Source organism: Amphibalanus amphitrite, unplaced genomic scaffold (assembly GCF_019059575.1).
Source record: "Amphibalanus amphitrite isolate SeventyFive unplaced genomic scaffold, NRLGWU_Aamphi_draft 002024F_arrow, whole genome shotgun sequence".
Classification (NCBI taxonomy): Eukaryota; Metazoa; Arthropoda; class Thecostraca; order Balanomorpha; family Balanidae; genus Amphibalanus; species Amphibalanus amphitrite.
This window is the reverse complement of record NW_024883517.1, coordinates 16091-78545: the sequence shown is the minus strand read 5'-3', so window position 1 is coordinate 78545 and position 62455 is coordinate 16091. Positions and strand designations below refer to the sequence as shown.

General features: G+C 47.9%; 2 long non-coding RNA genes across 5 annotated transcripts; both read right to left on the bottom strand.

Moving 5' to 3' along the window:
• Positions 1-7376: 7376 nt before the first annotated feature.
• LOC122376119 lies at positions 7377-23417 on the bottom strand. Of its 4 annotated transcripts, XR_006255537.1 has the most exons (6): positions 23313-23409; positions 16764-16883; positions 15840-15964; positions 8728-8865; positions 8245-8349; positions 7910-7970 (listed from the first exon to the last, which is right to left on the bottom strand). It is a non-coding gene; the product is annotated as an uncharacterized LOC122376119 (long non-coding RNA). The 4 variants fall into 4 exon arrangements; XR_006255535.1 differs by lacking the exons at positions 7910-7970; positions 16764-16883 and adding an exon at positions 7377-7462 and having other exon boundaries at positions 23313-23417; XR_006255536.1 differs by lacking the exons at positions 7910-7970; positions 16764-16883 and adding an exon at positions 7571-7627 and having other exon boundaries at positions 23313-23390.
• A 29017-nt stretch (positions 23418-52434) lies between these two features.
• On the bottom strand, positions 52435-57575 carry LOC122376118. Its single transcript, XR_006255533.1, has 2 exons — positions 57525-57575; positions 52435-53581 (listed from the first exon to the last, which is right to left on the bottom strand). It is a non-coding gene; the product is annotated as an uncharacterized LOC122376118 (long non-coding RNA).
• Between the last annotated feature and the right edge of the window lie 4880 nt (positions 57576-62455).

Below are 62455 nucleotides of genomic sequence, written 5' to 3'. Positions count from 1 at the left end.
ATATATATATATATATAGGAACCACATATAGGAATAGTCAACACACCACAGCATAAGCACCACACGCTGGTAGCAAAGGTCCGCGCGCGCACGGCGGACCGGCCACCGCCCGGGGCAGGTCGGGCCGCAGCTGCGCGCAGGGGCGGCGCCAGGCACAGGGGGAGTGGAGTAGGGAGGGAGGGAGGGGCAGCGGCCGCGGTGGCAGGTGGCACCGGGTCCGAGGTCCGGCCACCGTCCCTCGCCGCCTCGGTAGCGAGGTTGGTAAACATCAGGCTTTCACCCGGCAGTCCCGGGTTCAATTCTGGTCTGCGCCCGGCAATCGGGGGCGGTCGCGCCGCGGAGCGACCGCCCCTGCGGCCGGGGGTGATCAGAATTGTTCCTTGGATTGTCGGGTATAAGTTGTGATGTACAGCAAGCGGCCCCTCACCAGTAGGTGGGGGGCCGCGCTACCGGCAACCAAATATTTATTTCAGCTGCATCCCTCCAAATTTTGGTAGCACCGTTGAATATCATGTCACGGATCGAATCTCATCCGTGCCATGAATATGAACTGTGCTACCAAAATTTGAAGAGACGCAGCTGAAATATGTCACGTGGGACCCAGACACACAAAGTACATTGCGTAAGACACAACCAGACGTGTGCATGGATCCAAGTGATTGATCTACAATTTAGATTTTAGATACAATTAGAGTGGATTTGGAAGCAAACTGCAGGTTAGGATCTATTCTATGATACCAGCTAGTGATGTCAGTCGGATAGGTATTACTTTTTCCTACTAACTTTTTGGTATCCCGATACCAAGTTGGTATTTGGTATTTCAATCAGATTGTTCTTGGTATTTTGTTGGTATTATGAACCCTTGCTAATGTATACAAGGTTGAAAAATTGGTAAAAAGTTGGTAATTTCCTCATCTTCTCAAGTTGGTTCGGTTTCGGTATTTCCTGATGGTTTTGGTTGGTATTTGGTTTGGTATCGGTATTCCGATTTTCTGTATTTGACATCACTAATACCAACGGATCAGGCGTGAAAATGTATCCTGGATCTATGATCTCATAGGATCTGTCGCAAAACCAAGAACATGGATCTAAGATCCGAGTAGATCCAACCATGCACAACATTTGAAACCATGTTTCCAAGGGTTTCTTTGTCAATAAGTGCCACAAAATTATGGATTATGAATCTCATGCAATCTCGTTAAATCACTAAAACAGAACGTTTGTTAGTTGCAACAAGTGATTTTTTTATTTCTGTGTTGACAAAAAATAAATGAGGATCTATGATCCCACTGGATCTCAAGCGGAAAATTGGAGTCGGATCTATGATCCCTTCGGATCTCTCGATAAATTAGAGCCGAGCCTATGACCCTGTCGGTTCCGAGATCAGGATTCGTGGGATTAGATCCCAGATCCATTTTCTCGGATCCATGCACATGTCTGGACACAACTACAAAAAAATGAATCTTAATTAACCCGGCAGTTGCTGGGAGGGGGGGGGGCTTAAACACACCCAGCCGATAACTCGAGAACCAATAGGGGCAGCGCAACACGCGAGGCGGCAAACAAAACAACGCGACAAGACGCTTCTAATGAGCACTTAATGAACTTAAGCAACTTAATGAGCACAAAATTGAATTTCGAGGTCACAGGTCGGGTCAAGGTCAGGTCAATCACCTCAGGTTGGGCTTTCAGTAGCATGGACTGATATGCATGATATGATCGAATGATATGCAACATGACCTATTTGGGTCACCACGTGCCCTTGACCTTTCCAGGTAAAAAAAAAAAACTTCGAAGCGACTGAAGGAGAGAAGCACGATAGTGCCATTGCCAATGCGTCATCTTTTCTGGTTCAAAAGTCATTCGTGAAAATGATTTATCCAAAAACAGCTATTTTCACAATGTTTGACCTATGGAGGCTTAACCGTTGACCTGAGGTCAATTTTGATGATAACCTTATCAAAAGGAAGTTCAAAAGCTATCGATTGCTTTTCCATGCTTTTTCTAGCTATCATACCTCCTGAGATAACGCATGTTTTCTGAAAAAAATATGACATTTGGCAAATGTTGACCTTTGATGACCTCTGGTGACCCCAATATTGCTCTAAGATGAAAAATGACTGAAATCCTTCTTTCAACCGTACGCATTGAGAGCTATCGACTGCTTTTTACCGCGCCTTTCTAGCCCTCCTAGTTTTTATTACAGGTGGGTGGCAACATATGCGTCCCCCCGGGGTGCAGTTGGCTGAGACCGCCACTGGGGCGCGGATTAAAAATTAGTTCACAAAATAGGCAGCGTTGGGATCCTAAGCTGTATCCTGAGAACACCTTATTGCTTTATTTTTATTTCAACAATTTCATCCTTTTCACATGATCTCGGACTGGCCAACAAAAAGTCGACAATAAATACCTACTAATAAGTAGTATTTGCTCATGTATATTCGTGAAATGTTAAAATTACAGTACTAGAAAAACTTGACCTATAGGTATTTCGTCCATCGGACTTATTCAGGGAAGACGAAAACAAATGAAAACAAATTCAGTGCGGCTACGTATAATATGTTCGAAAGAAAATGACTGTCGCATGAAATGTTTATAGCTTTTAAAATAAGTTATGTTTATTTCTAGACATGCAGATACAGGAGATGAAATAGGTACTAGACAAAAGCCCGGCAGTTACAGATCAAATACTCGGTCCCAAGTTGGGCCCGATTTAATCGCGCCTGGGGGGGGGGGTCGGATCCGAACCCCCTCCATTTTCTTGAATAACTCATGAACCGCTTACGCTATCAACTTGAAACTTGGCATACCTTCTCCCTTATCAATTTGACATCTCCTGTGCAATTTTCTAAGAAAAAAATCCAATTTGTTTTAGATATATCGATTTTAGTGATGTAACTACATGGCGTTTTAGTCAAAAAGTGGTAAATGTTAAAAAAAAAATCGTCAAAAATAAGGGTTTAAAGCAAATTGCAAATTAAGGACATGAACAGACGCAGCTCAACGAGTTCTTTAAAATGGCCATCTCTGATTTTCCATAAAATGCGTTTTTCACCCCTAAAACTTCAAAAAACTATATTTTTGGAAAAACAGCTAATAAAATCCAAAATTTTGAGAATTTTCAAAAAACCGGAATATACATATGTTGTAGAGCTCTATTAGAACATAAGATGTCCCAAATTTCAACATCCTATTTTGATTTTTGAATCCCAAATTGTAAAAAAATAGCTCGAACATGCATAGGGCATGGTGACGTCATTAGCATTTTCGTGAATTAGAGGCACTTCTGAACATCGCATGTGAAAACAAATGGCACCACTAGGTTCCTGGGACAACGCTCGTCTAGAAAAGCGCATTTTTATGTCAAAAATAAAAAGTTGAAGAATTGACCTTTTTTCTTAGCCCTCGTTTAGTTATGTATGGTATAAACGATTTTTTATGCTTTCAATGCACACTTATCAACCAGCAGTGAATTGGGGTCACATATAACCATTACCATCGGATTCTGCGTGAAAAATAAGCCATAAAACATGTGCCGCACGCCCATGTAGTAGAAAGTGAAAACCGTGACCTTTCGTGACCTGACCTGACCTTGACCCGTACTTAGTATGACCCCTATACGCACATGGTACCTTCACTAGGTCTTTGAGGTCATTTTTGGTGAGTTTCGAGCAGCAGCTATCGATTCCGCTGTCCGTAAGCCTAATCATGCAAAACCCTAGAATTTGACCTTTGACCTGACCTTGACCCGAAAGTTGACCTCAATTTCAAAATATTAAGAGTACTTTGGGAAGGTCTCGTAGAGAGCTTTCGAACGCCGCCTCGCAGGGCTCGATGCGACAATTGGTTCTCGAGATAACAGGGGGGTCGGATCCGACCCCCCCCCCCCCCCCAGGCTGTCGTGGGTACGGAAATAGCCCAGGCGGTGCCGGGTTACTCGGCACTACGTTCGCTATTGATCCGAATCGTAATCAGACTTCCCCATTTGACCTGACCTTGACCTAACCTTTAACGAAGGTAGTAAACGACTCCTCCCCCATTAGTGAATGGTATCCAGCTAGGGGCTTATGTAGTTGAGCATGGGTTAAAATTGTCCGTCAATTTGCCTAAATTGTCGCAAGAAAAAATGTCCTTAGATTACATCTGGTGACCAGACCTGAGACCTTTGACCTGACTCCCATATGCCAAAGATACAGCACTGCGTAGAGATACAAGAAAGGGCGGAGCTTGGGTAATGAATTTTGACAAATGCCTTTATAAGTAGTTTAAGATTGTTTAGCTTCAGGCTTTCACCCTGTTGTCAGTTTGACGAATTGAAATAAGTAAAATTGGAAAAATCGGATATCAGGTTGTTTTAAATTAACATTCTTATTTTGTATACGTAAAAATAATATTATACACTGTATGCATAACGTTATATCATTATAAACAAGCTTTCCACAAAACGCTTGTGCAAAACGTGGTAACATGCGGCGTCACATCCGGAGGAACGGTCACACCCCAGGTAGAGGTGTCAATCGGAACTTAAATCTTCGGAATTCCGATTTTGTCCAATGTCCAATTCGGAATTCGGTTGGACAATGACGGCAGGCTTTGGACAACTTTGGACAATCGCTTGCTACACCTCAACATTTTTATAAAGTAATCGTTTTTAACATTGATTGCCTTTTAGAAAGCTCAGCTATCGATATGATTAACACTTTGAGCTGGTAACGATACATTAAAAGCAAATTAAATAACGGTGTTGAGTGTAAACTATTGCGCAGATATCGGACATCTTTGGACAAATGGCTAGCTTGGACATTTTTGGACGGACAGTCGACGTAAGTATTAGACATTGGACGGACATTGGACATACGTTTTCTGAAATTGACACCACTAACCCCAGGGCATAATAAAGGCTGCCGCACACTGGACCGCGCATGCACGTGGGAGTCTGCGAGTGTACATACAAGACTGCGAGTTAGGGTTTTGGCACAAGAACGTGGGTTATGCTGTAATCTGTAATGTTTTTTATCGTCTACATTGTCTGCATCATTTTCTTTTTAACACCGGCGACGTCGTCTGTCATTGCTCCGGTAGCTGTTAAAGGAAATAGTTCACTTTCCTGAAATTAGTATTTTGCTACGGATTTATGTTTTTTGTATGCTAAAAATGTTCAGAAAATAAAATAAAACCTTTTTGTAAAAACAATTATTTTCTATACTTTAATCTAGAAAGAGCTATCATAAAAACTATATTCTACGTAAAATGATGTTTTGACGCGGAAGCTGATTACGCGTTGACCAATCACATTGCGTGGTTCAAACCTACCCATGCTGCAATGGCTGTAAGCAGCATGCTGATTGGCTGACGATGACGTGGCTGCATTCCTTTCTAAGACACCACATTCCTGCGTAAGACACTCTTTTTGGAACGGGAAATTGAATATCTTTGCTTAGGGTGATCGTACCGTACAAGCTTATGATTTGTGCTAGTTAGTCTCAGCAAAAGCTACAAAACTGCTATTTCAGTTCAAAACCCCATGTTAACCCGCGCCCCAGTGGCGGTCTCAGCCAACTTCGCCCTAGTGGGGGGGGGGGAGCATATGTTACCACCCACCTCTAATTCAAAAACTAAAAGGGCTAGAAAGACGCGGTAAAAAGCAGTCGATAGCTCTCAATGCGTACATTTGAGAGTATGTATTTTGGTCATTTTTCATCTTAAAGCAATATTGGGGTCACTGGAGGTCATCAAAGGTCAAAGTTTGCCAAATGTCATTATATTTCTCAGAAAACATACATTTATCTCAGGAACTATAATAGCTAGAAAAACGCAGGGAAAAACAATCGATAGCTTTTGAAATCTTCTTTTCATAAGGTCATTATCAAAATTGACCTTAGGTCAACGGTTTAGCCCCCAGAGGGCAAAAACTCCAAAAATAGCTGTTTTTACGAAATGTGTTTTTCGACAATAACTTTTGACTTAAAAAAGCCACAACATTTCGATTGCCAGAATCGTATTCCTCTCGCCGAGACGCGTCGAATAAACTATTATTTGAGCTTTTAAGGTCAACATGAAAATTTGACCTCAGGTCAACGTCAAACCGGAAGGTCTTGACCGGAAAAGGTCTTGTTGCATATCATTCGATGCGTCTCAACAAGACAAACACAATGAGACCATCCCCAGCGTCCTATCTCTTTCCAATCGAGAGTTATTGGCATAAATCTGTTTGTAGCCTCAAATGACCTCGGATGACCTTTCTAGAGGCTATCAGCAAAAAAAAAAGACACCTTGGTTGTCACGGGTGGTCCAGATAATTGTGATTCTGAAATATTTGGACTGTTCCTATGCGTACACACGGATCCTAGAGGCATTTCCATTTTCTTCATTGACTTATAATGGTAAGTTTACGCCACTGACCTGACCTTAGGTCACGGATATAAAAAATCCGAGATATAAAAATTGTAGGCACCCATAACATCATGCAATCCACCAAGTTTAAAACCTTTCTGACAAACATTGCAGGCTGGACATGATTGGAAACTTTTTTAGGCTTGGTCAGTTAACTTGACCTGGTGACCTGACCTGACATGACCTGGGGTAAAAAATTTTACACCTTGTCCAAAATTGATGTACAAAAAGCTACCCCAAGCGGCGCGGCGTTACACGCCGCGGTTTTTTATTCACACCCAAAAAACGCGACAGGGTGGTAACATATCCCCCCCCCCCCCACTGGGACGAAGGTTAAAAATTAACTATTTCCTTGTATGAACTATGTATGATTTCAAGCTTTTACGACTAGACATTGTAATTCGACGTACGTTTTTTCGGCTACTAGTCGTTTATTGAAACGAAAACAATAAACGACTAGTAGCCGAAAAACGCATTTCCTTTAACTTTGTCCGACTGGATAGTGGGTAATATATCGCAACCTTTTCTGCTAGTAAAGTTTGAGAATGTTTGAGGCATGAAATTTATATAACTTGTAATACCAGTTTCTTTCATTACTTCTTTTTGGATCATGTTTCAAACATATTCTGGTCGTTGTTGATATTCCGTCCCAGACCGAACATCAAAGCTGGGTTGGCAAATTCGTCAAACGCAGATTAATTTTCAAGTAAACTATGCAAACTTCGAAAAAAAGCAGGTTGGATGCACTGAGCTACATACATTCTGGGAACGCTTCCTTACTGAAGCAGATACTTATTGCGCCGCTTATCGGCAAGAACAAAGTCTTATCAGAGAAAACTCGCAGACTCGCAATTATGAGGACAGTGAAAAAATGATGAACTGATGAAACTCGCAAGGGCAAAGTCTAGAGTGGAGCAGCCTTAGAAAACACAATGCATTGATGTCACAACAGTTACAGTGCCTCACATCGGTGCACCGACCCACCTGGTAAGACGACTCCTGTGGCGGGTCCCGGTGGTGTGTTAGAGCGGTCGGGCCGCCATCGGCGAACCAGCCGTCTTTGGTGGACCTGAAATAAGAGTGGAAAGGAATAAATATCGATCTCGTGCAAAGTTTGCATTTGCCACATTTCATTCATTTCAAATAAAAATAACTGGAGCAGACTTATCTTTTGAGTATAGATTGAGGCGGAGGTGTGTTGGAGCACTGCCACCATCTCTCTAGCGATGCAAGCCTGAAACAACAGTACAGAGGAATTAGTAAACACAGAAGAAAATGGAAAAGAAAAATATGAAATAAAATGAGAACAAAAAGCAGTAAGAATTTCAAAGTATTGGTGGATGTGAGCTGAACTGTCAGAGCCAGGTCGAAATTAGCGCAAGTTCATGTAACATTTGTATTGGTTTCACACCATAGAACTAGTTCGTTCTAAACTAGCGTTCGAATTAGTCCTAGTAGTAGAAGTAGAACTAGAACTAGTCCGAACTAGAGCTCGGACAGAAAAAAAAACACTCATCTTTCGTCCAGGTGTGAGGTCGCCGGAGATTCCCAATCAAGCTGGTTCACCAACCCGCGAGCTCCCAGGCGCGCATGAAATAAAAACAACACTGGAATCAGCATACCAAATTCTGCAAATCCTGCCACACACAAAGAGCTAGAGCCTAGTGACAATCAAAGGTGTGTTTATCTAGCTTAATGGGGCTGCTGGGTGCACCGACTGCAATGGCCATATGGCGCCCAGATCTAATGTGTAAGTTAATTGTGGTTTTAGGGCGCAACAACTGCCGTGGCCCATATCTAGTGTTCTTCGTGTGAATTCAGTTCACTCATAAGTATAGGTGTATGTCATACCTGTGAGAGATCTGGAGTTCCCGTCGGCCGCAGTCCAGTTTTGACCGGCAGATGGACGTTTCCAGTCTCGGTACCAACGGCGACGCACGTACTGCCGCACATGAGCTGTGGGAGAAATGACACGATGTTATAAATTGAAGTAAAATAGCCGCCCTACCGCAAGAAAAAGAAACAAAACATGAAGAAAAATACATGGTGATTATGTCGACGATTGTTTGATAAAGCGATCGCAAATATGGACTGCAATATGATTTACAAAGTAGTGTCACACCCCTTGTCGCTGCGTCCCATTCACTCTATTAATTTGTTCATTTTATTTCAAAACAAAGCAATGTACCAAAAACTAATTCGCACAAAATAATCGCCGCCACACTGACAAGTACCACAGCCTAAGCCTTTAAGTACAGATTATGAAGACACATCCAAATTCCTGTCGCGGGTAGGCCGTCACAAAGTGGATTATATCACGCCCCAGGTGCTCACCGTTCCGAGTCTGTTTGTTGACAGGTCGGTCCGACACCGGACCGGGGGCGCGCTCTCTCTCTCTCTCTCCCGGTGGTCGTCCAGCGAACACAGAGGGGTGGCGGCACCGCCCCAGACGGCTGATCACACAACGCAATGCTGAAACGACAGAAGAGGCATCGAGTCACTCACTTGGGCATGGGGACTTGGACATGAAAACACGGATTTTAGGACTAAAGTACGTATCGCTAAAGAACGTAGGACAAAAGTACGTATGCAAATGTTCGTACGCAAATATACGTAGGCGATAAAGTTCGTATGCCAAAAGTACGTACGCAAATGTTCGTACGCAAAAGTACGTATGCAAAAGTACGTAGTGCATAAAGTACATATGTCAAAAGTACGTACGCAAATGTTCGTACGCAAAAGTACGTATGAAAAAGTACGTAGTGCATAAAGTACGTATGCCAAAAGTACGTACGCAAATGTTCGTACGTACGCAAAAGTACGTATGCAAAAGTACGTAGTGTAAAATGTACGTATGCCTAAAGTACGTACGCAAATGTTCGTACGCAAAAGTTCGTATGCAAAAGTACGTAGTGTATAAAGTACGTATGCCAAAAGTACGTACGCAAATGTTCGTACGCAAAAGTACGTATGCAAAAGTACGTAGTGTATAAAGTACGTATGCTAAAAGTACGTACGCAAATGTTCGTTTGCAAAAGTTCGTATGCAAAAGTACGTAGTGTAAAAAGTACGTATGCCAAAAGTACGTACGGTTCGTATGCCAAAGTACGTATTGTATAAAGTACGTATGCTAAAAGTAGGGTATAGTAGTGTAAAGTACTGTCTCCACGTGTAAACATTTTCGGTTTTTACGCGTTTTAGCAAACGAGAGTTTTGCGCTTTTTTCGCTTTTTAACAGACGCTTTTGCGAGTTTTGCGAGTTTTTCGCTTTTTACGGTTTTAGTTTGTCAGTCGTTCAGAACAATTACAATTTCAGAAAAATTTCAATTTCAGAGAAAGAACATCTTTCTCCGCCCTTCGTGCGCTGTATGCCGTGGCCCTCTTGTCCCACAGGGCAGGCATCTGGCGCACGGCTTCTATTAACCCCTCGATTTTCGCTGTAAAGATAGTTAAAGGGGTATCATCACGTTACCCTATTGTTATCACCGCTATGACATCAGTTAATTATCAATTATCTGAAATGATCTGATATCGTAATATCTGTTATCCATAGACTCACTATGTAATTATTTGACATCCACATCGTTGGAATAGCAACAGAAGTTATTGGTATGGTTGTCTGAGTACTTGCCACGATCATTGGCTTAATCAAATTGCGTTTCATCGCTTTCCACACTTTCCATTGCATCCATTTCACCGTAAAATGGTATTAATAGCAGAAGGATTACCTTCTTAGCCTTGTCAAAAACCGGAAAACTTTCATTCGATCCAAATGTTTGGATAAAATCGCGCGTTTTTACAAATGAGAGTTTTGCGTTTTTTAAAGGTTTTACGAGTTTTGCATGACACAACCTGACGCGTTTTACGAGTTTTGCAGTTTTTTGATTTTATGAAGCCACTCGTTTTTCGATTTTTGACAAATCTTCCGCCGTGGAGATGGCACCGTGTAATTTAATGGTACAGATCAACGCCGGATCATGAAAAACTCGCAAAACATCAAAAAAGCGTTAAAACGTCATTAAAAACGCGCAAAACATGTACCGTGGAGAACGACCTTAAGTTGAGCCACTTTTTCTTTATTGCTGCTCTGTTGCCATACTAACAGGGAACTCATGATAAATTCATATACCAAATAATATAGCTATGTCCATTTCACCCATTTACTCATCGAGAAATTTTGCTATGCCTTGTAACAAATGCTCATTAAATAAAGAATAAGAAAGGTATTACACATTGATCAACTTAACCCAAGGGTGGGGTACGTACTTAATACCCTACGTGCATTTGCTATGCGTACTTTTGTCCGTGACGTACTTTTGTCCATACGTAGGGTAGACAGGGGCAAGTCGCCCCGCCGAGGTAAAACGCCTCACCGATGTTTCTCGGAACTGGCAGGGTTCTGGGGAAAGATCCTCTCTTCTGTTAAATGTGCACTATATGCTCATTATATGGGCAGACTGGAAAGTAATTGTGATAATTCTCTAGGGAGATATAGCCAAAAATGTGTTTGTTGAGTGATTTTTATGCTTGGTTGTCTGATTATACATCATCGCGTTCTTTTGTGGTCCACATCACCATCAGGTTAACAACTTTTATGTATTTTGAACCACTGTTGTCTAACGCTTATGATGTCGGGTTGGTTGGTGTTAAATTATGTCTTGCTGGAGCGCAAGGCGTTGTTCGCTGACCGAACTACGTGATGGGGCAAAACGCCCCAGTAGGTCGCGGGGCAAAAAGCCCCATGGGGCGTTTTACCTCGTGTGTTGTTCGGACTACCCACTTCCTAATGTTCGGTAGCTGGCGAACAGCAAGTTTCTATGCATTTATATGTGTTTCTATCAGCAACTGTATGGCAAGGGAAGTACTAGTATATTGTTAACTGATTTGCATTGCATTAACCCTCGCCGGCACAGGCCATTTTGAGTCCTTCGACGGCACAAGGGGGGGTGGTGGTACGACCCCCCCCCCTCGCGTTTGGCCCCTGATTGAGCTAGAGCTTCGCGGAAAAAACGAGCGTGTTGCCCGTCACGAGAGGAAGCCGATGATACCCAATTTTAAGGTCCTAGGTCATCGGGTGACCTTCCAGGTCAGGTCAATGACCCGAAAGCCGGGAAAATCGGGACCTGTTAGAAAGTCGTAAAGTGTGGCTGCGTCAGTGTATGTGGTTTTCCGGGGTGCTGATCACGAATATCGTGTTAGTTTTGATCAGAGATGATGTCTTTAAGCATTTAGACCAGGTCGGGTCAGGTCAGGTCAGGTCAACCGGTAGGGGTTGTGACGGGTATTCGTAATACGTGTCAACCGCCTCGGATAGCTTCGTAACATGTTACGAAAGCACCAAAACTACTTCGTTAATGTTCAAATGGTTGCTAAATTCGAATTCAGGTCCAAAAACTAGCCTAAAAACATGTAAAACTCGAAAAAGTGAACCGAGGTCACCCGAGGTCACCAAAGGTCAATGACCTGACCTGACCTTCAGGTGACCTTGACACCCACCCTAATGCATGGGAGCAACATCAAATCACATGTTTGAACGTTTGAAACCACGAAAAGCTTGCAAACGCGCGGCTAATGCGAGCCGACATGCGCCGAACCGCGATTTCGGCCAAACATGGTCACAGAAAAGAGATCACAGGTCAAAGGTCATTGGGGTCAGGGTCATGAAATTTTCAGGGTAGGTGTAAAATTGGTCAATGCAAGGGTACTGAAAGTTTCGTCGCGATCGGCCGCTTTTTACGCGAGTTATTCGTGAAAAACCTTAGGGGGGGGTTGCATCACCCCCCCCCCCCCTTGTGCCGGCGAGGGTTAATTTATTATTTGGCCTTATGAGGCAGGTGAAAAACCTGGTCATACAATAGTGTCATAGCTGAACACTTGATAGGATGGAAGGTGTTACCTTCAGTGCCGTGCCTCCAGCGGTCTAACGGACCTCTCATATAAGATTTAGCCAACTACCATGTTCAATCTTTAATCTAGTGGAGGATGGGGCTTCTTGCCTCAGGCCGTGGGGCGGTTTGCCTTGGGGTTGGGGCAAAATGCCCCATTTGCAGTTGCTTCACAAATCACTTCCTAGCTGGGAGTCCGATCATAAGTGAATGAATTTGAGGCGTGGAATTTAAAATAAAATGTCCAAAGAACACATTGAGCACAAATTTGGCCTTCCAGGTGATGTAAGACAAAAAAAGGTACCTATGTAGCAAAATAAGTTATCTGGGGCGTCTTGCCCAAGGCTACTTTATACCCTACGTACATTTGCTATGCGTAGGCTTTGTACGTGACGTACTTTGTCCATACGTACTTTAAACCCTACGTACTTCTGCGATACGTACTTTTGTCCGTGACGTACTTTTGTCCATACGTACTTTTTACCCTACGTACATTAGCTATACGTACTTTTGTCCGTGACGTACTTTTGTCCATACGTACTTTATACCCTACGTACTTCTGCGATACGTACTTTTGTCCCTGACGTACTTTTGTCCATACGTAGTACGTACTTTATATTGTACGTACTTCTGCGATACGTACTTTTGTCCCTGACGTACTTTTGTCCATACGTACTTTATACTGTACGTACTTCTGCGATACGTACTTTAATCCTACGTACTTTTGCTTACGTACTTTTGTCCTACGTACTTTAGCGATACGTACTTTTGTCCGTCACCCGAAAACACGCTGTGCCACATCAATACAATCCTGCCCATAGATGTCGCTAGCATACAGCGCCTGAAGTTATGCTGCGCCGCGTGGTTACAATCCTGCTCATAGATGTCGCTAGCGTATGACGCCTGAAGTTATGCTGCGCCGCAAAGCCTCCAGCGGCCGGTATAAAACATAGCTTTGGTCGACAATTGGCAGCCTTTTACATGCAGCGTTGGAGAAATATGACGGCGAAAATAAAGAATTGTTAGGTTGTGACAGCTTAACCCTCGCCCGTATAGGGGGGGGGGTCAAACGGACCCCCTTCGGTTTTTCGCGAATAACTCGCGTAAAAAGTGACCGATCGCGACGAAACTTCCAGTACCCTCGAGTTGGTTTTACACCTACCCTGAAAATTTTGTGACGCTGACCAGAGTGACCTTTGACCTGTGACTTATTTCTCGAGACCATGTTTGGCCATCTATATCAAAATTCTGAGAAATATATTTTTGTAAATACTATTGCTCTTAGCAATCTCTGAAAGTTTCAAAGCGATAGGTCACTTGGTGTAGCTATGGCAGACATTGAAACTGTTTGAGGTAGAACCGCCGTTTTTGAGATATTCGCGAAAAACCACAGAGGGAGGGGTGTTCAAACACCCCCTTCCAGTAGGGCGCGGGTGAAGAACTGATTGTTAACCCGCGCCCCGCTGGACTATTCAGCCATACGCACCCTGCTGGGGGGGGGGGGGGGGGCAGATTCTGCCCCCCTAACTTCCGAACCAATGGTCGTAGAAAGACGGGGAAAACGGATTCGAGAGCTCTCAACAAGGCGGATCTTAAGAGCCCAAACTTTTTTGCTTAACTAGGTCAGAGGTCAGATCAAGGGTACAAAATGCAAGTTTCTACAGTACCGGCCTTGCACCTTAGTTGCCGAAGAATGGACTGAGACTGATTGGCCAAAACGTGTTCTTAGGCTACCAAGACAATATTCGTTGCATACAATATCATGCAAAGGCCAAAAGGTCAAGGTCAGGTCAGGTCACCAAAAACGATATATAGAAAAGGGCATGTGCGACACATGTTTTATGAGTCATTTTATTCATAGAATTCAATAGGCACACTCAATAAGTGATATGGATCACATCTGGATGAATTTCAGGTCAAGGTCAGTTGAAGTGAGGTCAAATTTTGAAGCTGGTTGTTAAGGCCTAAAAAGGTGCCTATCTGATGCAGTCTTTCACGGCGAATCGTATGGTGCTATTTTTGTTTCCGTACATGGTCTAGAACTTCAAAAAAAATATTTTTCAAAAAATTGTGTCGTGACGTCATACAATTTTGAATAACTCCCACATTTTTGAACCGATTCTTTTAAAAATTGGTATGTAGGTGCACATAGATAACTTCTCTGACATATATTCCGGTTTTTTCGATACACTCAAAATTTTGGATTTTATCATTATCCCAAAAAAGTCAGTATTTTGAAGAAAAAAAATGGGCCAAAATCCAAAATTTTCAAAAAACCAAGACAGCCATTTGATAGACAAAGTAGAATCACGTATAACCTTTTTGTAACGTCTTAATTCCTTTTAAAATGAAGAAGTTAGCGGCGTTTGAAATTTTGCTGTTTTTTCGGCGAAAATACATGACGTCACTAAAACGTCATTTTCTCAATGAAAAATCTCCGACGGATTTCGCTCAAATTTTCAGGAAAGGTTTTACATTAATGTATGATAAGGCACTGAAAGTTTGACGTAGCTGGCGTAACGCGTTTAGAAGTTATTGGTGAAAAACGGGAGGGGGCAGATTTTGCTCCCCCCCCCCCAGCGGGGCGCGGGTTAACCCTATTAGTGGCAGGGGGGGGGGGTTGTTTTCATCCACCCCTCAGGTTTCTCGGGAATATCTCCGAAACCGCTGAAGCTACGATGCTGAAATTTTCTGACTTTTCCTAAAACTAAATTGGGCACATTCCCTGATATTTCAAGTTCAAAACTTTACCAGGGGCGGCTCCAGAGCACTGGGAATTGGGGGTCCTATTCGTGAAGCGAGTCATTTGGGCGAAGATCACGATGCTGATGTATTATAACTGTATGCACCACTTTTACGAACAGTGAATGAAAGGTATCATGTGATAACATATACAAAGTTATTGTGCATCCTCTTTTGACACGTTTTTGCTATAATAGGCGGATCCAGGCGTCCAAAAAGGGGGGATTATGTTTTACCTCCCAACATAGGTGCCCTGACACCGCCTATGCATGACCAATACAATTGTAGTCGTTCTCTCATAAGAAAATTGTAAGATAACAAGACCATTACCACCCTTTTTAGAAACAGTACCAACAAAAACCTTATTTACTATACTTTTTGTGTACCCCCAATCTCAATGATCTGTATCCGCCTATGATTTTTGAAAATGCATATTTTTAGGATCCATGTGAATTCCTGGTTCATTCGCTATCGATCGGCAAAAGTTGCGTTAAGATTGGTTTGGAAACCTGGCCGTGATAAACAGTCTAAAATGTATCTGCAATTTGCCCGTTTTTACCCCCCTCTACCCCCTATTGACATTTTTAATTTTTATTTTTTAGAAATGTTGATCACGTTGAGCGAAATCCAATGCAGTTTGAATTTTGAAAATCGGCCTGTTAGATCTCGAGATATCAGGGGGGGTCGTAAACAGCCCCCCCTGCCACTAATAGGGGTAGCCAGGAGCCTGCCACTAAGAGGGTTAAGACAGCAGAATTCATAACAAGGGTACACAGACACGCAGTTGTGAGTTGATCATATCACGCCCCAGGCACTCACCGTTGCGAGCATGACAGGTCGATGGGACGCGGGACCGGTGGCGGGGCCCGACTCCTCTCCGGTGGCCGTCCAGGCGACAGAGGGGTGGCGGCGCCGCCTCAGACGGCTGACCAGACAGGCCGGCACTGAAACGACCGGAGAGGCATCGAGTCAACCACTGGGGCGTGGTGACTTCGGAAGTCGGCGAAAACAGGGCGCCCGGGGCGATCTGATCAAGGCTCTTGAAATTCACTCGCACAACCCGCGTGACATATATCATGTGGAAGGCATACAGAGGGGGGACGCCGGTGAAAACAGGGCGCCGGAGGGCATATTAGTCACGTGATATTTGGAAGTTCTCCCGCTTCATGGGCCTTCTACATGTAAAACATCACGTGTGAATTTCACGAACCTTGATCAAATCGCCCCAGGCGCCCTGTTTTCACCGTCGTCCCAGAGGGGGAGAAGTTCTTTAATAGTCACGTGACGCAACATGCCCTCCGGCGCCCTGTTCTCACCGGCGTCCGTTAATTCGAGGTGTGGATCAGCTGGAAACAAATCAATATCGTTACGAAAATTGGGTACGCTCAGCTGTTCCGGACAGTTTCTTGGCTACATTTGTCACCTCGTTAGCCATAAAACATACTTGAAATTATTATTTAAAAACAAAAACATAGCGCAGTCGCATAGTTTGAGACACGTAAATATGATAACGAAGATATTATAAGAAAATATTACATCGAATATAAAAATGCCTTTCAGTTATCAAATCTGATACACTGTTTATTAATGTCTGCTATTTATCACCAATAAATGAACTTGGAATTACTGCATCGTAAAACTTTCATGCAATATCAGGACCCAATATGCAATTCAGGACCCAAGGAGAGGCTGCCAGAGATCCAGACTGCACTGGAGGGTGTCCTGGACACTCTGGCCACCTACTTTCTCCAGAACGGCATGAAGATAAACGCTGCAAAAACCGAGATGATGGTCGCCGGAGGCCGATCGGCGCTACAGGCTGCCGAGAGGGATCCGGTCCGAGTGCAGTTCCTGGGAGAGACTCTGCAACCGGTGTCAACTGTTAAAAATCTAGGTGTAATCTTTGATAGCCGACTGACCTTTGAACCACACATTGATTATATCGTCACCAAATGTTTAGGCGTTCTTGTCGGCCTGATGCACGCCAGGCATGTGCTTCCTCCAAGTGTACTTCCGACTATACTGGACGCCTTAGTCATGTCACATGTGCGCTATTGTAGTCAGGTATTCGGCTGTGCCAGCAAAACGAGCTTAAAGCGACTACAGAAAGTGCAAAACTTTGCTGCCAGAGTGATATCTGGCAGACGGAAGTATGATCATGTGTCCGACGTGATTAGGAATTTGGAGTGGCTCCCCGTCAGTGCGTTGATTGACATGAACGACGTATGTCTGCTACACGGGGTGATTAGCAGGGGTGAGCCTGAGGTACTGCGACAGGACATATCGTACAATAGAGATGTTTCCGAGCGCCAGACTAGGCAGTCCGGTCATTTACATGTACCGCGTGTTCGAACCAGCCTTGGCCAAAGAACTTTTAAGCAGCGAGCGTGTAAACTGTACAACGAACATGTTATAGGAACGGAGCTTCAGGTCATGTCTGGTCCGCGCTTTAAGAAAGGTATTAAAAGTCACCTAGTCAGCTAGATAGATGGATAGGCGACCATACAAACATTTTAGCTGTGCTTTTAGTTTTAGCGTGCTTTTATACTTTTGCAGGTTTAACTGTTTATGTGTCTTTTTAACGCGCTTACTGTTTTGACGAGGGCTCGGAATAGCCACCTTGAGTGGAAGAGTGCCGATGATGTAAAATACAATACAATACAATACAATATTACATCATTCCTTTACGTACAGGGACCCGCAGTTGCTTCTGTACACACTAGTATTTCAGCGTATTCTTTGCCTGTGACACCGTTGGAGGCGAATTGGGAAATGATTGTGTACTTATTAAAACCACCATCTGAAGGGCTTTAAACTGATGTGCTGCTCTCCTAATTCAGTGAACTTTTTATGGCTATATCAGCAAAACATTGTTTTCAGCGCTTTTTCCTGCCCCATTCCTTCTGAAACCTGGAAACGCTTATTCCATTTACTCCTGCCATCTGACGATGGTCGTGCTGACTACTAGTTCCGGTGCTAGTTACTGCTCCAGTTTTGCACCCGGCACAAACTCAGGCGGCGCCGGGCCGTGGCTCGACCAGGGGAGGGTCGGACCGAGCCGACTGCCTGGGGCGCGGTTAGATCGGACGCCTTGCTGGGGAAGGGGACGGGAGTGAGGGGGAGGGGAGGAGGTGGTCACGTGGTCCGTCCAAGCTCGCAGACGGCCTGTCCTGCGCCCAGCCATGTTCCGTGATCCAAAATGGCACGAGAGCTGTGGAATGCCTGGAGGAGACGCTTCGAAAGCGAACTTCAGCAGCACTAATTTACCATATTCTGTGGAGATAAATGAAAATTATCTTAATGCAGAAAAAATTATATGCCTAAGCTGTATAAGCTGTATCTTTTTAAAAGTTGTAAATAGGATTATTTTTAGGGACTTATAGGCTCAATGTCCCAAAATTTGTCGATTTGGGTGGGAAACGACATCCAAATTAAATTCATTTTTCACTCTTACCACCAATATTTAAGAATAATTGTCCACTCCCAACCAAGAAAACTTAGGATTTTTTACCAGGAGCAGTTGTGTGGATGCCAGGTTTAGCATCAAACATTCTACACCCTAGAATAAAATACATGTTTTTGTTGTTTCTCACTCCTTTTAGATCTAATCGAATCAGCAGTTTTCTACCTCCCCCCATTTTGGTGGGTATTTTTCCCCTCTGACACCCATGACAAAACTCAATTTTGGGACACTGTATAGGCTTCGTATACACAGTGAATTGTGTTACATTAAGCTGTTTCGCTGTTATGGTTACTAACTGACTAGAGTTATCCTTTTTTCTCACAGGGAATGACAATACAATAACAATACGAATAAAACAGACGTTTCGCACAAAAAAGTGCCTCAGTCAGTGGCAAGAAATAAGTAATTACCTAGGCATACATGTTTTCTTTCGATAAAATCGATGAAGTAGTTATTTCTATTTTTAAGATATATTTTCAGCAGTTTTTAAGCACATCATGGAAGCTTATAAACATTTGTGTATTTTATCGGCAACCCGGCTGGCCAGACCGAGACGGTGCCGCATATAGTTCTCATCGATGTTAAACCTATACACTTATTTTTCTCCACTGACGAAGGCACGTTGTTGTCCGAAACGTTTGGTTTTATTCGCATTGTTTTTTATATTATCATTGTTCGTGAGAAAAACATACCCATATGGACTGGTCTCAGTTCATGTAGAAATTGTTGCATATTAATAACACAGATAAAATGAATATTAGCCCTCGCCACACATATAAGTAGAGGTAAGTAGACCGCGCCCCCTGTTTTTCACCAATAAATCGCGGCAAAGCGAAGGATTGCGACGATTCTTTGGTGCCCTGGAGTTAATCAAGTTTACAACTTCCCGGAAAATTAAATAGCCCTTATAATTTTTACATCTTGTCTGAGAATTTTAAATCCCTGAACCAAATTTCCTTTAACCTGTGATTATTTTTCTCAAGATCATGTCAGGCCGGAATAGCAATTGAAAGTCAGCGCACATCTGTGTGTTTCCATAGTCGTTTCGTGATTAGCAACGTGACAACATGTGAAATATACTATCTAATGTTTGTCTCATTGATTGTTGTGGCCGCAGGGCTGCGGAGTCGATGGATTTTCGGCGACTCCGACTCCGACTCCGACTCCGGCTTTCAAAAACCAGCTCCGACTCCGACTCCGACTCCGGGCAGAATTGTCGACTCCGACCGACTCCAACTCCCGACTCCGACTCCGCAGTCCTAGCAGGCCTGCGGAGTCGACAGATTTTCGGTGATTCCGACTCCGACTCCGGCTCGGGTTTCTAAAATCGACTCCGACTCCGACTCCGACTCCGGTCACAACTGTCGACTCCGACCGACTCCGACTCCGACTCCGACTCCGACTCCGACTCCGCAGCCCTGGTTGTGGGTGCCAAGGTCACGTGAAACTCAGGTTAAGGTCATTTACTTGAAATGATCTCGTTTAACTTCCTTAAATTTACACCTTTTTACTGTGGTTTTTAGGAAGTGTTGGTTTGAAATTTAGCACTCATTTTAGCATTTGAAAACTAGGCATACTTGGGTATCAGTTATAGTGCCTATGCAATATGTTGCAAGGCTGTAAGTGCTGGTTAACATTCTATGGATAGCCGGCAGAACGCCTAATGGGTGATCTGGCGTGACCCGTCCTACCCCAAATGCTTTGACACATCATCTTTGATCAAAGCAAGTGCAAATTCGGAGTCAGAAGCAAGCCAAGTCCCAGCAAACTTCACTTGTAGAAATTCTAGCAGGACCCAATTTTCCGTGCTTTAGGGTTATTAACCTGATCTGGGAGCCGGGAGGTCAACCAGTGACCTAGGATCTCGGCATTGACCAGGACATAAAAATAATTGGCTTTCTCTCGTCAGCGATGACCAGGGCCCTCAAATCATCGGATTTCTTTCGTCACGAGCAGCTCGCTCTTTTTTTCAGCGAAGCTCTGGCTATTCATGAATGGCTGAGGATTTCTTCGCCCCTCCGCTACATATAAGACGCTGAAAAGAAATGCCTAAGTGGGTGAGGGTTAAATATCGATTGTTTTTTTAAGTGCCGAAGCCCGAAACACTTTAATTTACTTCGATAGCAGTTTTTAAGACCAACGAGCTCGAATACTACTTCTTGAACAATGTAAGCACCACATAAAATGAATCGTAAGAGAAGCGGCTCAATATTAAGGAGCTATGAGACACTTAATAAAAAACGACATAGATTAGAAACTGCACCTAACTTGCACTGGTTTTCAAACCTTTTCGTTGCAGACTGGTAGATTAAATTTTAGGATTGATTTCAGCTGATGCTCAAATGGAGCTATTCATTCGTTCATTCATGCGACCATCCAATTCCACTCATAAAAGAAGCCAGTGACAAAATTGTTCATTTTAGATAAGTGTGAAATACAAACTCAATAAAAGTTTAATGATACGGCAAATTTGACAGCTTTTATAATGAACAGACAAATAACTTTAACAAATCAAAGTTGAGAGCCCCAAATAGGGGAGAGTGAGGTAAGATGAGCCAAGGGGCAAGTTTAGCTACCCCATGTTTCTCAGCTCCTATGGCGCTAATTGACTTGAGCTTCCATGTGCCGTTCGCTTACGATGCTGCAGTCTTTAACGCGAGACGGCAACGTTCTAACGCTCAACACCCGGTAACATGTGGTATCGCCCCTGATAACTAAGACATGTTTTGCCTTTAAAATGAGATGGTTGTTATCTGCGGTGCATGGTTATTTTCCTTAGCGGGTGTCATTAATCGAAAATGGCCACGGGTGGGGCAAGAAGAGCCATTTTCACCTGGGGGAAGATGAGCCGGATAAGCCATTGTTGTCTCCGCTGTCGAAAACTAAACTGAGCTGCGCTTGTTTCTGCTGAATAAAAATGGTAGGAAATTGTTTTCCTTTGTTGATTACAAAAGTTGTAAGTGATTTGCAGATTATCTGAAGGATAAAATGATTTCTTCCGTGATAGAAAATCGACGAGCTATTGGAAGGCTTAAAAGTCACTTTTTGATGGAGGAAAAAACTTTGCCATAAGTATCTATGCCATGGAGTAAATAAAAGAGCCCACTCTTCGCCGCGCCCGGGAAAAGAAAACGTTCGCTTTTTCTATCCAGCTCAACTTTCCCCACGACGTGTCTCAGCTTACCCCGCCCATGGGGTAAGATGAGCAACGTGCAAGATGATTTTTGACGTAGCCTTTTCAGTACAAAAATAAGCGGTATGAAACATTTCTAGCCACCATTACATGCGCAAATCACCACTCTGTCCGTCCAACCCGTAAACGCAGAAAAATGATCAGTAAGTTAGCCTGTAGCTTACGAAAACAAAAAGCGGCTCAACTTACCTCATTCTCCCATACGTAACACAATTGAGGGCATTTTTTTAGGCCATCCACAGTATTTGTCAACAATTGTGTTGTTTGGGGGACTGGGGAGGGTGGTTACTGGCTCATAATCTGTCCCCCCCCCCAAAAAAAAAAGAAAGAAAACGAAACCGATCATCCGCGAAAAGAACTATTGAGCTCGAACCAAGATGACGAATCGATTTATAGGTATGCAGGATGACTAATGATGCCACTTTTTGACTTCTTGTGTCAAATAAATTCCATCATCTGGATAGCACGTCAACATTCTATTTGACATTTTGCAACAAACGTATACTATTTGGCGCGACTAGCCTCATAAATGTTCTGAAACTAAAACCGTTTCTTCGCCATTAACTTGAACCACGTCATCCCAGCTTATGCACGACAAAAATAAAATAATGCTTCAGGATCACTGGCCTGAATTCCAATGCTTAAAGTTTACTCAAAACCGGTGTGGCTGAGGCACTCTTCGCTACATCTCGTGACGGCCACCATTGTGTTGCATTTTTCGGTAAGCTATAAGTTAATAAGGAAAGGATTGGTGAGTGGGTTGAAAACAGCCCTCACCCTCCACCCCCCTCCCCTCCTTCTTCTGGAAACATAAGTAACCGAAAGATCTGGCGATGGTTTATCCACCCCGTCTGCCGCTGCGCTGCGAGACCTCGATTCGTTTGGTATGTGGCTTCCTGAGCGGTCCTCCCCGTAGGCAAGGTGAAAGGTCATGGCCTGTATCAGAAATTTATACGTTGCTGAATATGTTTTATAGTTCTTCCAAGGCCTTGGACACCGCTTTATTATATCGGATAAGCATTGCAATTTCTTGTCAATCAATACATCTAAAGCAAACTTGATCATAATCCTATACTGCGGCAATTGTAGTTCTGCTTACGGTTGCCTCTTTATGATACGGGCCACCACCACCTCCACTGCGCTGGAGCTCTGGCGTTCTACCCCTCCCCGCTACGGACCGGCCCTCGGGCTAGGTGTGTTAGTACTGAGCGCAAACCTGTAGTAGTCACGTGACTTTCATTCACGTAGCGGGAACGGAAGCTATAGGCGATACCAAGGACGGGCTCTGGGGAGGCAACCGGCGCGGAAAAATAGCACGATTGTAGTTTTGGAAGAATATCTGTGGCGGTAAGAGGAATTATACAAAACATACGTCCTAGGAGCAAAAATGTGTTATTCCTCCATACTTTGTACTACATTTCCTTTCTCCAATGGTGGAAACTTAGCAAATAATAGCGCAATTCTAAATTGGTAATATATGTGTACAGTAGCAACTGCGGGTCCCTGTACCTACTGGTCCATAATGTACAGCTATTGCGTAATTTGTACTGGTCACAAAATGCTACCTTATTTTCAAAACAGCTCAACACGGCGCCCTATACCGCCTCTCATCGATCAAAAATATCCGCTTCCTTACCTTTTAAAGACAACAGCGGTATTTCAACTAAAATTCGTCACCACACCGAGTGCCGCCCGCCCTCACCGAGCGCTGGTAGCGAAGAGGTCGCGCGCGCGACGGCCAGCCTCGCTCCGGCCGACCGGCCGCCGCCCGGGGGCAGGACAGACGCAGGGGCGGCGCCAGGCACGGCGACTGGGGTGGGCGGCAGTGGCAGTCAGAGGCGGCGCCAGGCATGGAATCCGGGGGGGCATGGACGGAGGAAGGGGTGACAGAGAAGTGACGCATGTTCATTCCTTCTCTACTTACTAGCAAAAGGTGTTATTTTAAATATTGTAGAATTATCTAGCACAAAAGATCACAACAGAGTAGGCATGGCAAAAAGGAAGATAGACGGTTATTACTGATATGACGCCATATCTGGTAACCTAAGACAAGTGGAGGAAAAAACGCAATTGGTAACCGTATATGTGTCCAAATATACTCATCCACTTCATTCTAAGACATTTTCAGAGGTCAGGAAACGTTGAAAACACACGCAGAAATCGCTTTAGATTCGAATTTTATACTGCAGCAATGAAAAAAATACAATACTGAGTAGGATATGATAACATTTTATTATGCATTTCAGTAATTTCATTTCTTATACCTTTTGTTTTTAGATGGACCATAGAACATCGGACAGATACATGATATAAAATTTTCGTGACCTAAGATGACCTGGCCTTAACCTGAAAATTCAAAGCACAAGTTTGGTAGGTAACCTTAGGGTACCTATCTAAGTCATAGGGCAAGGAGTGCGGAAACCAAAAATGAGCGTGATCGGACCTGTTAGCCGGCGGTCAGAGCCTAAATTGTAAACAAACAAAAATGCCGATAATTTTTGCTTTGATCTGACCCGTGACGTCATCCGTGACCCCCAGGTCATTGAAATTAGCTTTAACTCGACAGATGTTCCAAGGCTATGAGACGCCGTTTGAATTTTGACGATCAGGGGTGGAGAATTAGAGGTTTTGCTTTTGGGGGTGCTCGAGCACCCACCCCCTGAAATACAAGTCACCATATAATAGTGCTCCGGGGTTGTTTCAATTACGTCTGAGACACAAAATGCCTTGCGTAAGTGCATATTTACGTCTGGACAACGAGTTGCGTTGGAGAGGCCGGAAATAGTGGCGATTTCAGGACCGCAAGAATGGACCGTAATTGGAATGATTCTTTTTTAAACCGTGCACTGTTTTCGGCCGAAATTTAACAGTTAGGGGAGAGTGGTGCAGGAGGCCCCCCCTTAAGCTCAGTTGCTATTTTTAGACAACTGATAATATTTAAGAGCTAACGTGTGCATGCGCTGTGAGCATGCATCATTTTCCCATACATATTTGCATTCAAAATGAATCTAGGGGGTACACAAACCGTAAACTTTAACATTTTGGAAAAAGTTGCAAAAGGGCCTCTTACACTATGGGTATGGTAAGACGCCCCCCCCCCCCTCGGGCGTTTAACAAGGCAAGTCGACTTGTAAAAGACGTTTTGCGAACACAGCTGCAAGGCCTTTTATTTCGAAAAGCTAAGCAAATACGGTGTTATCGAAACCAATAACACTTCTAAAGCGCTCGAACAATGCGAAAACTAGCACAACCAAACGCTGATGACCAACGAAAATTGTACCTATTACCTCTAGAAAAAGAAACAGAAAAAAAAACAAAAACAAACTCCTTGAAAAAAGAATGCCACGCCTGCCGCAGGTGCAGGCGTTTTAGCATCGGGGGCGTTTTTTATCGGGGGGGGGGCGTTTTATAATCCTCGAAGGGAGGGCCTCTTAAAAAAAATGCAGTGTTTTAACGTCACAATATTTATGGTTTATGAGACATTTGCAGCGCACCAGAACATGGTCTATTCTGAAGCTAACATGTGACAATTTCGATGAGATAAGATTGCATTTGATAGTCATTGTTTTTTCAGATATATAAGGGTGATAAAGATGCATATATCTAGCAAGTAAAGGGGCAAAAACAGAAACAGGCTTACCAAAAGTCGCTGCGACGCACCTGATACCTCAGGTTTCGTGAGTTGTTGTTTCAAGAGGGCTTCTGCTTTACAAAAACATTAAAAAATAAATAACATTATTGGTTTGGTAAAAAAAGCGATGGGGCCTCTTACCGACCCTGGGCGTCTTACACGGATCTCCCCTACTACCAAATTTTTGTTATTACGTTTCCACTAAGAATAAATGCCATCAGGGCCAAATTTTTACTACTATTGCATTTTGTCAAGAAGCATAAAGCATAGACCCGGGAACAGGGGGGGCAGCGGGGGCGCTTGCCCCCCCCCCCCAACTTGGGAGCCGAGGGGGCGGCGCCCCCTCAACTTTGAGGCAGCGAGAAAAGATCTTTCCTCCCTTTTCCGGACTTCTTTCCTTCTTGTTTCCTTTATACATCTACACATCAACACAAGGCATTTTCCTTGCCATCTACAGGGTGTCCCAAAAGTAAGGCCATGATTTAAAACTTAAATATCTCGAGAAGTAAGAGTCCGAATCACTTCCAATTTTAACACGTGCAAGGTACTGTTATGTTTTGGTTCGTTTGAGTGAAATAGCACACAATCAATGGAAAACGCGATTTATTTTACTGCGATACGTTCAGGCCGAAAGAGTCCAAAAAGATAACAAGTATGGCGAGCGCCGCGCCTCGTCGCCCGCGCCAGCTCTGCCGCTCGGCGCGCAGTCAGCTGGCGGCGGCAGAGGCGCTCACAGGCATGTAGCCGGGGCGGCCAGCGGTGGCGGCGGCAGGGGCGCGCGCAGGCGCGGCCAGCAGCCGTGCGGGGGTTGGACCATAACACAACACCTCCCCCCCAAGACGATCACATCGTCTTCACTCCAAAGCGCCACAGCGGACCCTCCGGGGTCCGGGCGCACAAGGCCACCGCAGCGCGGTGCAAACGGCGGCGCCTGCGCTCTCTTCCGCGGCGTCTCGGGCGCTTCTTGCAGCGGACGCGCCCGCCGTCGCACGGGGAGGTCCGCGGCAGGCGTCGCTCCGGTGTCGGTGGCGGCCACGGGTCGCGGTCAGCGGCGGCTCTGGTCACCCCTGGACTCGGGGCCACGAGCGGCGGCAGACGCGAGTCGCACTCCGTATCCCGCTCAGCGAGCATAGCTGCGACGGCAGCTGCGTGAAGCGGGTCCTCATCCACCACCTCGACCGAGTGGAGGGTGGTGTCACCGAGGTTCGTGTCACCGCGCCGATCGGACTTGTCACCGGCGGACACGCATCCCTGCGGCGTACGGAGGAGCGCGGCGGCGTGAGCCGCCACCATTTGTGCGGGCGGGTCTCCGTCCCCACTCCGTACTGGCAGGCCTCCCGCCGGCGGCGGCGAGGCTCCGTAGGCGTCAGCCAGCTCGGTAGGCTGCGCCGCATGACTACAGCCGGCTTGGCCGGTGCCCGCCGGCGGCGGCGACTCGGCGGTGCTGGCGGCTGGGCCTCCATCCGTGTTTCGAGTTGGCATGCCTCCCGCCGGCGGCGGCGAGGCTCCGTAGACATCAGTAGTCTCACTCAGCTCGATGGGCTGTGCCGCACAACAGTCGGCTTGGCTGGTGTCCCCCGGCAGCGGCGACACGGCGTAGCCGGCGGCTGTACCTCCGTCCCTGGTCCGCGTGGGTAGGCCTCCCGCCGGCGGCGGCGAGGCTCCGTAAGCTGCAGCCGGCCTGGTAGGCTGCGCCGCGGTACACCCGGTCCGGACAGTGTCCGCCGGCGGCGACGACACAGCGGTGCCGGCAGCTACGCCTCGGCCCGTGCTCAGCGTTTGTAGGCCTCCCGCCGGCGGCGGCGAGGCTCCGTAAGCTACAGCCGCTGCATCCGGGCCTGCAGGCTGCACCGCAGTGGCCCCGGGTTGGCCCGTGTCCGCCGGCGGCGGCAACACGGCGTCACCAGCGGCTTCGTTTCCGTGGCTGGTCCGCGTTGGAAGGCTTCCCGTCGGCGACGGCGAAGCTCCGTGGGCGTCAGCCGGCTCTGTAGGCTGCGCCGCGGTACATCCAGCTCGGTCCGTGTCCGCCTGCGGCGGTGACACGCCGGGGGCTGCCTCCATGGTCTGTGCCGGCCAGCCTCCCGCCGGCGGCGGGCAGGCTCCGCGCGCGCCAGCCGGCTCGGTGGGCTGCGCCGCGGTACGGCCGGTGCGGTCCGTGTCCGCCTGCGGCGGTGACACGCCGGGGGCTGCCTCCATGGTCTGCGCCGGCCAGCCTCCCGCCGGCGGCGGGCAGGCTCCGCGCGCGCCAGACGGCTCGGTGGGCTGCGCCGCGGTACGGCCGGCTCCTCGGCCCGTGTCTGCCGGCGGCACCGACACGGCGGCGCCGGTGGCTACCGATGGGCCTCCCGCCGGCGGCGGCGAGGCTCCGTGCACTCGGTCCGTGCTCCAAGTTGGGATGCCTCCCGCCGGCGGCGGCGAGGCTCCGTAGGCGTCCGTAGCTCCGTCCGGCTCTGTGGGCTGCGCTGCAGTACTCCCGGTGCGGCCCGTGTCCGCCTGCGGCGGCAACACGGCGGTGCCGGCGGCTACCGTTACTGGCGCCACCACCGGCGAGTCGCGTACTCTCGTCACTGCAGAGGTCGCCACTGGACGATCGGCCGCGGCGGTGGCCCTCTCGTGGCACACTACCTCAAAATGTCCTGGTTCGCCACACGCACGACAGATGGCGCCAGCGGCGCGACACGTGTCTCCGCCGGCGTGCTGGCGACGGCCACAGGTAGGGCAACGCTCAAGAAACTGACGAGATGTTTCGGCGGCGGCATGGGCGACATTCGGCCGCCTGCGGCCCCTCTTGTAGGCCGGCAGGTGGGCCACGAAATGTCCCTTGGTGCCGCAGAGGTCTTGGCACGTGGCATGGGCACTCCACGTTTCCCCCACTGTCACGGCGTGTCTGAGCGTCGGCTCAGAGTCCTCCAGCCTGCTCACCGCTCTTGTCTCACTGTCGCGCACACTGCACTCGACACGGGCTTTGCACGTCGAGGTCGACTTCAGGTGCGGGGCCGGAGTCGCCGACGCCGGCAGGCAGACAGTCCGGCGGGCGGCGGCAGCTGGTCCAACGGATTCATCAGCGCCTCGCTCAGCCCCCGACTCTGACACTCCGGCCGTCGTGCCCGTCCCGGTCCCCGCGGAGGGCTCTCTGTACAGCAGCCTCTCCAAACGCTCCAGGCGCTTGTCGGCCTCGGCGGCTCTCTCCGTCTGCCTCTCCAGCAGCGCCGTCAGTTCTTGAATCAAAATTTTCTTCATCGCGCTGTAAGCTGCTCAGTCACGTAATTACAAAACCGAGCGCGCCATGTTATGTTTTGGTTCGTTTGAGTGAAATAGCACACAATCAATGGAAAACGCGATTTATTTTACTGCGATACGTTCAGGCCGAAAGAGTCCAAAAAGATAACAAGTATGGCGAGCGCCGCGCCTCGTCGCCCGCGCCAGCTCTGCCGCTCGGCGCGCAGTCAGCTGGCGGCGGCAGAGGCGCTCACAGGCATGTAGCCGGGGCGGCCAGCGGTGGCGGCGGCAGGGGCGCGCGCAGGCGCGGCCAGCAGCCGTGCGGGGGTTGGACCATAACACAACAGGTACATCCATAAAATTATTTTCTTGCATGCTTAAACCATTTTTGATCATAACTACACCGAGCAGTAGGCTTAAAACTGAGAAGGTCGAAATTCAACTCTTAGAGAGGGTCCGTCATTAAAACAAAGGGTAAATACCGCCCAGTTTTCGGCCCTAAGCAGACCCTATCAGCTCGCCCTATCTCTGAACTCATGCATAGTTTCGCCTCAACCGGTAAAACGTCAGAAAAAAGGTATAATGTACGCACAGGGCATGTATACTTAGCCACCTGTGCTTCGAGGTCCTGAGGACGACAGCGGGAATCGGGTGAAAATAAATCAAGAGAGGTGGCCGAGAGTCCTCCCAGTGGTTCTTCCGCTCGTCGCAACGCAGCTATGCCGACACCATCAACCAGCAGTGGTTTCAGCAGGATGGAGACTATGCTTGCACCGTCCTGAAGATCATGCATTGTCTCCGAGAGTGGATGTGAGATCGCATAATTTTCAGTCAGGGCAACGCCATTGAATGGCCTCCGCGGTCACCTGACGTTACACCATATTTTTATTCTCTGGGTACACAACGGAAAGGTTGTCTTTTAGGACAACCCAACGAGCCGGGAAGAACTAAAGGATGATCCCACGCGAACTCTCTACAAGCCGGCAGGGGGTCTCAGTGACCGGCAAGGGGTCCTTAGGCCGGCAGGAGAAGTCCTGTGTGGTCCTTAGAGACCGGCATGGTACCTGTCAGACGCCGGTGGGGCCCTCAGAGTCACCGGTGTGGGGCCCTCAAAAGTCACCAGTGGGTGGCCTTTAGATGCACAGGTGTTGGTTGGTCCTCAGAGCCGCTAATATAGGGCTTTAATAGGCACTGGTGTAGGCACTCAGAGTTGGGGGTGTGAAACCCTCAGAGACACCGGTGTGGGCCCTCATAGGCGCCGACGATGGTCCCACAGTTGCCGTTATGCGCCCTCAGAAAAATAAGTGTGGGACCATCACAGGCGGGAAATGCCTCTAGAACTGGCCCCTCATAGGCCGGTAACACCTCTCAGAGGCCAGTAACGGGCCTTTGGAGACCACCAAGGTGCCCTTAAAAGCCGCAAGAGGCCCTCAGAAGCCGGCGTGGGGCCCTTATGGAGATCTTAGTGTGGCTATTTAGGGCCCATGAGTCGGGGCCCTGCTGAGTAGAAATATGGCCGTCGTTAACCCTCAGCGGTCAAATGGCGCCGCAGGGCCCCTCGGACCCGAGGGTCCCTTTTATCCCGAGTTAGTGTCCCCTTAGACCTCTAGCTACGCCACTGTTTCATATGCATCATGTCAGGCATTTTAGGCTCGCCCCCCCAACTTGAAAATCGTTCCCGGGCCCCTGGCATAAAGTGCTGTTATATTGCAGTTTTAGCGCGTTTGTTACAAAATATGAAGCGAATAGGCCATAGGCGTAAGTGTAATTCATCAGTGCCAGAAGTTGAAGTTAACTTGAGGGAAATCTATGCTAATTGCTCTTGTCCATCCACTAAAATTTATTAAATATTTTGCTTTGTGTATTCCAAATGGAGAGGGAACTATTTCATTTGTGCATTCATGTCAGAATTGAAGGTGGATCATTAAATTTTCAACGCAGTTTACAAACAAGCATTTGGTCTTTCTCGTATAAGATCAGTGGCCAAGAAAAGGTTGATCAATCCTGAAGTTCAGTCATCGTACCTCAACTTGGCAGCAACTTGGCAACTTGGCAGCAGCAAGAAGAGTTCGTCGGTTGGGACGACCAGTGCCCTGAAGGCTCCGTGATTTATGCTAAACATTATGATATTTAGCGTCGCTTAGGCTTGAAAGTGCATTCATTTGAAAGATAAGTAATCTTTCTACCAGTGGCCAAGTGGAAAACTTGTGAACTAGAAGGAACTAGAAGATATAGGTGAATTATAAAAACCTATTTTTCCACAATTTTCGCTTTTTGATAGCTCCAGCGCCACTCGGAATTTTAGTCGATTTTTCGCGCGGCAATCGTGACGCCCGACACTGTGATCCTCTACTTCGATATCGTCCATTGTGAGGTATTCAAATCAAGCCAATGATTGACAACCAAGCTTACCGACTGAGAATCGGAATGTTCTTCATTCGTGCAAGGTTAAAATCAAAATCAACAAGATCATTTCAACATAATTCCATTGCACTGGGGATAGCCTTGATCCTCACCCTTCTCGTCATAGGAGGTGTGGAGCAGAACCCGGGCCCTGATTCCTCGAATGAACATCCTGCTGGCCCATCCTTCTCTGGCGTAACGTTAATGGACGTAATGGAAGCAATTCGACTCAGCCAGCTCCAAATTGATCAGCTTACAAAACAAGTGAACAGCATGATGATGATGCTAGCAGGCACGTCAGGAGATGGCAAGCATGTAGCACCTGCGTCGATGACTTCGAATGTGTGTCCCTATTCGACTCCTCACCGAACCCCGACGACTCCCCCCGACCGATCGTCTGCGAGACCGGCATCCAGCGCAACGAAAGAAACGAAGAAGCCGGTGGTCAAAACAGCTTCACAATCACCATCTGCTGATGATCGAAAGACCCGACCAGTTTCCAGTCTGCGGAAAAGAGGCATGGACACCAGAATCAGTACGGTCCCGCGCGTTGGTGCAGTCATGCTCGGCTGTCAAAACGTGCGCCGTATTGCCGCGGCGGCCAGAGACGAGTTTCTTCTTGGGGCTCAGGTAGTGTTCGACAGCATCCGGGGAGGAACTGCTCGCAGCGCCCTGTCTGCTCTTCACGGCGCTGTGGCCGGCTGCGGGGCGATAACCGCTGACCTCGTCCTTCATCTGGGAGGAAATGATCTATCGCGGCACAGCGTGGAGTATACGCTTGACTGCATAGTCGAGGTAATCAAGGCCGCCAAACAAGTCAAAAAGGTAAGAGACATTGTGATATGCTCGGTGCCTCAGGACATAAATGCGACAGAGAACTTTCTCACCATGAAACGCAGTCATTTGAATGATGAACTCGAAAGAATGTGCGTCAGCGAAGGTATTCGTTTTATTGACCTGCGACCAAGACTCAATGAATGTGCCCACAATGGTTTAGATAGGTCCAGGTTGAATTTGAACAGAGCAGGTTGTAGAAACGTCTGGCAGATGCTGTCGAGCGAGGTAAACGGTTTTTTAGACTGAGGCCTTCCAATAGTGTGACTGATTGTAGCGACACCTGCTCAGCTAGTTTTAACGTCTCGCACCATGTACCTACTTCCAAATATGGGCTATCGATCGGCAATCTGAATGTCAGGTCACTGACACCCTCAGCCGACCTTGTGTCTGACTATGTAAAACGTCACCAAATCGATGTCATGTGCTTTACTGAGACATGGCTAAGGAAGGGTGAGCCAAATGTCCCCATCGCTAATTTAACGATAGCTGGCAGAGCTGATCGGGGACGCAAAGGTGGCGGTGTGGCCATTTACTGTCGCAGTGATCTGACTTTCAGTAAGATCACCGGCCCTAAAATGTCACAATCTGGGCGTCTTGAATTAATTTGGGTAAGCGTACAATGTGGACACAACCGGACATTGGTTGTTGGTTGTGTGTATAGACCACCTATATATGACTGTATAAAACAGGATCTCGAAGCACTAGAGCTGTCAGTCCAGACCTTGCTGTCGGAGGGCAAGCAGGTCGTTTTATGCGGAGACTTAAATTGTGATCTCTTGCGACCGAGCCTCCCACATGTTCGACAACTACTAACTCTCATTGGCAATACTGGATTGCATCAGTGTGTGCAACTGCCGACCCGTATTGCTAGTTCCTCATCGACTCTCATTGACATTGTTCTTGTAAGTGATTTTTCTTTTGTGACAGGGTGCACTTCCGAAGATTGTATCGTATCTGACCATAATTTAGTAATAGTCAAAATGAAAGTTAAGAGGAAAAAGTTGAAACCGTTTCCAATAACGTTCCGCAGATGGAAAAATATTGATTTCCAATCCTTCTGCAGAGACCTGCATGACGCGATACCCTGGGCCCCCGGGGTTGATGTTTCTGATCCCGGCGAGGGTTGGAAATGCTGGACAGAAGCGGTCATTCCAGTCATTGATCGTCATGCTCCGTTTGTAACTGTCTCACTTAAGCACAAATCCGGATTTGGAATTTCAGCTGCCGCCAGGCAACTTATCCGCCTAACGACGGCCCAGTTACGTGTTTCGAGACGCACCAACGCTCAGTCCGATATCACCCTCTATAAGGATATGCGCCGTCAGGTTAAAAAAGTCATTTGCTTTGAACGACGAGCAAAATTTGAGTCTAGTATCAGATCGCATAGATCCAGCAGAGACACCTGGAATTTAATAAATGCAACGCTTGGCAAATCTAAAGTCGCCCGGTCATTGGACGAAAGCACGGCACGTTCATTCAATGATTTCTTCTGCTCAGTAGGTGGAAACCTCGCTAGCAAAGTAAATATCAGTGCATGTACAGATGAGGTGTTTTTTGGTCCCCCAAGAGTATTATCAACTAGATTCGACCTTCGCCCAGCAACATTGGACGAATTACGCTTAGTTATTAGATCCTTAAAATCACACACGTCATGTGGGCCAGATAGACTCCCTGCTTTTTTATTCAAGTCTTTCTCTTCAAGGCTTCTTGGATCGCTTCTACGAGTGTTTAACTCATCCATCACCAGCGGTACTTTGCCATCCTGTTGGAAAATAGCTGAAGTAGTTCCCATTTACAAGGGAAAAGGTGACCCAAAGGAGGCGTCTAGCTTTAGACCTATATCCCTTTTAAGCGTCGCTTCCAAAATTCTCGAGAGACTTGTCTCTCTTCAGCTAAGTACGTACCTAGATGACTGCGATGTGTTGTCAGAAAATCAGTTTGGTTTCCGACCACGCTATTCCGTTGAACATGCCCTGATTGCATTGACGGAATCCATCAGGGCTTCTATTGATAAGGGAAACATTTGCATTCTGGTATCGCTAGATCTGAGCAAGGCGTTTGATTGTGTAGATCATCGTATATTGCTAGCGAAACTCTCACACTATGGCATTGAACACCCATGGTTCAAAAGCTATCTTTCTGGTAGGCGCCAGTATGTGAGGGGTTGTAATGATGCGAAGGGTGATGTGCTGTCAGGTGTTCCACAGGGAAGTGTGTTGGGTCCGATGTTGTTTAACTTGTACATGAATGATTTACCCACCGTTGCGTCTGAATCAGGATCAATAATTCAATACGCCGATGACACTCAGGTGATGGTTTCGGGACCACCAAACGAACTAGATACTGTAATAGGTCGCCTTCAGACCCTTCTTCAAAGGCTTGGGGTGTGGTTCTCCCGGAACCGCCTTTCTGTAAATGCTGCCAAATCACAAGTCACTGTTTTTGGCACTAGATGTGTTTTGAAAAAGATTAATTTGAAGAGTGTACATGTATTTGATACTGTGGTACAAGTTAAGCCGTCTCTAATTAGTTTGGGCGTTACTTTAGACAGCTGTCTTACGTGGAGTAGCCATATCGACACTGTCGTTGGCAAATGCATTGGCATGCTGATACGCCTGAGTCACTTGCGTCACATTATGCCCTTGAAAACTATTGCACTGCTTGTTAATTCGTTAGTTCTTCCACATATCCGTTTCTGTGTTTCTGTATGGGGGAATTGTGGCTTGACACAGGGGAAAAGGATATCTAAAATTGTAAAATTTGCTCGGCGTATCACGGGTCGTGAGAGTGCGAATGTGGCATGGCGAAGAGACTTAGCCTTCGAACATGACATTGCTGCATTGAATATAATTCGTCAGTGTCTGCTTTTTCCGGAGATTACAACACCTTTGATATCCTCGCTCTTTATAACTAGAAGATCTGACCGTGAGACAAGACAGTCGGAGAACCTAGATCTGGTTGCTCCGCGAACAGATTTTATGAAATATTCACTGTCATATCATGGCTCTAAATTGTGGAATAGTTTGCCCACTAGAATGAGGAATGCCTCAAAATTTGAACTGAAAAAGTACCTCCTAGCAAAAGCAAACACTGACAACTGATGACCACGTTTCACCCAATGTGTGCGAATGTACTTGTATGTACCCTGTAGTGTACCGTTATATGTACCAACCATCACTGTTAACCGCATGAACAGACGTGTTGGAATTGGCAATGTTCCACTGTAACGCCCACCCGATGATCGTGGTTAGTGGAATAAACGATATAATAATAATAATAATAATAGATACCCCAAGGACAGAGGATATATTGTATACATGTCCTGTAAATCAAAACAAACAAGCATTTGGTCTTTCTCGTATATGAGCAGTGGCTAAGAAAAGGTTGATCAATGCAATACTGAAGTTCAGTCATCGTACCTCAACTTGGCAGCAAGATCCCCCAAGGACAGAGGATATATTGTATATCTGTCCAAAACAATTTTGTGTCTTCAAAGGCTTAAGTTATCTGTGGTGTGTTCGGACTTCGGAGTTAGGCTATATGGCCGTTTTTGTTGTATGTTTATGTGGAGATTGAATATAACTGTGACCCTGTGCTTGTTTGTATACTTACTGTGGTCAAACAGGGGAAAGCAAATTCACATAACATACTCACCTAGTACCTAACTCATAGCTGTACCCTGCAGGATCTGTACTTGTTCATGTCTCGAGCATTAAGAAAGCACTAAAGTAGGTTAGTAATCATTTCCCACATTTTCTGAGCATCTAACATGACATACAGCAGTGCAGAGCAGCTTCAGAGAAGAAACACGTTAAATGCACAGACTCACACCAGCCACCTAATGAGCCAGTTCCTCAGTTGACTGTTTCCCTGGATGCAGCTTGGCAATGTGAGCTAAATTTTGGCAAGTTGAAGGTTAGCAGGTAAGATTGAGTTAGAGTGAGTACCTACCTACCTATAACTGGGTGCTACTGCTATGCACATGCAGGTCTTGGGTAGGCTGCAAATATGTGTGATGATTGAGGTTAGGTCAGCTGTCAGGTTAGTCAGGTATGCTCATTGCTCAGGTCACATTTTTATGGACACTTGGCAGATTAAAAAACTAAAAATTATTAAAAAAATCTGATCTAAGCTAACCTGACTAAACATACAGAACAACTGACTATAGGAACTAAGCACCTACCTACTTGTGCCTACATCTCATACCATGTCAAAGTATAGTTCCTTGGTGGAAGATTACCCTCAGTACCTACTTTTTATCCCAGCCCTGTGAAGAAAACTAATACTTCTAAGCTCTGAGTCACTACTGGCCATACACAGGAAGAAACACTGAGACTGAGAGCTTTGCCATTGTATATTGGACCAATAATCACTATCACGAATGACTATGAACACATTATATGATTGCACATCATTGCATGCATTGTCACTTTGACAATTTTACTACAATCCTTTTTTCAAGAAATACAGTGATGATTAACATCAAAATCAACATAAAGTGGATTTAGTGATCCAAGCTTCCTCCTCCAGTAGCAATGGAATGATCGCATGTTGCATTTGCCAGACACTGAGTACCTGATGACAATCTGCATAGCATCTAAGCATAGTAAAACTGCCCAAGTCCATTCATTCTAGATTTTTAACTTGATAGTTAGCACTAATTTATCTTGCTGTTGTAAGTCATCATTCAATATTCATGCCAATACATCAATATGCGCTCATCAGTCAACATTTTCTGGCATGATCCTGCTCAGCGTGCTCTTCAGTCTTCAGTATTGCTCCAAGGTCTGCAATATTATACCTTGTTTTTGGCCGATAAGCTCTTTTAATTTTACTTTTTCTTGCTGATATATGAGCCCGATCAACTTGCGTTTATCAACCAAAATTTCATAACTTGTTCAACTTGATATCAATATCAGTAGGCGGAACTATGGTCAAGCGTACCCATTTTCGGGAACGCATTTTCGTTCCCATATTTGGGAACGATAAACCCAAATATGGGAACGCCATGTAGGCATTATTTAAAACAAGAAAAAGAACCGTTAAATGACGTCCGAAAAATATAAAACGATCGTGAACCACCTGAAATTTGTCTCAATATTGTTGGGAAAGAGTTTGATATTGTAAGGCCCATCGTGGTTTCAAATCGTTCCCCTATTTCTAAAGCAGTCCATCATCCGGGCCGCGAGCCCAAATTTGGGAACGCTCTCGTACACTGGCGCTGCAAGCGTTCCTTATTATGGGAACGGCGTACCCAAAATTGGGAACGATTTCACTGACGCCTTTCAGGGGCTCTTTTCATTAACAAGCATCACGTCCAACGCCGCAAATTATTGTTAACGCAACAATCATCAGATGACCTTTCCGGCAAGACCGTCGCATGTTTCGCCCGGTCTTCTGCGCTTTTATTCCCGTCGATCTCGCAGCGGGCACGCCCCCCTCTGCAGGATTACGTAATTCACAACGCTCAGCGATGTTCAACAAGGTCTTCCATACCTATATCCACCGTCCGCGCCGAGGGTGGAGACATGTCAAGCACCTGTCTGTTTATCACCGGTAGTTGACGAGCACAAGGAAGTATCCAAAAATGGGAACGCTGAATATGTTACACCCTCAAAACACCTAGTCCCAATGAAAATCTAGTTTTTTCCTTTCTTGATGAGTGTAAGTGGCAAAAGGCCTGGTAGGATGGGCACGAGGAATGATCGAAATCAGCATAAAAATTATAAACAAGCCACACAGAGCGACCTATATAAGAGAAATTCCCCCAAAACGATCACGCTTAGAAACACGGAAGACAAAAACCACGCTCATGACGCTCCTTATAAAACAACTCTAAACAGCTAGCATCCAAATAAAATATGTCTATCTGGGATGATATAATACAGCTGAATAATTTTAAACCACTGAAACTGAGTTTACAACAGTAGTTCGGTAAAATCACTGACGTTCCATGCGGTCGTGCGCCCCGACACCAAATGTCACCAATATTACCCCCGGACTGTCCGCGTGTTCGCTTGCATATGTCAGCATCTGGTGTCGCTAGTATGAAACTTCATAACCAGGCGAAAATTATTATACTTGACCTCAAAATGTAAAAAACGCTTCATTTTCCTTAAAATTGCAAGTTAAATGTAGTATAACCCATGTTTTCACCATTCCGTCATTTCAAAAAATCATTAAAAATATCATTCGACGGTCAATTTCCTTGTGCAACGGTCAGATTAAAGATAATTTTATAGAGACTTAGTAGATACTTAAATTAGCGTGCACTTTTTTGAGACGTGATGCACTAATGAGTTTTAGTGGGCGAACGGCCGAAAAATTACCTTCCGTTCCCATAAATGGGAACGCCCGTTCCCATATTTGGGAACTCCGTTCCCAAAAATGGGAACGTTCCTATATTTGGGTACTCATGACCATAGTTCCGCCTACTGATAGTGATATTCCTCAGGAGTTGCAGGACCTCTGTCAGCCTCCTGGATACTTCAGATTGTTTTCAGTTAACATGCTTCTTAAATATGATATAAGTCAATCTTAAGGGATTCAAAACATCCAACAAAACGACGTACAAGAGTAAGAAAACCACCAGATGAACTAAAAAATGGCCTTGGAACAGAGCCAAGTGGCGCTCCATTTGTTTGTTTACAATGATTGTAGTGCTGATGTATTCTTAGGACTCTGAACGTCGGCTTATAAAAAATGAAACGTTTTTACAAAAGTTGTAAGGCAAGTAAAATTTTCTAAAAGAACTAAAATATTGAAAAGCCAAACACTATGAAATACATGAATCGGAACGAAAAAGTAACCCAAAAATCCAGCCTAATCACCGGCTCCTAAAACTGCAACAAAATCAGCACTTTTCCCCGCAACTCGTTGTCCAGACGTAAATATGCTGCGTAAGTCGCGAGGAGAGTGATGCTGCTGGGAAAACGTACCTATATGTGCTTTTCTATGCAAGAATTCGTCGCTTCCATTCGCCAGGTGCTAGAAAAGCACCCTCTGGGATGACAATTCTTCGCCCCTGTTGACGATCGCCCAGCAGTTTCGGATAAAAACATGTTCGTGCAATCTTGGTTTTATTGGTAGGTGTAACACGGCGGTTTCTCGTGCCCAGGGCGGGGGCGCGCCAGTGTTGTTGTCAGCCCTTGCCAGAAGAGATGCTCTGCCGGTCCAGGTGTATTGTTTCGCGAGCACAACACAGCGAGATGGTCAGCTACGGTGTCGGTCGAGACCGATGCAGAAACACGTCCGGCGTGGTCTGAGTCTGGGGGTCTTCTCTACACAAGCACGCGGAGCAGATGGTATGTGTCCAGCGGCTGTGGAGCTCGGAGGTCTCCTCGAGCGAGAGAGAACACGTCCGACGCCGATGATGGCTCTGGGTCTTCTCCCCTCACCCTCTGCAGGGTCGTCAGAGCTCTCCTCGCTCGGCCTAGTTCCTAGTTTGGGCGGTGGCCCCCTAACCCTGCGTGGCGGCTCGCTATTGGCTTAAGATTCTTTAAACACAAATCGAACGCTCGTGATTGGTCGTCTACGTCACAGTCTCTCGATCGTACTGGAGACATCTAGAAGTGAGGTATGACGTAGTGTCACGCGCCGATCTCGTGGTCCTAAGTGCATCCGGCTACGCAACGTTGCAAAGACATCAGACGGCACTTAGCAGGCAGCGGCTGACTTCTAGGCATAGAGTCTCTAGAGCGCGTTTGACAGAAGACAGACTAAAAGCTGACGTTTGTAGATAACACACCGGCGGCGCGGCGCAGAGTGCTGGAGACGATGAGTCACGATCATGAATAAACTATGACGCGTCGTCGGCCGGCCGCGGGGTCAGCTGCAGTGAGCTGAGCGCGAGCGGAGAGCGGTAAAGGTAATAAGCGTTAAAAATGCGAAATTGAATTATAGCCACCACGCAGGTATAACTAGACTACGAACTAATTGCGAATAACTAATGCACACTTTACATAGGTAGCCGTAATTGGTAAAAGTACTTTTCGCATATGAGGGATTTACCCCCGGTCCTAAAAAGTGGGGGTTCGCCAATCGTAATCGTGAACCCCCTCCCCATCGGTTACGCCCCTGGTCTGCCCGTGTCCAGAATGGGGCCTTAACCCGGCACCGCCTGGGCTATTTCCGTACCAACGACAGCCTGGGGGGGGTCGAATCCGACCGTAATAGAAAGTATAGAGCCCCGCGCGGCGGCGTTCGAAATGTCTCTACGAGACCTTTCGAAAGCATTCTTAAGATTTTAAGATTTTAAGATTTGAGGTCAACTTTCGGTCAAACATGATCGAAAAAATCGATAGCTCCTGCTCGAAACTCACCAAAATTGACCTCAACGACTTAGTGAAGGTACCATGTGCGTATACTGGTCATACTAAGCACGGGTCAAGGTCAGGTCAGGTCACGAAAAGTCACGGTAGCTCATTTTCTGCTACGTGGGCATGCGACACATGTTTTATGGGTTATTTTTCACGCCGAATCTGATGGTCATGGTCGACATGGTGAGACATGTGTTGTGTTTCGGTCGGTCCAAATGAAAGAGTTGTATTTAATGAGTTAAACGAGATTTATTCCGAGAACTCTTTCCTGAGTCGTTACGTTAATCACCAAGTAAAAAAAAACGTAATGGCGTGCGTCGTCTCCGCCTATCCGCGCCAGTCTTGTCGACCGGCGGGCCCAATCAGCTGACGGCGGCACAGGCGCACTCAGCTACGGACCGGGGCGGGCGGCGGCGGCACGGGCGCACTCAGGACTCGGGCACGAGCCGGGGCGGCGGCACGGGTGCGCTCGTGCGCCAGAAACACATGACAACACACCATCGCGTTTCAGCGTTAGCTCGGGCTCCTCAAGCATACGCCTCACAGCGTCTTCGTCACGCGCACCACAGACAATGCGATCACGAATCTGTGAGTCACTGCAATGCTCGCAGAGGTCACAAAATGAAGCCAGCTCCTTTATTTCGTACAGGAACTCGTCGAAGCGTTCGCCTGGCTCCTGCACGCGCCCGTAGAACTCTCTGCGGTCCACCAGCACATTTCTTTGCTTCCGCAGGTGACCCTCCATGGCGTTCATGACGGTGTCCGGGGTCGCGTCCTCAGTCAGGTCGAGCCCGAAACGGATTACTCGGTGCCAGTCTTCGTCTAGCAAGCATAGCAGCGCGGCGCGCTGGCCTTTCACGTGTAGTTCACCGGCTCCGGTCAGCAGAAAATAGCCCTTCACCTTCTCCGTCCATACGGTGAACTCACGCAGTGAGGCTGAAGAGGTCAGGTACGGGGCCGGGGTCGCCGAAGCCGGCAGGCGGACGGCTGGGCGGGCGGTGGTGGAACGGCCGTCAGCGCCTCGCTCAGCCCCCGCCGCGTCGGTAGTCGTGTCCGTTCCCATCCCCGTGGAGAGCTCCCTGGACATCAGGCTCTCCATCATGCTCGTCAGGCGCTCCTCACGCTGGGCTGATAGCTCGGCCTGCCTCCGCAGCAGGGCCGATAGTGCCTGCACCTCACTCTCATTCTCACTCATGTCTATATACTTTAAAACTCAATCACTTAATAATCACAATACCGATCGCGCCATGTTGTGTTTCGGTCGGTCCAAATGAAAGAGTTTTATTTAATGAGTTAAACGAGATTTATTCCGAGAACTCTTTCCTGAGTCGTTACGTTAATCACCAAGTAAAAAAAACGTAATGGCGTGCGTCGTCTCCGCCTATCCGCGCCAGTCTTGTCGACCGGCGGGCCCAATCAGCTGACGGCGGCACAGGCGCACTCAGCTACGGACCGGGGCGGGCGGCGGCGGCACGGGCGCACTCAGGACTCGGGCACGAGCCGGGGCGGCGGCACGGGTGCGCTCGTGCGCCAGAAACACACGACAACACACCAACATGTGCACGGATCCGAGAAATTGGATCTGGGATCTGATCCCACGGATCCTGATCTCGGATCAGTCAGGATCATAGATCCAGCTCTTTGGTTTATCGAGAGATCCGTAGGGATTATAGATCCGATTCTATTATTTTTGCTTGAGATCCAGTGAAATCATAAATCCTCATTTATTCTTTGTCAACACGGATATCCCAAAAATCACTCATTGTAACTCACAAACGGTCTTATTTTTTGATTTTATGTGATAGCATGTCATAATCCATAATTTTATGGCACTTAGAAAACATAGAAACACTTAGAAACCTGGTTTCGAATGTTGTGCATGGTGGGATCCAGGGCTGCGGAGTCGATGGATTTTCGGCGACTCTAACTCCGACTCCGACTCCGGCTTTCAAAAACCAGTTCCGACTCCGACTCCGACTCTGGTCACAACTGTCGACTCCGACCGACTCCGACTCCGACTCCGACTCCGACTCCGCAGCCCTGGTGGGATCCACTCAGATAATAGATCCACGTTCTTGGTTTATCGTCAGATCCTGTGAGCTCATTGATCCAGGATATTTTTTCACGCCGGATCCGGTGGGATCATAGATTCGAACCTGCAGTTTGCTTAGAGATCCAATGAGATCATAGATCCATCACTCGGATCCATGCACATTGCACGTCTGGTCTGGTCATGGTTATACGTGACCCAAGGTCACTGTCCTGGTCATATGTGTGTATTGAATGGTTTATAAGTACACATGTCAGGGCAGTGGCGCAGCCAGGATTTGGTTTCGGGGGGGTCATCGCCTCCAAAGCGGGCCCCCTAGTGTGCGGGCCCCCACCCATTTTTCAGAATCTTTCCATATTACATAGGCGTATTCTGCTGAGCGGGCCCCCTTTACCTACACGATAACCCTGAGCGAGTTTGAATCGGAAAATTTTGATAGAACAATAGCTCGGTAATCACCCGGCGTTCAATTTCTACGCGAATTGACCATGACAGAAATATGTTACTATGAGGTACGAATTCGTATATTTCGAGGCCGAAATGTGCCCCTTCCGCAATATGCACAGCATATATGCTAACGGAGCTGTTGCCTACTTCTATCGGCCAATATTTAAGTAGTCCCATGTGCCCGTCTTAAGTCATCTATTGGCTGCTGGCCTGTAGTACATTGTGTCGACAGAAATATGTTACTATTACGTATGAATTCGTATCTTTCGAGGCCGAAATGTGCCCTTTCCGCAATATGCATAGCATATATGCAAACGGAGCTGTTGCCTGCTTCCATCGGACAAGATTTAAGTACATAGTTCCATGTGCCTGTCCTAAGTCATCTATTGGCTGCTGTAGAAGATTGTGCCTTTATCCTTCTTCATTACGTAAATTCGATCACAAGAAGTTTTAACCCTCGCCGGCACAGGGGGAGGGGATGATGCAACCCCCTAAGGGTTTTCGTGAAAAACTCGCGTAAAAAGCGGCCGATCGCGACAACACTTTCAGTACCCTAGCGTTGATCAGTTTTACACCTACCCTAGAAATTGCATGACCCTGACTCAAATGACCTTTCACCTGTGACCTACTTTCTGAGACCATGTTTGGCCAGAATCGCGATTCGGCGTATGCCGACTCGCATTAGCCGCGCGTTTGCAGTCTTTTCGTGGTTTCAAGCGTTCAAACATGTGAGTTGATGCTGCTCCCATGCATTAGAGTGGGTGTCAAGGTCACCTGAAGGTCAGGTCAGGTCATTGAACTATGATGACCTCGGTACTTTTTCGAATTATACATGTTTCTAAGCTAGTTTTTGGAGCTGAATTCGAATTTAGCGACCATTTGAACATTCACGAAGTAGTTTTGGTGCCTTCGTAACATGTTACGAAGCTGCTAGAGGCGGCTGACACGTAGGTACTACAAATACCCGGCAGGACCCCCACTGGTTGACCTGACCTGACCTGACCCAACCTGACCTAAATGCATAAAGACATCATCTGTTATCAAAACTAACATGATAACTATTCGTGATCAGCACCCCGAAAACCCCTATAGCAGTCACACTTTACGACGTTCTAACAGGTCCCGATTTTCCCGATTTTTGGGTCATTGACCTGACCTGGAAGGTCAACCAATGACCAAGTACCTTGGAAAGAGCATTCAATTTTGTCCAAAATCCAACCATCGCTTTTGCATGACGAGCAGCAGTATTCTTAAAAATATAAATGTTTCAAACCTCTACGTAGTAACTCATCGATGGCTTTCATTTTTTAATAACCTACGTCAACCTTTGTTATAAACTACACATGACATGTTCTATAGTAGAACACATGCTCATCAGACACCAGCACCTCGATGCGATGGATATTTTTTCCCAAACCAAAATGCTTAGCCTGATCGACCGAAATGGATACATAACCCACGGACACAAGACCAACCAAACGCCCACCGATCGAAAATACCCCTTATTCGCGTTGCGGCGCAAGCGGGTCACCCTAGCGGGCCCCATTCAACCGGGGACCCGGGCCCTATCCACACGGGGGCGCGGGCCCTATCAACATGGGGGCCCGGGCCACGTTCACCTTGGGCTCCAGACCCCGTCCACCCGGGGCTCCGGGCCCCGTCCACCAGGGGACCTGGGTAGCAGACATGGGCATGGATCCCAGACGACCAAAGACGAAAATCGAGACGACCACTAGATTAGTGGTCTTTAAGCGTGGAATTATTGTGGAAAACATGGCTAACAGATGCCTCCCAACAAACCAACTATTTTGCATTCCCTCAGAGCTTAGAGTTTTGAGAAAATCCCTCAAGATCCATCTCGGATCCATGATCGCGAGCCATGGATCCGAGATGGATCTTGAGGGATTTTCTCTGAACTGTTAACTCTGAAGGAATGCAAAATAGTTGGTTCATTTAGAGGCTTCTATTAGCCATGTTTTCCACAATAATTCCACAAATAATAAAGACCACTAATCTAGTGGTCGTCTCGATTTTCGTGATTGGTTGTCTGGGATCCGTGCCCATGTCTGCTGGGTAGTGGGTCCCATCAATCCGGGGGCCCGGGCCCGTTCTCCGGGAGGCCCGGACCCGTTCTCCCGGGGGCGCGGGGCCCATCCAACCGGGGGTCCAGGCCCCGTCCACCCGGGGCCCGGGGCCCGTTCTCCCGGACCCATCCACGGGGCCCGGGCCCCATCCACCCAGGGGGTCCGGGCCCGTTCTCCCGGGGGCCCGGGCCCCATCCAACGGGGGTCCGGGCCCCGTTCTCCCGGGGGTCCGGACCCATCCAAGGGGGCGGGCCCCATCCACACAGGGGGCTCGGGCCTGTTCTCCCAGGGGCCCGGACCAGTTCTCCCGGGGGCCCGGGCCCGTTCTCCGGGAGGCCCGGGCCCGTTCTCCCGGGGGCCGGGGCCCCATCCAACCGGGGGTCCGGGCCCCGTCCACCCGGGGCCCGGGGCCCGTTCTCTCGGGGGCCCGGACCCATCCACGGGGGCCCGGGCCCCATCCACCCAGGGGGTCCGGGCCCGTTCTCCCAGGGGCCCGAGCCAGTTCTCTCGTCCGGTTAGATTAGGACCTCTCTCTCCTCTCTCTCTCTCTCTCTCTCTCTCTCTCTCTCTCTCTCTCTCTCTCTCTCTCTCTCCTCTCTCTCTCTCTCTCTCTCTCTCTCTCTCTCTCTCTCTCTCTCTCTCTCTCTCTCTCTCTCTCTCTCTCTCTCTCTCTCTCTCTCTCTCTCTCTCTCTCTCTCTCTCTCTCTCTCTCTCTCTCTCTCTCTCTCTCTCTCTCTCTCTCCTCTCTCTCTCTCTCTCTCTCTCTCTCTCTCTCTCTCTCTCCTCTCTCTCTCTCTCTCTCTCTCTCTCTCTCTCTCTCTCTCTCTCTCTCTCTCTCTCTCTCTCTCTCTCTCTCTCTCTCTCTCTCTCTCTCTCTCTCTCTCTCTCTCTCTCTCTCTCTCTCTCTCTCTCTCTCTCTCTCTCTCTCTCTCTCTCTCTCTCTCTCTCTCTCTCTCTCTCTCTCCTCTCTCTCTCTCTCTCTCTCTCTCTCTCTCTCTCTCTCTCTCTCTCTCTCTCTCTCTCTCTCTCTCTCTCCTCTCTCTCTCTCTCTCTCTCTCTCTCTCTCTCTCTCTCTCTCTCTCTCTCTCTCTCTCTCTCTCTCTCTCTCTCTCTCTCTCTCTCTCTCTCTCTCTCTCTCTCTCTCTCTCTCTCTCTCTCTCTCTCTCTCTCTCTCTCTCTCTCTCTCTCTCTCTCTCTCTCTCTCTCTCTCTCTCTCTCTCTCTCTCTCTCTCTCTCTCTCTCTCTCTCTCTCTCTCTCTCTCTCTCTCTCTCTCTCTCTCTCTCTCTCTCTCTCTCTCTCTCTCTCTCTCTCTCTCTCTCTCTCTCGAGCGGGCCCCTGACAGAAATTTCGGGGGGGTCAGCTGACCCTCTGACCCCCCCCCCTGGCTGCGCCACTGTGTCAGGGCCAAGAAAAAAAAGTCAATTTTACTTTTCTATTTTTGACATTAAAAGGCACTTTTCTAGACGACCTTTGTCCCAGGAATCTAATGCTGCCATTTATTTTCACATGCGATGTTCAGAAGTGCCTAAAAACACGAAAATGCTTATGACGTCACCATGCCCTATACATGTTGGAGCTATTTTTTACAATTTGGGGGTAAAAATCAAGATAGAAAGTGGAAATTTGGAACATGGAATGTTCAAATACGTCGTCCACTCCAGAAGTTTTTAGACTGCCCTCGTAAAAGCCCTATTAACAGTGCTAGATTCTTGTCGCTTTCATATGTCCTTACCATAGTTGTCATAAACGTACTTGCGTAATTTTGTTTTTCTACGTTGCAAGAGACGGCTAGGACATCACCCTGAACACGGCAAGTCGTACGCGGCTTTTCACAGCGGCCAGTGTACAGTATAGTCAGGCTGTTAAGGTGAGGACAACTTTGAGGGTCGCTAGGCAATATAATTTTGTGATTAGCTTGCTAAAATACCCCAGAAACATTTGAAATTGACTCTTCAGTGACTTGAGACGAAAGCTGGATGTATTTTTACCGATCCAGACACCAAGAGACAAAGTGTTCAATGGAAGCACACTGACTCCCCCAGACCCAAGAAATCCAGACAGAGCAGGTCCACTGGGAAGCTCATAATAATCCCGTATTTTGACAAAAAGGCATTATATTTATTAGCTGGGTCCCGTGAACGGCCAGATGATTAACAAGGAATGTTTCCTGAAAGTTCTGAGGGAGTTAAGAAAGGGAATTCGCCGCAAGAGACCGAAACTCTTCAAATTTGGCCAGGGGCACCCGCACCAGGACAACGCACCCACCCACATGTCCATCATAGTGACGAGCTAACTAACACAGATGGACATCAAAACTGTCCCTCGTCCTCCCCACAGTCCAGATCTGGCCATCCGTGGCTTCTGGATGTTCCCCAGACTGAGCGAGAAGTTCAGGGGACGCCGGTTGAAGGATGTGGAGATGAATGAGGCTGCGACAAAGGCCCTGGGCACCTTCACTTTGAAGGACTAGCAGCGGGCCTTCAGGAAGTGACCGGAGCGCTACAACAAGTGTACTCGTATTGAACTCGGGAGGTCTCATTTCGAGAGTCACTGAAGTTGCATGCTTTTCTGAAACAACTAATTGTCTCTACTGAAAAAGTCTCAAAACTTCTGGAGTGCACCTCGTAGGTCTCTATAATAGGTATATTTCGTTTTTTTTTTTAATTTTGAAAATTTTGGAATCTAGTAACAGTTATCCAAAAACTGTTTTGAATTTTTAAGGGTGAAAACGCATTTTATGAGAAATGCGAGATAGCCATTTTAAAGAACTCATTGAGCTACGTTTATTCATGTCCTTTATTTTGAACTTTGCTTTAAAACTTGATCTTTGGCGATTTTCAAAAATTTATTATTTTTGACGAAAAAATCCATATAGTTCAATCAATAAAATAGACATACCTATCATATTTTTTTGCAAAATTTGCATAAAATGACAAATGATGTCAAATTAATAAGCGAGAAGGTGTACGAAGTTTCAAGTTGATAGCGTAAGAGGTTAGTCAGTTATTCCAGAAAAACAGAGGGGGTCCGATCCGCCCCCCCCCCCCCCGGCGGTCGCGGGCTAACGTGTCCGTGTCAGCACCATTAGACCCAACATTACGAGCGCAAAATGATCACCGCCGTCAACGTGCTCTAAAGCCCTAATAAACAAACAAGACCCGTCAAATAATGTGACGGGCCCGGCGGACGTTCACAGTCTACTTACCCCGCTGCGGCGACAGGTGGGGGGGGGGGACACGATCGGAACCAAATCGGAACCGACTGCCGGTCGGAGTACGAGTCCGCCGGCTCCGACCCCAGAATACAACCGTCAACATGCCGACCAGCCTCGGGCGAAGAGACGCGCGGCCCGCAGCCACCGCCGTCAACACAGGATCGCCGCCGGACATGCCCCCTCCCCCCCCCCCCGGGGGAGGGGAGGAGGGACAGCAGGAGAGGTAGATACGAGATGAAATGACATGATAATTGATATGCGCTTCTTTGAACAATGAGCATGGCTTTTACTCATCATATTTGTTGAACATCAACCATTAGAGCATCTGATCAATAGCAAAACATTGCATCAAATATTAGACTGTTGTAACGTTAAATGACAATTTGGACCATGGTCCGTGATAGAAGTAGGGCTAGAACCAGACAATTGCTCAAATATTTATAAGTGAAGGATGTACATGTTTGACGAAAATAAATCTAGTCGATGATTGTACTTGAGCACGGAAAAGTCGGTCGGCTGTCGTCATTCGATAGTTTCTGCCGACCGCTTTTCGGTAAGACAACATCGACCCATCGACCACCTATTGGGAGGGGTGGGGGGGGGGCAGGGGGTTCTGTTTTTCATAGCCGCACCAATCGCCGTCCAATGAATTTTGAAGGTTCATGTCACGACACTGAATGCATTAACTCTGCAGAAAAAACATCATTTTTGGTAATTGTCTTCGTGTAAAGCAAGTTGAAACCGCCACAAAAAAAATAAATTCGGACACCTATGCAAGCGCAAGACGAAAATCTGCTATCACGGTAGGCGCTTCGCAACATCATGATACCAAAACTACACATGAATGCACCAGTGGAATCATCATTAGCGGAAAATCTCACTCATAGGCATGACTATAAACTTACCTATAAATTGCAGGCACGCTGATGAAGGTTAGCTTGTTGCTCGTATTTGATTCTATCACGACTCTTCAGTCAGTCGTGGAATATCAAAACAGAAAAATTCAATCGTTGATAAGCCGCCGGGTCAATGAACGTAAACAATGCACGTGACGTCTCCGCTCCGTTGCCCATTTCGAGGTCAGGCGGCGGCAGTGGGCCGACCGGGGGCGGCCGCTGATTGGTCAGAATAAGCGGCCACCTGATTGGCGGAGCGGTGACCGGGCGGCCCCCTGATAGGTCGCCGCCGACCCGGCCGCTTCAGAATACGCGCCGTCAAACAGTGAAATGTGTGCTAAATCGATTGCAAAAATATCTGATTATCTCACAGGGAGGGGGGTATCTGGTACATTCACCCCTTCGGCAGCCTCCTAAATCGTTCAAAATTTGTCGCTTTCCGTTAATTGACAACAAAACAGCAATTTTTACAAGAAAAGGCCTTGCTTTCACGATCTCAGCGACGCATGAGGTACCCAAATCGGAGGAGTCTGGATAATTTGGGACGATTTTTTTGGGAGAGAACGCCCTGCAATGTGCAGTACTCCCTTTCAGCATCAGCCAGTGTACGATTAAGACACAATAAGGCAGAACAATTGGCTGCTAACCTATGCTAATAATCAGCAGTTGCCAAAACACGGACACCCGATGAACAACCAAACTCGGTCGGCCGGTCTCTCAGCCGGCCATACCTATACGCCACAGCTGGTGGATACGCGTCGGGCGGCCGGCGGAGGGGGGGGGGGCGGCGGCCGGGGGGGGGGCGGGGCAGCGGGAGGGAAGAGCGTATTTGGCCGCGCCAGTTTATGTCGAAAAGCAAATTAGATAAGAAGACCGAACGAAAACTCCCAAAGGGTAGCTTCGAATTCAGAATCCAGTTTTTCACTCGGTCAGTCAGTCCTCGCTCTTCGGCAGACATGTGCATGGATTCGAGTGATGGATCTATGATCTCAGACCTCAGTGGATCTCGAAGCAAACTGCAGATTAGGATCTATCAGGCGACCGGATCCGGTATGAAAAGTCTGCCCTAGATCTATGATCTCATAGGATCTGATGATAGGAATCAAGAATATGCAGCTATGATCTGAGTGGATCCCACCATGCACAAAATTTGAATCCAAGTTTTCAAGTGTTTCTACGTCAATTAGTGCCAAAAAAACTATGGATTGGGACAAACATATCGGAATTTTGATATCGGTGATATAAGATCAGAGGCCATTTATTCAAATAGGTACACAGTTAAAAAACAGAGCTTTCGGTAATAAATACCTACCTTGATCAAGGTATTTATTACCGAAAGCTCTGCTTTTTTTAATGTTAACCCTCGCCCGTATTGGTGTTTTTCCAGCCGCGAACGTATAAGGGGGGGGGGGGTCCGTTGGACCCCCCCTTGCCGTTTCGCCCCTGATCGAGCTAGAGCTTCGCGGAAAAAACGAGCGTGTTGCCCGTGACGAGAGGAAGCCGATGATACCCAATTTTAAGGTCCTAGGTCATCGGTTGACCTTCCAGGTCAGGTCAATGACCCAAAAGTCGGGGAAATCGGGACCTGTTAGAAAGTCGTAAAGCGTGGCTGCTAATGGGTTTTTCGGGGTGCCGATCACGAATATCATGTTAGTTTTTATCACAGATGATGTCTTCATGCATTTAGGCCAGGTCGGGTCAGGTCAGGTCAGGTCAACCAGCCGGGTATTCCTAGTAGGTGGCAGCCGCCTCTGACAGCTTCGTAACATGTTACGAAGGTGCCAAAACTACTTCGTAAATGTTCATATGGTTGCTAAATTCGAATTCAGCTCCAAAAACTGGCCTAGAAACATGTAAAACTCGAAAAAGTGAACCGAGGTCATCAAAGGTCAATGACCTGACCTGACCTTCCGGTGACCTTGACACCCACCCTAATGCATGGGAGCAACATCATATCCCATGTTTGAACGCTTGAAACCACGAAAAGACTGCAAACGCGCGGCTAATGCGAGCCGACATACGCCGAATCGCGATTCCGGCCAAACATGGTCTCGAAAAGTAGGTCACAGGTCAAAGGTCATTAGGGTCAGGGTCATGAAAATTTCAGGGTAGGTGTAAAATTGATTAACGCGAGGGTACTGAAAGTTTCGTCGCGATCGGCCGCTTTTTACGCGAGTTATTCGCGAAAAACCGAGGGGGGGGGGGTCCGTTCGACCCCCCCCCCCCCTATACGGGCGAGGGTTAAAAAATATTTGAATATATTGTCGTTTTATATAGGTATAGATCAGAGGCCAGTTTTACCAACAGAAAAATAGTCGCCTGCCGGCATTGTTTGCCTAAAGACCGCCTCACATACGGAGCGTAAACAGGGGTGGAATATTAGAAATTTTGGGGGTGCTCGAGCAACCCCTGAAATTCAAAGGTCACCATAGAATAGTACTCCAGTAGTTGCTTAACCATCGCCCGTATGGGGGGATTCGAACGGCCCCCCCCCATGGTTTTTCGCGAATAACTCGCGTAAAAAGCGGCCGATCGCGACGAAACTTTCAGTACCCTCGCGTTCATCAATTTCACACCTACCCTGAAAATTTCATGACCCTGACCCAAATGACCTTTGACCTGTGACCTACTTTTCGAGACCATGTTCGAGGGTTAAATTACGTCTGAGACATAACTGCTTTGCGTAAGTCGCGAGGAGAGTGATACTGTTGGGAAAGCGTCACTGTTATGTGCTTTTCTATGCAAGAATTCGACGCTTCCATTCGACATGTGCTGAGAAAGCACCCCCTGGGATTATGACAATTCTCCGCCCATGAGCGTAAACACGATGGGCAGTGGGCACGTAAGCGGATAGGGCCTTTACTGTTTCACTCTGTATGTGAAGCAATGCAAAAGCCAGGCATCGGACCTAACAAAGAAAATGCATGCAGTCTTGATCAACCTACTTCAAACGGTTACTCCGGCACCCAGCTGCCGGGTGCGCCACAACGAACTCGAAGCGGCCAGAGTAGCCGCTCCTCTCCCTAGATGGCTCTAGTAGTACAGCGCCTGAAATCCCGCTGTGCCGCAAGACACGAGCCCGGGTCTGGCAGCGGCGAACTGTCGCCTTCAATGAGCTTTTGAGCGATGTAGTTAGATATGCAATGCGCCATATTCTGCGATCGATGCAGGCAGGCTAACTCTAATCAGGTGGTACGAACAGTCGGCTATACCTACGGTACATACTAGGGCCTGTGTTGAGTTCATCACTTTGATCCTGCAGTGCTGCCTGTTCGGCACAATAGGAAATGCGAGCATCCACACCGTGGCAGTGGACAAGACACGGACCGTCGTACCAGCTGTGGGCCTGTGGCCACGCAGCAGGTCCTCGGGAATGCGTGCCACCGATCGGCGCCCTCGAGCGGCGACCCGTCAGCCCGAGGCTGACACCCTCTGACCAGTGCGATATTGACAGATGACAGAAGTTACTGACAGAGGGCAGCCGAGCGGAGAGCGGCGCCGGCCCGCCGGCATATGGTGCAACCGGCACGGCTGAGGCCGATCTGTTAGAAACGGGATTTCGCAATTGATCCCGGATGGCGAATGACTTGTATGTACATAGGTATATACTCGTACAGTACGGCGAGACAAGCCTAAAATTAAATAATACACGTATGTGTATTTTCAACTGCCTATGTTTTATTCACCGTAAAAAAATAAACTATTGCTCTTTCAAGGTTACTAATGGTGCATTTATCGATGCTTGAATATTATTCTTTCTGTCTCAGTGACTGCAGAGCGGTGTTTCACTGGACGCTGCTATCACGCTGCCAGCGGATTTCGCGACCTGACGTCACAAACTGTGGCCGTGTTGGAGATACGAGTTTGTTGATGTCTCCATGGAAACTCAATTTGACACGTGTGCTGGCAGCGCGCTAGCAGCGGCCGTGAAACAGGGCCCCGAGTCCGAGCACCCACTCTGGAGGCCGGCGTGGCCGCCGATGCTCCAAGGCCCGCCAGTGTTGCCGCTGCTCCCGTTCTCCTCGGGCGGCGCTGGCAGCGTGCCGCCCTGGGCGGGTGCGGGCCGGTACCGGCCCTGTTAAGCCCGGCTCCGGAGCGGTGCACGGTATCCAGCACACGGACAGCGCGGCGGCGAACCTCCCACGGTGAACCAGCGCCGTCACCGCGGCTCTCCAGTCCTCCATGGCCATCCTTCGTCCGTCCGGATCCTCTCTATATTCCACCGCCACCGACAGACTCATTCCCTGGATCGGTGGCTCACTCCGTGCCCGGCGGCGGTGGTCCGCCGGCCCAGCCGGCTGCTCGGGCTGGACGTCTGCCGCACGGAGCCGGCCCCGGCTCACAGTCGGGCTCCGTCTGAAGCGCCCCCCGTCAGCCGGCTGGGACCGGGCCGCCGCCGGCGACTCGAACCGGGACGGCGGCGTGGGCGAGCGGCCGCGGCCGGCGGCGGCGGGCCCGGCGCTGCCGGCGCGGTACTCCACCCGCCGGGCTGCCGGCGCGCCGGTGCCGCCCTCTAGGGCGCTCTCGTAGTCGGTTCCCGTATCTCATTGCAGACAAACTTGGACGGCACTGGCGGCGAGGGGGCGACGGCCGTCCGGCCGCGGCTCGGTTGACACGCCAGGGCACCGCCGGAGTCGGCCGCTTCTGGCCAGACGTCTGGTGACTGACTGACAGACGTGTCCTGCCGGCCTGCTGAGGTGAACCGCTGAGCTCCGGCTGGCTCAGCGGCCCGCGGCGCCGGACAGTGAGCCAGCGGGCACGGCCGAGTCTAGCGCCGCCGCCCCCAGAGCCGCGGCACCATCCTTCTGCAGCAGACACACACAGACAGACACACAGTCACAACCTCTGAGAAATGCAGACATATCATCATCGGGCTCTAATGCAGATGACAACGATAACTTCTTAACGGGTGGGAGCTCGCACTGAAAACGAGTCATTAACAGCGACTTCATTTGCGCAACTTCAGTTGGCAGAGCTCGATGGGAAACTTGGGCTGCTCCACAGGTGTCAGTACTGAGCAGCAGTCAGTGGAGGCCGCACACACCGGACAGTCCGGGCAGCAGACTCAGACAGGACAGCAGACTCGGACTGGGTATCAGACACGGACCCAAAATCAGACAGGGGCCAGACAGCAGATACAGACAATACTTCAACGGTCTGAATGTTAATGTTTATCAAGTCAGTTGATTGATATTCATGCTAAATCAGTTGGGAACTCCCCATGGAAATTATCAATTTCCGTTTTAATTATTTTGGTATATTGGGAGCCCCTCTCGATTTCGTTCAAAATCGCCACACAGGTGTCCCACCACCAGACGAAAACGTTTCATATCCCGCTACGTTTTATAACTCACAGTCTCCGCCCGGTCTCGGCGGGACGCGGGGGCGTAGCCAAGGGGGGGGGGCATAGGGGCCATGCCCCCCCCCCCCTGGAGCCCAAAAGGGCCCCCATCGCGGTGTCATAAGTACGGTAAGGGGCACAATAAAAGTAGCGTAAGAGCCCCTCGGGACACTTCACTGGGTTCGTGGGGGCCTTTCGGGCCTGAGACCTTGCCGCTAGGGCCCTCTGGGCTCTCTTCATTGGTTATAAAAGGTCCCTTCAGGCCTGAGGCTTTGCCCCTGGGCCCCTCGGGGCCCTCTCCATTGGGTTCGCAGGAGCCCTTCGTAATTTTAAGGTAGTTAAGCAAATAACTACGTCATGAAATTAAGAAAATGTTGGGCCCCTTCGCTCACATCGGCCCCTTTCGGTCTGATTGGCCCCCCTGAAGAAAATCCTGGCTCAACGCCCCTGCCCTTAGACGGCTTACATGACCCTCAGACGGCTTACGAGGCTCTCATGGGCTGTAGGGGCCTTTGGCGGTCTGATTTCTGAAGGACCCTCATCCGACCTACCGACCTCATCCGACCTCAAGACCGCCTTCAGAACCGGCTGAGCGACTCTGTGAAGCTATTCGTGGGCCTATCTAGCAGGGACCCATGGACTGCTTGCCCCTCAGTTCTAACATTTTTTCATTTTTTAAATATTTTTTAAAATTTATTTGGGCCCCCTCCAAAAAATAGTTGATGAAATCCGATGACTTTTTGGATGTGTGTGTCTGTGTGTATACTGATGTTTGCACCGATTGTTTATGTGTCCATATTACATGAAATTATGAAATGAGAAGCATTTATCAAAAATACAGTCAAAGAAACTTCACGAAAAGTAAATTCAGCTTGCCTAAAACACAATGTTTTTAGATGACCTAGGTTGACCTTGACCCTGACCTTGACATCGGTACATCGTCGAACAACATGTTCCATGATAGGTGGGAGGTAAGACTGGCAAAAAAGGCCGAAATCAAGGTGTCAAGAGCTCACAAGACCCAGAGCCAACGCAATATATTAGGTAGTAGTCCCATGCATTAGGGTAGGTGTCAAGGTCACCGGAAGGTCAGGTCAGGTCATTGACCTTTGATACCTCGGTTCACTTTTTCGAGTTTTACATGTTTCTAGGCTAGTTTTTGGAGCTGAATTCGAATCAAGCAATCATTTGAACATTTACGATGTATTTTGGTGCCTTCGTAACATGTTCCGAAGCTGTCAGAGGCGGTTGCCAACTACTACGAATACCCGGCAAAACCATTGCTGGTTGACCCGACCCGACGTGGCCCAAATGTATGAAGACATCATCTATGATCATAACTAACATGATAATCGTGATCAGTACCCCGAAAAAAAAAACATAGCAGCCACCCTTTACGACGTTCTAACAGGTCCCGATTTTCCCGATTTTTGGGTCACTGACCTGACCTGGAAGGTCAACCGATGACCTAGGACCTAGGCTGAGATCTTAGGGGGGGGCGGATGTCGCCCCCCCCCCCCTAAGATCTCAGCTCCCACTGGAGCTAGAAAGACGAAATTTGGAGGGTAGGTGGGGGCCATGGGGAACTCTGTTGTGTGTGAATTTCATGACCCTAGGTCAATATCTTCAAGGTCAAATGAGGTCAAATGTGGTCAAATCTGCCATATTAGCGACTTTTTGCGTTTACACGCCGATAACTCAAAAAGTTACCAGCCGATTTTTAAAAATATTTCTTTATACGAAAGAGCAAACATTTGTGAGTATGTATGGTGAATTTCTAGATAATCCAACAATAAACATGGCAGTTAGAACTAGAAGCCTGCTAAGGGTAAGATGTCGCCGGCTGAAGCGGCATCGGCCGACGCGGGAAACGCGGCAATCACAATTTTGTGTTTACACACTCATAACTCAAGTTGTTACCGGCCGATTTTCAAAATTCTTTGACCATATGATGGCCTGTACATTTCTCAGTCTTCTCAACGAATTTGACGCGAATCTAATATAATCAGTGGTAAGGAGCTCGATGTAAAGACGGAACCGTCCCGCCCCGGCACAGTCTACAATTCAGGCGGCGCGTAACGGCTAGCGCCGGACGCCGCGCCGCCGCGGCGGCAGGATGTTTGACTTTACACCGCTATTACTAGAAAAGTTGTGAACGGATTTTCTTACTTCTTGCACGAGAAGATCCGCAATTCAATTCTGGACAGGTAGCCGAAATTTCACATTGATATTATGCTTGCGGCGCGAGTTATTGGCGAAAAACAGGAGGGGTGGGCGAAATCCGCCCCCCCCCCCTTCCACTGCGCGTGTTAAAGGGAACAACTCGGGTTGACGGATCTTCAGAAAGGAAAAATCAAACGCCCGGCCATGACCTCACTGTTGGGGTCCTCAAATTGAATGGAATAGTTCGCCGAGCCGCCGCTGCCCATGACGCGATACTTTCAAGAGAGACTATACACCAGGCGGCAGCTGATACTCCTGCGAGCAGCCGGCAGACCGCAGTGACACCTGACGGCCGCAGTCGGAACTAGAGCTGCGCAAATGCTCCCACCATCACACAGTAGGCGCTCCATGTGCTCTAGGCTCTGGCGCTTCAGGAACTAAAGACGCATTAAAATATATAAACAAACGATGTTTTACAATGTAGCCAAATATCCTGGCATATGAAAAATGATACTATTTTTGACATGATGCAAAGCACTTCGAAGGCATACATATCCGAACGCGATCCAAGCTCGATAGGCTGAAATAGCTACCTTCGGTCGTGACCCGAGTCCATAGAAGTTTACGCAGCCAGCATTTACGCTGGGCAGCAAATGGGCCCCAGTGTCAGCTACGTCCATCTACATTGTACCTATGGCGCTCATAAACGGCTACCGATTTTTACATATGTGGATAAATAACCTACGAGTTTCGCCACCTATGCCTCGCACTGAAATGTATAAACGCGGTCATATTTATATTTCTCTGTAAAGGGGCGATCTGTTTTTAATTTTGACGAAATGTTATGAGAAATGCCGAAATTGGCATGGGGATGTTTTGGTGAACGTCGAAGGGATATTAACGAAAGACGAAGCATTTATCCAAATAGTCAAAGGTTCTGCCGGAACTCAATCAGTTATGGCGAATAGCGAAGGTTATACCAACTGACGAACTGTGGATTGGGATCAGCATTCCGTTTTGCCCATATGCTGAAGGTTTTGCCGGAATGCCTCTCACTGGCGCCACCTATGTGCTGATCGGACGAATGGGTTTAGGCTAATTGGCCAACGAACAACGCAGAAAGGTGTAGAATGGAATGAATAATGCGTCTGTCACCGGCTCAGCGCCCATCTCTACACACAACCAGATGGTTCTGCAGCCACTAACGATTGGGAGGGGGGGGGCTGAGCTGATATCACGCTCACCCGTCGCTTCGATGAGCTGGCTCTCCGCCGCGCTCCGCTGCTGCTGCTGCTGCCGCTGGACCTGCTGGACCTGCTGGCTAGAGGTCGTCGATGGAAGCCGCGGAGGCGTTGGCGAGGGGATCTGAAAACGTTAGATCGTGCACGTGATTCTGAGCTTGCCAATCGATGAATAAGTGCGAGAACCGTAGATTAATAACGTCAAAATGTTCATCAAGTAGCAAAGCAGTATTGATCTGTCTCCATTCAGAACTACTAGGAGCACTGGTTACGTACCGCGGCTACCACCCAGTCCCGTACCCTGGCGGCGGCGGTGGTCCGCCGGCCCAGCCGGCTGCTCGGGCTGGTCGTCTGCCGCACACAGCCCGCCCCGGCCGGCGCCGGCTCACAGTCGGGCTCCGTCTGGAGCGTCCCCCGGTCAGCCGGCTGGGACCGGGCCGCCGCCGGCGACTCGAACCGGGACGGCGGCGTGGGAGAGCGGCCGCGGCCGGCGGCGGCGGGCCCGGCGCTGCCGGCGCGGTACTCCTACCGCCGGTAGCCGGGCGCGCCGATGCCGCCCTCTAGGGCGCTCTCGTAGTCGGTTCCCGTATCTCATTGCAGACAAACTTGGACGGCACTGGCGGCGAGGGGGCGACGGCCGTCCGCAGCAGCCTGCTGAGGTGAACCGCTGAGCTCCGGCTGGCTCAGCGGCCCGCGGCGCCGGAGAGTGAGCCAGCGGAGCCACGGCCGAGTCTAGCGCCGCCGACACCATCCAGAGCCGCGACACCATCCCTCTGCAGCAGACACACACAGACAGACACACAGTCACAGCCTCTGAGAAATGCAGACATAGCCTCACAGGCCGCCCGTTCGGGCTCTAATGCAGATGACAACGATAACCCGCGCGGGGCTGGGGTCTCCATCCGAACGCGCGGGGCTGGGGGGGGGGGTAAATTTTACCCCCCCCCCCCCCCTGCTATCTCCCGAACTAATGGTCTGATTTGGAAAATTCGAAGGCCAATCGAAAGATCTCATCACGAACAACTAAAAACATGTACTTAATTTGAAGTTTGAGGTCAAAGTCAAGGTCAGGTCAAGGGTACAAATTGCAAGTTTCTACAGTATCGGCCTTGCACCGTAGTTGCCGAAGAATGGAGTCATGGACTGAGACTGATTGCCCAAAACGTTTTTTTAGGCTACCAAGACAATATTCGTTGCATACAATATCATTCAGAGGTCAAGGTCAAGGTCAGGTCAGGTCAGGTCACCAAAAACAAAATATAGAAAGGGCATGTGCGACACATGTTTTATGGGTCATTTCACTCATAGAATTCAATAGGCACACTCAATAAGTGATATGGACCACCTCTGGATGAATTTCAGGTCGAGGTCAGGTCAAGGTCAGGTCAAGTGAGGTCAAATTTTGAAGTTGGTTGTTAAGGCCTAAAAAGGTGTCTATCTGATGCAGTTTTTCACGGCAAATCGAATGGTGCTATTTTTGCTTCCGTACGAGGTCTAGAACATCCAAAACAATTAATTTTTAAATTTTGTGTGTGTCGTGACGTCATAAAATTTTGAATAACTCCCACATTTTTGAACCGATTCTTCTAAAAATTGGTATGTAGGTGCACATAGACCACTTCTCTGACATATATTCCGGTTTTTTCGATACACTCAAAAATTTTGGATTTTATAACTGTTTTCCCAAAAGTCAGTTTTTTGAAAAAAAAATTTTGGGCCAAAATCCAAAATTTTCAAAAAACCGAGATAACCATTTGATAGACAAAGTAGAATTACGTATAACCTTTTTTGTCAAGTCTTGATTCCTTTAAAAATGAAGATGTTAGCGGCGTTTGAAATTTTGCCGTTTTTGAGGCGAAAATGGCGAACATGACGTCACTAAAACGTCAATTTCTCAAAAATTGTCCGACGGATTTCGCTCAAATTGTCAGGGAACGTGTCAAATTGATGTAAGAAAAGGTACTGAAAGTTTGGCGGCGCTGCGCGCCGCCGTTTTTGAGATATTGCCAAAATTCGCGACGGGGGGTAAAATTTACCCCCAAGCCCCGCGCGGGTTAACTTCTTAACGGGTGGGAGCTCGCACTGAAAACGAGCCCTTAACAGCGACTTCATTCAGTTGGCAGAGCTCGATGGGAAACTTGGGCTGCTCCACAGGTCAGTACTGAGCAGCTGTCAGTGGAGACAGCACATACCGGACAGTCCGGGCGGCGGACTCGGACAGGACAGCAGACTCGGACTGGATATCGGACCTAGTATCAGACAGGGGCCAGACAGTGGATACAGACAATACTCAAGGATCGGAATGTTAATCAAATCAGTTCATTGATATTCATGCTAACCCCCACACCCCACACCGGCCGGCGCCGTCACCGGGCGGCCGCCGCACAGTGGGCGATCCGGCCGGTGTAGCCTCGCGAAGCCTATCGGCATTCATAACATCCATGTTTTTGAAGCTAGAACCACAATATTTAGGAGCAACCTTCTTGAATATCCAATGAGCATATGTTTTAAATAAGGACTATCTCTTATAGGATTTGTGCTCTGTGGTGAGCTTGCAATTTGCCTAATTGCTGTTCGAATAACGCATGAATACTTTTGAGGGTAGGTCGAAATTTATGACGATATGAGCTGGGTAGGACATTGAAATGGTGTGTACCTCCATAGAAAATTGCTTCCAAACCAATTTTTATTCAAACGTTAATGCCCTACCAATTTATACATATCATGAAACAGCGTAAATCTCGCCCGGCAAGGCCCCATTTCATAACATGACCCAAGCAGCGGGTTTGGTTTTTGGTAAATAGCTTCGCAAAAAATGGCCGCAGAACCACGATTTTGACATCGTCGTGTTCGCCTTGCTCAGGCGCGTCGAATGGTATACTTTTGTTTGGGTGAGGCCACCGTAAGGTCAACCTGGCCTTAACCTCGAGTCAAGGTCAGGTCAGAGGTCTTCAAATCACGAAGTTGGTCGAAGGAGGTCATATCGCATATCATTCGATTCGGCAGGTCTTCCGGAGTCCATTGGTGAACTTGTCGACTCTCTAGCTCAATTTGATTGGGAGTTATTGACGAAAAACTCGTATGATCCTAGTGACGTCATAAATGACGTCATGCAAGGTCAACAATGCAAAAATGCAGCATCAGATCTTGCAAGGAGTACATGAAGTAACGATTCCATGTATTTGAGACAATTGAATATCATTCCTGGCGCCAAAATAACAGTTTTTATATTTCCCCATTGACTTATAGGTGAGGTCACGTGACCAACCTGACTTTATGTGACATTTAGGAAAAATCTGAGATATGCAAGTTGTAAGACCTCTGAAGGACAATAAGTTCTGCAAGTCTCACCTCCCTGTGAAAGTTACTCTGGCACTGAGAGCGTTGCAAGGTTGCGACATCTGAGGATCGTGCAGAGTTTCATTTATGACGTCATAGGTCAGTGACCTGACCTGACTTGAAAGTGCGGCTGGTGTCACAAGATCCAGCGTGCATCAAAGGTCAGGTATGCCAGGTTGCAGCTCTCTATTGCCTGGGTGTTTTGAGCTATCGCGAAAACACCCTTTGGGGCATTTACCACTTGTGCTCAAGTGCACCAAGCCACGGCCAACCCTTAGAAGAAAAAAGTGTCTGGATGCTAGGGCTGCAAGTTGCTGCAAATTTTCACTGGCTCCCCTAATAGATAGTGTCTTAGTGCATGCGATACAGCATTATTTTCAGTTCATCCTCGTAAAACTTTTTTTGCTGGGCTTGGTTAATTCAGTGAACGTAATGTTCAGTGGTAGAAAAAATATAACAAGTTAACCTAATTATAAGACATTTTGAACTGATTTTGTATACTTGCTTTCTATGGCGGAATCGTCTAAACACCTAAATTTCACTTTCCATGCGAAATGGATGCTCAACACCTAGCAATTTCATCGTTCCGCAAAATATTCAAAGAGCGTAAAAATCGGCTGTGATTATCCCCCTTATGAAGTATTACGGAACGCTGTCTTTAACGATACTTTTGTCTCCGAAAAATTTCTCCTGAGCCATGCAAATGCATTAATCGTAATCTTTGATGAATTTTATGTCGACTAGTATGCGTTGTTTTCCAATTTTCGGAAAAAATGTCTTTGAGGTTTCGCGAGGCTAGACCGGCCCGATCGCCTACCGTGCGCCGGGGCGCGGCGGCCCCCACGGTGCCGAGCCCGGCCTTGGCAGCGGGCGGACGTCCCCGGTCGGCATTTACAGAGCGGCGCCGCCTGCCCTCCCCAGTGCCGTCCTCTCGTCCGCTCTGCTCCCCGCTCAGCGCCCACCTCAGTTCGACCAGCTGAGCCACGGCGCACAGCAGAAACGCCGCTCTGGGTCCTACCCTACCGAAAAAGGGAAATCAATCTGAATTGGCTCCAAACGGATTTTCACTGTCCCGTCATCATAACGGCGGTTTAACCCTCGCCCGTTTTGGTGTTTTTTCCAGCCGCGAACGTATAAGGGGGGGGGGGGGTCGGACCCCCCCCCCCCCTGCTGTTTCGCCCCTGATCGAGCTAGAGCTTCGCGGAAAAAAACGAGCGTGTTGCCCGTGACGAGAAGAAGTCGATGATACCTAATTTTAAGGTCCTAGGTCATTGGTTGACCTTGCAGGTCAGGTCAATGACCCAAAAGTCGGGAAAATCGGGACCTGTTAGAACGCCGTAAAGTGTGGCTGCCACGGGGTTTTTCGGGGTGCTGATCACGAATATCATGTTAGTTTTGATCACAGATGATGTCTTCGTGCATTTAGTCCAGGTAGGGTCAGGTCAGGTCAGGTCAACCAGTAGGGGTTCTGCCGGGTATTCCTAGTAGGTGTCAACCGCCTCTGACAGCTTCGTAACATGTTACGAAGGCACCAAAACTACTTCGTAAGTGTTCAAATGGCTGCCAAATTCTAATTCAGCTGCAAAAACTGGCCT